We start from the raw sequence: 72,089 nt of genomic DNA, 5'->3' as shown, positions 1-72,089 counted from the left end.
TGTAGGCCTTGTTTGGGTTAGTCCCAATAAGCTAATATATATATATATTTTTTTTCTGGCTTCCACAATTGTCCCAAAACTTTCATTGTCTATGGTAGAAGGAATGAGAGTTTTTCTTGCTGAGTTACCTTGTTCAAATAAATGTTAGGCCTTTTGATAAATGAATGGATAACTATATGAATGCATGTACAAATATATGTATATAAGGGAGAGAGGTTAAATAAATGATGGTGATCATAGTACGAAATTATATCACATGAGTTCCAAACAAATCATAACGATGGGCCACGGTATTGTTACCCCCGGGCAAGGGTGTATGCCGCGATAATATAACCTCGGGGAGAGAGTGTAGGCCGCAGTATTCTAACCCCCGAGGGAGGGTGTAGTATATTGCCGTGTGCGAAGAGCGCTTCAAAATATGGACTTTCGTGCCGAGCTAGAGATATTTCTATGTGCCGAGCACGAAAATGATTGCCTAAACCAAATAATGTAGATTAAATAAGGTAGATATATTAGCCAAAAAATAGACCACGATATTATTACCCCCGAGTGAGGGTGTAGACCTGTGATATTATAACCCCCGGGTGAGGGTGTAGGCCGCGATATTCTAACCTTCGGGTGTAGGTGTAAGCTGCGGTATTCTAACATCCGGGCATGGGTGTAGGCCTTTGCTAATGGCGCTCCATGCCAAGTACGAAGATTATGCTGTACTCGGAGACTTTTGCTGATTTTAAGTAGCGATCAAGTGCCAATATTGCAAGGATTTTGAATAATGCATCATGTGTCAGTGATGGCCCGTACCAAATGAGGTAGACGTGTTAATCACAAATAATATTGCTCTGCTTGTAAGGAATTGCCAAGTAGATATTGGGTGAACTATTTAATTGCCGAGTAAATTTTGGGCCAATTAGCATTGCTCGGTTTGCGCTTAGTCCAATGTAGACTTGCCCAATTGCTTTCGAATGACAGGTGTTAGTCGGAAGGAATGCAGATTGGACTTGCAGCATTGCCCTATGTTGCGGGGTAGATTTGGCTTTGGTAAAATGACGGCGTGTAAAAATATGCGAACTGCCGATTGCCAAATGCGAACTGTTGACTGCCAAGTGTGTAATGTATTGTCCCAAAATAAGCGCTTCTTGGAGCGGTGTGAAAAAGACCGGGAATTTGTAACTCAAGTAAATTTCATTGTAATATTTGTACCAAGTTGGCTGAGTATGAATGTATATCAAAGGTACCTAGATGATGATCGGTTGATGTGCCCCAATTGGAAAGCAGAAAATTGACTAAGATGTCCTAGTGGGCAATAAATGGCCAAGGTAACGAAATGAATGATTGGGGAAGACAGAGGATTTCCGAACCCCAAGATCCTGCTGCTGAAAATGCATGCTGATTGGATATGATTTGACCATTGATTTTGTATTTAATGTTCCTGATTGGCCGATGTATTGAACTCAATATGAGACTTAGAATTTATAGAATTGGATCGTATGGATGTGTTCAGAAGGGTCCAAATAGTTGGAAATGAATATGGGATTGCTATAATCGGACTCCTGATGGCGTAGTTATAGCCAAAATAAAACTGATGGCTCAGATCGTTGAGAATTGTGCTCCGTGAAGCATTGGATAATTGCTCCTATACTGCTGAGTTAGACGGCTTGACTTGGTGGCTTAGCGAAAATTAAAAATAAAGTTGTTGGTGGCTTAGCAAAAATTAAAAAGAAAGTTGTTGTTGGTGAGAATTGAATTTTTATTCTTAGAGTAAAATAATAATTCTAAACCACTTTGCCATGACATATCCTTATGTATATATTTTGCACATTATATATTTGAACTTGATTGTGCTGCTATGACATGAGGTAACTTAACCGCAATGCACACAATAATTTCTTAAGTTGTCCATCTCCAAATCCAATCATCTTCTCCAGTAGAAGATTGACATGGCTGGGCAAACTTCGACGAGCTCGTACGGCTTCGTTTGAACTCCGATTTTGATGCAGTTTGTTGTGTTGGACTCGTCTCCATGAATACTTCACACTGGTATGGTCAAAACTTGAGTTTTATAGCTTTGAAAATTTCAATTGTCAAAAAATGTGATTCGTATAGTAACTTTCGGCAGACTTTGGTTACTTTTTGGCTTCTTAGGTTGGTGGGTTTGGACTCTTTGAGCCAATACGAAGCATGTGGTATGTTCAGATATGGATTTTGGCAAGCCAAAATGCTAGTTCTATGCCAAGATATTAGTGCCGAATAATACTGAGTTGTCAAATAATGTGTTGAGTAATACTGGGTTGTCGAAGAATGTACCGAGTAACATGTCTGCCAAGTAATATATCTAACCAACGATGCTTGTGAAGAAAACAGGAGTGTGCCAAGCACCATGTCTGATGACCATGCATTTGGTCGGTCAGCCGCATTACATGGCGGGTGACGATTCTAAACCGAGTAGCAGTGTTGCCGAATAATAAATATGGCCGAGCAATCTTACCGAGTAGTAATGTTAACCAAATAAGCATTATGGTGTACTGTTTTGAAGAATACAATTGCCGAAGCCGAGTTGAGAATATGCGGAGTTGATAATGTTAATAAGCGGTTGACAAGATGTAAAGTTGATAATGTTAATCAGTTGGTACTACGCCGAATGAAAAGCCGAACTTTGTAGATTTGTCAAGTAATTTGTTGAGTCACAGCAGTGCCAAAATGCAGTTGCATGGTCTTGAACATTGTAACACTGCCAAGTAGCCTCGTGGAATTGCCAAACAGCTCCATTGTTCGTAAACTTATGATCGGCAATTCCGTAATGGCATTTGTGCGAATTTTAATAGGTTGGTAGCTATGTGGCATGACTGTGGCATTGTCGAATAACTAATGTGCTGTCGAGGGTGGTGGGCGAGCTTCAGTGAATTGGTAAGCCGATGGGCCAATGGCGACGTCGACTAAGGGATGTTACTGAGTAATGTTGCTGGTAATGATGTTGCCGAATTGTAGAGTTATCCTTTGGCTTGATGGATGTGATTTGGTTATTTGCTGTTGTCATACCGCAGAGTATACAATGAATTGACAACTCCTACATTTCTTTCCTTGCCAAAGCCTCTTAGTTGGATTATTTTCTTTAACTTGCCGAAACCTCTCAGTTGGCAAGTTGGCAACTTCTTTTGCTAGTCGAAACGCGGCTCTGGTGCTTCCTCTCGATCTTGAGCATTACTTCGGCGGAGTCTCACTTTGGCAAAGTTAGCGAGATACATGTTGGTTTCCATTATTTTCGCATCAGAAATTGTGCACACTTATTGGCAGTTCGTGAGTCTTTTCTTCTTAAGATAAGTTATGGAAGTATCTTGTAGAAAGAGAGCATGGAAACCCATTTGTTATCATTTGAACTATGCTCCTCAAGATATGCAACTGTCACAAGTTTCTAGCACCAATACATGCAATGTATAATATATAAATAAACTCCAAAAAATGCCAATTTTTGAGTTTTACTATTGCAACCCATTGAATCTCAATGTTGCTGAGAGAAAATAATTAATTATGAAGCAAGATGTTTTCAAAAGCAAGTTCAAATATTAAGATAATTACGCACTGAGTAAGCAATGTTGGCCGAATAATGATACCGAGCCGATTCGATGTAGGGAATGGAGAAATTTGATGGTATAGCAAAGACAAATTTGATGCTTCCATGCATGGGTGTGCCGAACAATTTGGTGTCCTCACGACTGCTGTATTGTATTTTATTTATTTATTTTTCGGTTGATTTATATTCATTACTTTTTTTTTGTATGCACATATATCTATAAATTTGGTCAAGTCATTCAATAAAGGTTGAACACCACCTATGAGTCTAAATGTATAATATAGAATAAATAAATTGAGTTTGGCCAAACAATTTTGTTAAATTGCCGAAAAGATGTTTTCTTTAAGAAAAGTGAAACCCATTTGTAGAGAGAGAAAATGGAGATGCAAAAGTAGACCATGAATTTTATGTTGTTTTAAAACTTTTAATGAGAGTCACAATGAACAAAAAGCTCTATTTTGTAAGCACAAACATATATATATCCAAACTAAGAACCAATATGAAAATAATTTCCAGAGAGCAAGATCAAAAAGGTTATTTAAGTTTTACTTACAAGAACATGTTTGCTTATAACGGCCCCAAAATACATGGCAAATTTACCTTTATTTTCTTATGAATTAATATGATTTAGTTTGGAAGTATCTGTCTAAATTGGGAAAATATCTGTTAGGGCTTCAACTTCAGAACTGAAATTGACGACCTTAATGGGTCCAGAAACCGAAATTGAGCACATAGATAGAAGAATCGGAATATTTGGAACCATTTGGAGAGTTTAATTGAAAATTGATTCCGTCTGATTCGCTAAGTAGTGTTTGGACAACCCTTATTAGTTTAGTCACATATATAGATATATATGTGGTATATTGAGCTCAAAACTTATCCTTGTAAAAGAGAAACAAAAATCTGAAAGAGAGACAGAGACAGAGACAGAAAACTCTAGGGAGTTTGAGAGAAGAAGAGATGAAAGGAAGAAGAGAAGAGGAAACTCAAGTTTGGCTTGGATTTGTCTAAAGTGAGCAAGAACAAGTGTTATTGGTAAGAATCTAACTCTTTAATCTTGAAGATCATGTGATATAGAGGTGGCTTTATAGATTATATAGAAGCTTTGCATGTATATTGCTAAAGGGATGTTTAATCTTTGCATACACAGCATCAATTCATGAAGTAATGTGTAGCAACTAGTTTTTCATGCATAGCTCTTGAGTTTTGCCATGAATTTCCATGGAAGTGGAGCTTGGAACCCTCTAATGTATATTGTCAAGTTTTGTTCCTTTTGAAGTACAAATTGAGTTTTGTTTTGCATATATGATTTGTTTATGAAGTTAGACATACTAAAATTTGACATGTTTTTGAAGGATTTGGGCCTTAATTTGTATAAATTGAAGTTGGATTTGAAAAGGGAGGGTTTCAAGGCAAAAGCAAAACTTTTGGACTGAAATTTTACCCAGACTGCTTGAACGGCCCGGGCCACCGCTCGAGCGGCCAACCTTGGTTTGGCCAAATTCGATTTTGAAGTTCCGCTGCTTGTGTGGCCAAGGCCATCGCACGAGCGGCCAAGCCACCACACGTGCGGCCAAACAGGACAGTTTTTCGGTTTCGTTTTCATTATGTTATTCTAACTGCCGGGCCTCCGTTTGCATGGTTTTCATGTGTATGTCTTATGTAATTGCATACCACGGAATTGAACGAATGGACATGCTTGAATAACAAAAGAAATGAAGTAACAAATAAATTAAATCGAAAAGAACCAACTAAAGGAATAAGAAGCCATGATAGCCACTTGAATGTGTATAATGATAAGATATGTATTATGTTGTATGCATTGTGATTGTAGGTCATAAGTCAAGAACGACACAACTGTTTCTGGACGTTATGGTGAGTAACAACTTAGATGTATTTCCTGACTGATATGATATGCTTTGTTAAACGTTATATCCTAAAATAACTGAATGATTGTCTATTCTTCTGAAATGTAATGTGGCTTCCATATATTCACGTGGCCCTTACCCATGGGTAACAATACCGTGGTTTATGTCCATTTATTTACGTGGCCTTTACCCAGGAGTAACAATACCGTGGTTTATGTTTGTATGTTCATGTGGCCTTTGTTCAGGGGTAACAATATCGAACTCTATGTTCATGTGGCCCTTGCTCAGGGGAAACAATACCGAAGTCTATGTTCATGTAGCCCTTGCTCGGGGGTAACAATATTGTAGCTTACATTCACGTGGCCCTCACCTGGAGGTAATAATACCATGTCTACATGTGCACAGAGATCTTCAACTGTACCAATTGGAACCACCGTACTGCTATGCTTGTACTGATATGGTTGTCTACAAGTATTGGTATGACGGGTGACACGTATTGATGAGATATGCTAGAAAGTTTGAGTTACTAATTTGGAACATCATTCGTTACCCCTTTACCTTGTTGTTATTTATTGAGCTTTAGCTCACTGTTTTTATGTATATATATAGGTGAGCGTTCTGGAGGGCAAGCTTAGAAGGAGTCTTTAGCTGAGCCACTATTCTGAAGCCTACCGAGTTGTTTTGAGTGCCTCCGAGTTAGGGCTAGGCCTGGAAAACCGTTGTCAAGCTTTTGATTATGCTGTATACTTTTGACCCGTGCATATGTTTTGTACAAAATATTATGTCATACGTTGCGTATTGTAAGTGGGTAAATTAATGTTTTTTGCACATAAATATTTATTCATATAGATGCACAGCTCATTGAACTATTGGTGCTTTTGTCTATTGCTTCCGTAAGCCCCGATTATGTTTAATTGTACAGGAAAGCCTTTGGTAATCCAAGGATTACTGGCCGGTTACGATGCCAAACTTTTAGGGACGGGTTTGGGTTGTGACATTGCTTTTCTCTTCGTTGAAATCTTGCAGACGTTTCTCACAGACGACGCCAATTGTGAGACCGTGAAATATCCTCTCGCATGGATTGTAGAGATCCAAGGAAGAGATAAACTTTGTCTCTATGTATCTGTAAAGATGAGCATGATCGGTGCCACCTAACTGGGGTTGCCGGCTGGAGACACTCTGGTGGTAAAATTAGTCCTTTGACTGAAAGAATGAATGTATAGAAATGAAGAGTATTTGTGTGCTGTGTGGGGCAGAGAGATCACCTACTCCCTTCTCTGGGATGCCCCCCTCTTTATATAGATGGGGGGTTTTGATATTTGTTTGGGTTTGACCCATTTTAGGCCTTGTTTGGGTTAGTCCCAATAAACTGATATATATTTTTTTCTAACTCCCACAAAAAATATTGCGGGTCTAATACTACAAATATGAGTTGGAGCAACTATCATTATATTTCTTATTTATATTTCATTTATGATTAGGTTTTTATAGTAAATCACGAAAATCTTAGCCTGCGTTTGGTTGTATTTTGTAAATGTGATTTGAGAATATGAATTATATTTTGAGTTTGTGTGTTGTAGAATTATGATTTGAGTGTAGAAAATTTGTTTGGTAAAGAGTTTTGAAAATAGTTTTGGAAAAGAGGTTTGATTTGAGTGGAGAATTGTTGATGTGACATTTGACATGTGATACAAAAATTTACAACTCATAACTAAACATACAACTCAAAATTATTTTAAAGCATATAAAAAATTTAAAAATTTTCAGAAAATATTTTTCCCAATTATATAAATCAATTGCAAAAAAAAAAAAAAAAATTCACTGTTTCGGACAGCCGGCCGGTCAACCGGCCGGACGTCCCGTTCCCTCAAACGCCCCCTCTGCAACAAACAGAATGCTTTGACATATAGACAGAGCTTCCGGCAGAGTTTTGGAAAATTAATTCCAAAACTCTTACCAAACATCATGCTCAAACTCAAGTGTTGAAAACTATTTTCAGAACACAAACAAACAGAGCCTTATATTTTTTGTGTGTACATATGATTTACTGTTGTTCATATTTAATCATTCTTTTTTAATTGTTCAGCATTTCCTAACATTATTGTGTTAGGACTCAAATGTCTATTAAACGTGAGCTTTCCTCATCTTTAAATTGTGTTTGAATTATAAATTTGAGTAGTGATTTAAAAGGAAAAAGAAAAAAAGAGTGAGTAAAATATGAATAAAATATATCTATATTTCACTCACCTTTTCTCATTCGGCTTTCAAATTTTTATTGAAATTTATGATCCAAACACATCCTTAATGCATGCATGGTGGCTCAATTAATCAGGTTGTTTTGTTTGATTACTGTTTGGATAAAACTTGCAACTGACTAATAAAAAAACATGGTAAACTGAGATATGTGCTATATATTATTAGGGTAAATTATACTAACATCTCCTAAGATTTTGATTTAATACATATCACTTTTTGACGTTTGGAAAATTGCATTGACCCCTCTGTTATTATAATTACTTAGACGAAATCAACATTGGTATTAAAACGACATTGAATTCATACACTCTCTCTTTTCTTACTTTGCTTTACTTTTTCTATCTTTTTTTTTTTATTTTTTATTTTCTTTGCTTTACTTTTTTTTTTTCTCAATATAATTTTCTCTTTTTTTTTACTAAGAGGCCTTTTATATAAGTAGAGGTTTGTGAAATAAGACTATTAACTACAGGTGTGAGAATGTAATTTCTATAATTTGAAGGAGTAGCATGTAATCGGATCAAACTTTGAGGATATCAATGTAATTTACCCATATTATTATTGGATTCATAAGTCAACCATGTCCCATTTGATTTTGCTCTCTCTATATATTTTAATTTAAAATTGTTAGAGATCTAAAAATTTTATCAAAAGTTCTATCAAATATCTCACATGGGTATGAGACTTACATTGTGTAGATCCCACACCTATGTGAAATATTTGATTAAATTTTTAATAAAATTTTTGATATCTCTATCATTATTCATTTCAATTAGTTACGTGCAAGACTTTTTTTATGCTTTTATTTTAGTTCTACAAACCAAAGTTGGATATTGATTTTTATATTTGTCTATGTTGTTATGAACAATAGTTCATGATAATGTTGGTGGGGCAGGTTGTCCCAGTGGTTAGGGCGTTGCCTGGGTTGTGTGGGTAAGGCGCACGTCCCAGGTTCGATTCTCCACTGGGTGAGTGCCTGCAGCAGTTTGTGCAAAGGTGTCCGGCTTCCCACCGGCTAAATACCCTTCAGGATTAGTCCTTACTTTCCTAAAAATCGGAGGGTTGGGAATACCTGAATTATCAACAAAAAAAAAGAAAATAGTTCATGATAATGTTGAGCTCTGAATTTTGTCCTTCACCAAATAGTTATGCGTTGATGGTTTACAATGTTAACTTGGACTTGCTAATAGAATAACGGTTTTGGGAGGGTTGAGCTCTGAATTTTGTCCTTCACCAAATAGTTATGCGTTGATGGGTTACAATGTTAACTTGGACTTGCTAATAGAATAACGGTTTTTTTTTGGGGGGGGGGCTTGTTGAGCTCTGAATTTTGTCCTTCACCAAATAGTTATGCGTTGATGGGTTACAATGTTAACTTGGACTTGCTAATAGAATAACGGTTCGCATCCCATATGTATAGAAAAATTTAGAGTTAGGAAATGTTTGATAATCCGATTCAATATTTAAAATTAAATATATTAAGTGATAATTAATTAATTAGGTTAATAATCATAATTAATATTATTTAAAAATTTAAGTGTCTTTTAAAATATAGATTAATTTTTTAAAAAAAAAATCATAAGAAACTTACTTAACTATGACTATATTTATAAAAAGTAAATATAAATATCGATATATAATATATATTATTATAAATTTATTATCACCACCGCCACCATTATTATCACCGCTATTGCCGCAATCACCATCATCATGCCACCACCATCGCCACTACCACTACCACCTTCATCATCATTGTTATTGTTGCCATAAGTATTACCATCATTTTACTATTATTATCATCACTAACCCACCACAACCACTGCCGCCGCCACTACCACCACAACCATCACAATATAAAAATTAAAATTTAAAAATAATAAAATTTAAATTTTATTTTATACATATCAAATAATTTTTTTTAGTTCAGCATTTAATTTTCTATCAAACAACTTTTTAGCTTAAAAAATTTAACATTTAATTTTTAATACTTAATTTTTAATATTCAATTTTCAATTTTATCAAAACCACCTCAGTAATGCACCAAAGACTTGTTGATAAGATTTAAAATTTTGAGTTTGTCTCTTAAAAGGTTATTGGAGGTTTATCTAGTTATTAATAGGACTTGGAGGGATTAAAATCTCGACTGTTCGAATATGACGTAATTCAGACTCAATTGGATTGGGTTGGACTAAAAAATAGATATTTTGGATTGCCCAAAGAAAATAAAATGAAGAACAAAATGAATAAATGTGGATTACATTATTTTGGAATAAGTCTACATCAATGAAAAGTTCAAATTTTAATTACATATTCATGAAATTTTTTATGATTTTACTTTTTAATATTTATAAAATTTATCACTAATTTGAAAATGTTTTTCTAAATCTACACTCAAATGAAATTACCCCTATTATTTTTTGTATAAATTCTTTTGTACAGATAGTATTACCGTTCAAGAGCCGTATATGCTAGAAAGCTAATATTTACAATGTGTCAAAAATAAAAGGGTAAATTATAAATATATCATTTGAGATTTACTTAAAATATAGATTGCTTTTGTGATTTGAAAAATTATAAATACTTTCATATTAGAATTTTTTTATTTAATAGAATTAACTAAAAAAATGAAATTCATAATTGTTTTCCTATACAATAATAAAATTACCTAAATTATTAATTGAAACATATTTCTAACATTATTAAAAACTGTTAATTGATTTGATAATTTATTAATAAAAGAGGCGATTTATTATGAAATTAGAAATATTAGGAGGTGAAATGTAATTTTTAAAATTACAAGAGGCGATTCGTATTTTAATCAAATTTGAGGGGGTGTATTTATAATTTTAGTATTTTATTTCTTGATTTCAGTCTAGTTTTTATTTAAGGTTGCTTTCAGGAGTGACTTATAAGTTTATTTTTTAACTTATTACGAAAAGATATATATGTCTCGTTTGGAAAGTTGGATATTTTAGTTTTTGATTATTTTAGTAGGCTAAAATTTTTGTGTTTGAGAAGATGGTTGGATTTTTTTATAGTTAGATATGATATTTGTGAAAGAAAAAAATAAAATGAATATGGGTTTGATGTGATATTTTGTCTTATTAATTATTTTGGCCTATTTTTACTTTTTTATGAATTTTAGTCAAAAAAGTCAAAAAACCTCTAGCCAAACAGGGCCATAAAAAGTAAAGAGATAATGAGGTGTTTGTCAAGGTGAATTTTTTTGACTAAAATTCACAAAAAGATAAAATAGGCTAAAATAGTTAATAAAATAAAATGTCACATTAAATTCATAATCATTTTATTTTTTCTCTCACAAACATCACATCCAATTATAAAAACATTCAACTATCTTCCCAAACACAAAGGGTGTGTTTGGTTTGATTTTGGGAAATAAATTTTTAAAAAAAGTTTTGGAGAGAGGTTTTAGAAATTTTTTTTGTTTGTTTGCTTGTTTATTTTAAAGATAGTTTTGGAGTATATGAGTTTGTGATAATTTAATATTTTATTGTAGTTGAGTAGATGTGTGTGAGAGAAAAAATGATTGAAAATGAGAGAGGAGAGAAAAAATGATTGATTGATGTGTAGGAGAGAGAAAGTAATTTTGAATTTTTTTTTCCAAAATCACTAAACCAAATAGAATTTTGAAAAATTTTCTCCACAATTACTCCCTCAAAAGCAAACCAAACAAAGCCAAAAATTTTGACCTACTAAAATAATCAAAAACTGAAATATTCTATTAAAATAGCAATTTTTCAAATAGCCACAATATAATCTCAATAAATTAATAAATTAATAAACTAATTTTTTTTTATACTTTCCAAAAGGCTTACATTTTTTTTTTACCTTAATTTTTTTTGTTGAGTTTTAGGTTTATTTTGGCAATTAAAAGTTAAATTTTTTAATTTTTTAATTCAAATCACATCATTTTTATATCTTTTTATAAAAAAAAAATTAAAAATTAAAAAATTAACTTTTAATTTAGGAAAAATTGGTGTAGGGTCCCTCTCCCACTTTTCGTAATGGAAAAAATTCACAAAATTATTTTTTGATGTCTAAGGTCCCTAAACATATATCAGAGAAATTTGACTCTTTGTCTCTACTCTACTCTCTCTCTCTCTCTCTCTTTCTTCTCCTCTCACCCACTGTCTTCCAGATCCAAGGCAACAAGCTCTACTCCTCCACCTTCCTCTACGACCTCTTCCTCAACACCTTCTCCTCCGACTCCTCCCTCCGCTCTGCCACTGTCTCAGACCTCCGCGCCGCCCAGATCCGCGACCCGGCCTCATAACAGGTCGCTACTATTCTCTAAACCTGAGATTCATGCATATACATATACATATATATATATATATATACGCATCTAGTTGAGTCTTGAGGTTGTAAAATTGAAGCAATAAAATATGCAGATCTGGTATTCTTCTTGGCTTCCAAGTTTTTGAAGACAATTCCTCAGGTAGTGTTTATTAATCACTCGCTGAAATTTTTGATGATATACACTTAATTTATATATCTTATTGTAAGTATTTATAGTAGGTGCAAGTGTGTTAATGAATTTGAATTTTTGTTCAGGCCGCTACGCCAACTTGCTACGTTGCTACGCATCCAAGGCTTGAAAACGTTTCTGGAAAGTACTTGGCAGACTGCAACGAAGCTTCAACATCCAAATTGGGATCCAACTCTACCGAGGCTGCAAGGTTGTGGTCTGTCTTGGAGCTCATGCCCCAAGAATTTCTCAAATTTCTCTAGATTCAACCCAGAGAAATTTGAATTTTCTCTAGATTCAACCCAGAGAAAATTCAAAGGATCAAACCAACATTCATGTTTTTCCTGATTGGGCAGCCATGCAAGTTTTTCATTTGATGCATGCTCTTATGGAACACAAAAAATCAAGTTATCATGTTCCAATGAATTTTATGTTTAAGTAGTGATTCAAGATAGTTTGTTACATCTACGTTGCTACCACGAAGTCCTCTTGGTGTGGTTTTGCATTGGAGCTTGGGGCTAGCTTTTAATTTATATATATATATATATATATATATGTTGCTATTGTTGTTTATTCACTCAATGGAGTGAACTGTTGATAACTTTTATCTTGCTTTTGAATCTAACCTGACAATAATCCCAGTCATAAACAAAATTGACCAACCAACTGCTGATTCAGATCATGTTAAAGCTGAGCTAAAATCAGAGAATTTCTTTGGACCAACCGAGAGAAATTTCAGTTCAAACCAGAGAATTTCTCTAGACCAATCTAGAGAAATTTTAGTTCAAAGTAGAGAAATTTCAGTTCTAACTTGCGATGCAACTTTAATATTGATTAAGTTTACCTTCTTTTCTAACCATGCGGAGAGAAGGGTGATATTGCTTCGTCGGCATGCTAGCTACTCGGATCATCCACCAACTGGTCTGTTCATATAAAGGAGGAAAGAGAAAATAAGAAAAACTAGCAGCCCGCCAAGAATACATCCAACCATAATCAAGGTAATCTTCTTTGATGATTTTGGGTTATGTTTCTTTGGTGGCAAACTAGCCACAATCTTTTTTTGGGGATTAGGCCTAGCAAGGTTTCCATCATAGTTGCTCAATTTGAAGATCTCAGCTCCATTTAAAATGACGTTATAGTATTGAAATTTTGTTTTCGTGTTTGGGTGTAGCTCTAGCCACAGGTCTTGCTTCTCCCCATTGTTTACTATTGGAGCCAAAACAACATAGTCTCGGTACACTGGAACTGCGTACTCGTTGCTCCAAGCAATAACATCAGCTTTAACTTCGGTTGTTTCATTGTTGATGATTATGTCAAACACCCTCTCGTTTACATTTTTCATCCACCAATTCACCTCGCAAAAATGCAGCTGAACAAGGTAGAAGAAACCAGAATCAATGGGGAAAAACCAACTTAGATTGTAAAGCACATTGACGTTGGAATATAGCCCCATGGCTCTAGCTGTCTTGTAGACCATCTCAGGTGCAGTGTATAGCAAGGAAGTGAGTTGAGGTAGGGGAATTCTTATGTTAAAAAAAAAAAAGGGCAAAGAAATTTACAGTGGGAAGTTTAGGGAAGTCCAAAGAAATTTTCAAAATTGCTCTGGAAAGTCCAGAAAAATTCTGACCAATTTTCTTTGACTTGAATTTTCTCTGGACCAATTTTCTCTGGATTGATATTAAGGGACCTTAGACATCATAAAAATATTTGATATCTTTTATACTATAAAATTATAATATCAGGAACCTTAAAAAAAATACCCCTTTAATTTACATCTCAGACGCTTAAACCTTTGAAAGCCTAATAGTAGATACTTATCCACGTATGGGAAACAGCACACACATCTTGTCATCTGCCCTACCTTTAGGCATTGCTTCTTATCTTAGCTGATTTGATTGATAAGAATCAGGATATACTATTAGGGTAATGTTTAAGTGTGCAACCTCCTTACGGTTGCACACCGTATGTAAGGTGTAAATGCATAAAAAATATCATAAATGCAAGACATACAAAGGTATAAATGTAAGGTGTAAATGCCTTGCATATCATATACAAGGCACGCTTAAGAAAAGTCCATACTATTAATATTCTTACAAAATAATTCACTAAAATAATAAAATATTTATTTCTTTATTTCTTTAATAAGATATTTACATTTCTTTATTAAAATATACCTGTACGTTCGTTTATTTCTTTAATTTTATTTTACAACAATGATAGAGATCACTAATTTTGAAACTCTAAAAAGACCACTAATGACATGACACTCAATAAAAAAAAAAAATACAACACCAAGGCCAAAACATCAAATCATTCCTGGTGGGGCCTACTGCCACATCATTAGTGATAGCACTAATTAGTGCTCTCACTCATTTTCCTTTATTTTAAAGTCGGATATATCCATAACTCAATACATAATCTTGTATAGGACAATACAACAATTTCAAAAATAAAAATTTATAAATATTCAAAATTTAATACTAATGATCTAGATTAGGGTAAATTACAAATATATATATTGAGATTTGATTAAAATACAATTCGCCTTCTATAGTTTTAAAAATTACATTCCATCCTTTAAGATTTTTAATTTCATAACAAGTTGTCTATTTTATTAATAAATTATCAAGTCAATCAACTTTTTGTAATGATATTAGAAATATGTTTTAATTAATAATTTTATTATTATATAGGAGAGCAATTATGAATTTAATTTTTTAGTTAATTCTGTTAAATAAAAAATTCTAACAAAGAGATATTTGTAATTTTTTAAATCACAAAAAATAATTTATATTTTAAGTAAATTTCAAGAGTATATTTGTAATTTATCCACTTCCTTAAGGTATGGGTCAATAACAACTTCAAATGTAAACTATAAATTTGATATTCTAATTTATTTTTCAATTTACTTTATGGGACCAATAATCATATTGTTCCTTATGTGGGCTAACAAATCAACACATTTAGGCCTCATTTGAGAACATGTTATTTTAATAATTTTTTAACTTTTTGATTGAAATATAAGATAAAAAAATTAGTATATTTGGGGTGACTTTTTGATTTTTTAAGAAAAGATGTGCAAAAAGTAGAGAGAAAAGAAAATCTTTAACTTTTTGGTATAGATTATAGACTTTTTAATTTTTTTAATAATTTTTTGACTCTTTGACTAAAATATTAACTTGCCAAACGAAACCTAGTCTCCTAATAGCCGTGTGTGATTTTATAGAATTTCTCAGCCAAAATATTATTTCTCATACATAAAATATATTTTTGTGGTTTGTAAAAAAACCACAAGTAATAGCCCCCCCTTTTTTTTTTCTATAAAATGATACCACTCCATAATTTCCTCAAACTCTCATAACTTCACTCTCATAACTTCACCCATCAATCTTGAAAAGAGTGAGAGATATGGAAGCTTCATTTCTTTTCCATGCACAAACAACTCTCTTCACTCTCTTATTGTTCACCACCACATACATCAACTCATGCTCAACCACCAAACCAAACACAGCCTTCATTAAAAAGTCATGTAACACTACATTGTACCCACACTTATGCTACAAATCCCTCTCAATCTATGCAAACAAAATCCAAAAAAGCCCTAAGCGGTTAGCCACCACTGCCCTCTCCATCACCCTCTCAGCATCCAAATCAACCACCGCCGCCATGAAAAAACTGTCGAAAGATCAAGGATTGAAGCCAAGGGAGGTTATAGCCATGGCTGATTGTGTTGAAGTATTGGGCGACTCAGTGTACGAGCTCCAGAGGTCCATGAAAGAGATGGCTCGTGTCGAAGGAGGAGGTTCCTCCTCCGACTTTGAGTTTCAAATGAGTAATATTGAGACGTGGGTTAGCGCGGCGTTGACCGACGATGATACGTGTACGGAAGGGTTCGCCGGAAAGGCCATGAATGGGGTGGTTAAGACCATGGTTCGCAGCTACATTGTGAAAGTGGCTCACTTGACTAGTAATGCTTTGGCTATTGTTAATAATTATGCTGCTACACATAATAACCCCCATGCAACGTCACCTTAGCTGATAAAAAGACTGTACTAGTTAGACTGAGTAATGAATCCGTGAAATTTATAATCTGATTCAGTTTAGTTTAATTCAGTAGGTTTGGATTGATTTTTTGAATTCGTGATTCGGTTTCGGATTGAAAAATTAAAAATCTGTAGTCAACGAATCAGTTATAGATTGAACCCTATGATTCTGGATTGGAACCGATTCGTACCATATATAAATAGTTTATATTTATATTATACACCATCTTACATAATATCTTCTTTTATTTCATATAAAACTTAAACCCAAACCTAAATCCATGTAGTATCTTCTTTTATTGTTTTTGTTTGTTGGTTTTTAGTTTTAATTGTAATGGTTCAAATATTTATAGTTGTTTAAATTCTAGAACATTTTGTCATATATATATATATATATTTTGTTATTTAATTATGTGAATCCGTGATCCTAAACTGATTCAATCTATGTTTAATTAAATTGATTCGAATTGATTCCACGATTTAAACAGATTAGATTGATTCTAATTTTTCAAAAACGATAGATAACAGATTAGTCATAGTTTTATTCCAATCTGAATCATGTTCACCCCTAATACTATTTGGGCCCGTCAGATTCCTTACGAGCTCTATTTTAGTGATTTAATGTGTTTATTTTTGTTGTTCTTTGTGCGTAAGATTATTCACCAAAAATATCAAATTGATATGATAATTGTAAATATATAATTTTATTAGATTTGTCTTTAAAAAAATTGGTTGACAAGTATAAATTTAAAATATATCTTTAATTTTTTTTTTAAAAACAAATATGACAAAATTATGTGCCTCTATTATCTTCTTCCTCTTTTTTTTTTAAAAAAAAAATAATAATAATTTATGAATGACCTCCACACAAAGAATTACAAAATAAATTAATCCAATCTCTTAAAGTGAAACCTTGGTCAGTTTACTGCCCAAACAATATGATCCAATCTACCTTGTAAACTTAGGGGATACCTATCTTGTGCTTAGTGAGGATTCTTTTGATGGGAACTTAAAAGTTGAGATTTTTTGTATATATATTTTTGTTTTTAATGTATATATATATATATATATATATTTAACTTCAAGTAACAATATGTAAACGTTTTGGTTCATTTAGGCTAGGGGATATTTAAAAAAATTTAAAAAGAGATTGCAAAAACAACTTATAAACTTGTGTAAAAAAATCCAAGATAAATGGTATTGCTGTCATATAGTGCATTATGTAACTTTTTTTGAAAAGGAAAAAAGAAAACGTTTTTAGATTTAATAATGATAGAGCGTTTTAATATTTGAACTCTACACATATGGTAAGAGAAAAAAAAATAAACAAACAAACAAATATACAGGTATACACATTACATCATAAGCAGGCCCCACTTATTTAAAACTCTTTTAGAATTCTCTTTCTAAAGCTCTCAATCATTTTTCTTTTAAGATTCGTTTGTTTTCATAAGTAGAATGGAGGGAATTGATAATGAAAGAATTAATAGTGAGGGAATTAATAGTGAGAGGATTGTTAGTGAGTGGATTGATAGTGAGAGGATTAAGTAAAATTGTGTTTGTTTTGATAACAATGGTAAGTGTAGGGATTGTTAAATTATTACGTATAAAAGAAATATAAAATATTAAAACAAATAAAATTATAATTTCTCCTTAACAAAAAATACAAAAACATTACATTTGGCAACATCACTTTTTAAGCTAAAAGTCACTAAAAAATTAAAAAGCCAACAACCTATACAAAAAAAGTCAAAAATTCTGGCCTTGTTCGGTTTAACTCTCAAAACACAATTTTTGAAAAAAATTTCCAAAATTTTGTTTGGTTGGGAATTTTTTGAAAAAAATTTCTAAAATTATTTTTCTCTCATACACATCAATTAATTACTTTTTCTCTCTCCAATTTCCTTTTCAATTAGTTTTTTTTTCCACGCACATCTACTCAACTACAACAAAATATCAAAGCATCCAAAACTCTCATACTCTAAAATTATTTCCAAAATATACAACTAAACAAAGCAATAAAAATTCTAAACTCTTTCCCTAAGTTTTTTTTGAAAATTCATCTTCCAAAACCAAACCAAACACACCCTCTATTTTCCCTTTTTTTTTGTATATTTTTTCGTAAAAAATTAAAAAGTCATCCCAAACATACTAATTTTTTTATATAATATTTTAGTCAAAAAATTAAAAAAATTACTAAAAAAATATGTTCCGAGGCCTAAATATTAATATTAAAAAAAATACCTAACATGTAAAAGTTAAAAAAAAAAAAAAAAAAAAAATACTAAACTGAACGACTAACTTCTAATACCAACTCTCTCACCTCTATCTCAATCTCTTCTTCATAACCCATCTTAATCTGAAAACTCATCTCATTTCCCAAAAACAAATATGGCCTAGATTATAAATAAGCGGGCCCTAGATTATAACATTTCTTGTGATCATGTTGGATCGCTTTCAATCCTGCATATGTGTGTGCGTCAGTTTTTTGGACTAGTGCTTGGTCTTTTCAGCCAAAAATACAATTAGAAGGTTGTGTGGTGCGATCGTGCTACGTAGCTCGAATGCCGCGGCTCGAAACGCAGCTCGACATCAAAACGACGTCGTTTTGGTGTCGATTTTGTCTCTTTTTTTTTTTTTTTTTTTTTTCCTGGTTTGCAGAACGAAGCAGAAGAAGAAGAAGAAGAAGAAGAAGGAGGGAGAAGAAGAGGAGGAGGAGGAGGAGGAGGAGGAGGGAGGGGAGGGGGCCATAAAAACCGGTTTGAGGAGGAGGGGAGGCTGGGCTGCGACGGAGGAGGAAGCAGCAGCGGCGGCCGGAGCTGCGACGACGGCGGGGCGGGGCTGCGACGACGCCGACCTTCTTCCTCTCCCTCCCTTCTCTTTCTCCTCTCCCTCTCTTTCTCTCCCTCTCCCTCTCCCTCTCCCTCTCGAGCCATTTCGAGCCTGGTAGCTTCGAGCTACCAGGCATTTCCGTTGTGCGGACTATCATTCCATGTATTGGGCATGGGGTTAAAAGTTCCATTTTAACTTTTAATTTATTTTAAGTTTCAAATTTTTTTATCTTTCAATATATATTTTTTTGAAAAAATCAAACAAAAAATTAATAAAAAAATCAACTTTTCAAAACAACCCTTAAAGTTGTGGAATGTGCATATTTTAATGGTTGGTTTGAGATACACTATATAAATATATTTTTTTATCTTTTTTAAGTTATATTATCTCTTTATTTTTTACATATTTTTTCATAAAAAATTTAAAAAGTATATTTACTTTAATTATTCCAAACCTTAAAAATATCTCTATTGGGTTTTTATTTAATTATTTAGTGGGAAAATTGTGTTTAGTTTGCCTTTAGAATCGTGATTTTATCACTTTTTAAAATTCATAACTAAATACACAATTCAAAATTACTTAAACTCAATTCAAAAATTAATTTCAAAACTTATAATCAAACACACAATTCAAAACTCAATTCAAAATTTTTTCAAAATTCAAAACCAAACCCTTTTCAAAATTCTATTTTAAAAGAAAAAAAATTCAAAAAATATTTTTTTATTTTGTTTTTTTAAATTATTTTTAGAATTATAATTTAAGTATGGAGTAGTGTTTTGAGTTAGGAGTTTTGAATTGAGTTTTGAAAAGAGAAAATTTGTTTGGTTATAAGTTTTAAAAAGAGTTTTGAAGCTCCGTTTGGAAAGTTGGTTTGTGGGTTTTTTTGGCTAAAATAGCCACAAAAAATAAATAGGCTTTTTAGTCCAATAAGACAAAATATCAAATTCAACCCATAATCATTACATTCTTTTTCTTACAAAAAAGTCAAAAAAACCAAAAAAGTCAAAAGCCCTTCCCAAACTAAGCTTTTTAACCTCAGGCTAAAATAGCCAAAAAAGCCAAAAAGCTAAAAAGCCAACCCACTTCCCAAACGGAGCTTGTATTTTGAGTTTTGAGTTGTATTTTAAAATTTTTTGGATTTATTTTTTTAAAATATTTAAAAATTTTCTTAATTTTATTTTTTTAGGGTAAATATTTTATATTTTACATTTTAAATATTTATTTATTTATTTATTTTAATATGCACTATATTTCGTACATTTATGTGCTGTATTTTTTCTAATATTATTTTTTTTAAATATATAATTTTTATATTTTATATTTTAAATATTTTATTTTATTTTATAAATATATTTTTAAATATTTTAATTTTGTTTTTGTTATATGTTGGTTATTATTTGAGTGTAGAATTTTGAAGGTAGTGTGGAGTTTTGAGTTTTATGTTTGCTTATGAGTTTTGAAAATAATTTTTGAATTGAGTTTTGAATTATGTGTTTGGTTATGATTTGAGTGTGAGATTGTGTTTTGAATTTAAAATATTAAAATTAAAAATTAAAATATTTACAAAATAAAATAAAATGTTTAAAATAGAAAATTTTAAATAAAAATTATATGTTTAAAATAAAAAATTAAAATTTTCTTAAACATTTTTTTAATATTTTTAAAAAATAAATCCAAAAAACTCAAAATTTAAAAACTCAAAATGCAACTCAAAACTCTTTTTAAAACTCAATTTTTTTTTTCAAAATTCAAAAGTTCTTTTCAAAACACTTTTCAAAACTCATAATCAAACAAATTTTCTTTTTTCAAAACTCAACTCACAATTCCACACTCAAATCACAATTTCAAAAAGAGAATCACAATTCTAAAATTAAACCAAACGCAACCTAAAAGTTGAGAAAATATCATTTGTGACTATCATTTGTAATTTGGTATGAGTTACATCTACAATGAATTTGAACCACATTTTATTTTTTTGAATATTCTCAAACTTCGCTAAAAACTTCCCTTTATTTTGAGGTAAAAAATATCATTTGTGACTCACAATATTTGATCCTTCTCAAATAATAATTATCATCTTGCAGTTCAAAATTTTTCAAAAACTTTAGACTCTATACATTTTAATGAGATTTTATTATACTAAGTTTTTGAAAAATTAAAGCCTTCAACAATAAAAAAAAAAAAAAAAAAAAAAAAAAAAAAAAAAAATTGAGATATTTTTGAAATTGACAATTTTTGGTATCAAGGAAGAGCATGGAATATCCAATTAAAAATTAAACATTTGAGCTGGACACTAGTTTGATTGAAATCCTTGTTGATTCATGAATTATGTTAGTTTCAAAGCATTTTGAATGATTTAGATAAGTATATTTTTTAATTTTTCATAAAAAAAAAATTTAAAAAAATAAAGAAATGGTATAACGTAAGTAAATACACTTATCTAAGAAAATACCATATTAATCTAAGATAAGTATAAAATTGGGACATGCCTTGACATTGATGGACTTTGAAGTGATTTGTGTCCTTTGAGATGTATGGTTGGCTTAGCTTTCACCATTCTGAATGCTTAGGATATACAGCTGTGTCATCAATTTTGATATGGGGGTGGCTTAGATAACACCTCAACTCACTTGGTTATTATTGATTTCAGGGTTTAGAAAATGATGGAAGGGCACTGACTGTGGTCTGGTGTTGAGGCACAAAAGCAGGCCCCACTAGAATATCATATTTCAAATAATTTGTCCGTTGCACAATTTGTGTTTGAATTTTTTTATTTTTTATTTTTTATTTTTGAGAGCAAAATTGGCTTGTCAAGAAGGTAAATTGTGCATCTATTAATTATACGTGGTATTCGATTTTTGTCATTATTGTACGACTACAGAAATTTTTTTCGTATAATTTTGTTAATTAAGTTTGCACTCCTTCAAACGTTGTTATTTTGCTACCTGAAAACACAAACGCGAGCTAACCGACAAGTGTATGCCAAAAACCCTTCTGATGCCTAAGTTAACAATTAGACAATAGACAAAAAACTCTATGTATTTGAGAGTAAGAATTGAAATACCTGTGCATAGATCCTGTCATGAGTTTTTATAGATTTTACTTGGCACAATTCTAGTAGAACTTCAACTCTCTTTAGCAGAATCCTCCTAGGAATCACACTCCCAAGGATAATGCCTATTTTGATAACACGCTACTCACTACCAAGTGAGATGGTTGGTACAATCCCAGTAAAATTCTAACTTTCCTTAGCAGAGTCCTCCTATGAGTCTCATGCTCAAGGATAATGCTTATCCTTAGAATACCCTCATCACTGCATGCTAAGTGAGATAGCCAGACCTTTATGCTTAGATATACATTCCTGATCGAGCTACCTTATCTCGGTCCCCTGCTGTTCAGGCCGTGCGACTGGAAGTCGATCTACCGAATGGCACCCTGTCGAGTTACATATTGTTCGGCCCTCTCTATTGACAACATCTCGATCCGATAAAGGACTACTGTGACAACCCTCACAACTGTTTACTGATAATATCACTGATTACTGCTAAACTGTGACTAAACATGATTAAGTAACTGATTAGACTGACATTCTGAACTGATTAATTGAGTGTATTAGTTTAAACGCATTTCTATCTGTTTGACTGTTAATTGATCTGTTCATGTTTTAAGTGTCGAACTGTGAATTGAAAGCCTTATTGGCGGCCGAATCTGAAATTGATTAGTGTTTTGTGTCAATTAGAATTAATGTGATTTTATGGTATGTTTAATTGAAATTTGATTCGAAATGATTAACTTGGATTAAGTAGTGTTGAACTACATTAGTTGTATTAATTATCCTTTTTCCATGTTAGTGGGCCACCTTGTCAATACTTGTTTGGACTTGATTAATATACATTTGGCATTGTATCTTCAACCATTTTGAAGACAAAACCAAAAGAGAGAGAGAGAGAGAGGTATGAGAAAATTGAGTCCATCAAGATTTCTTGTTCGAATTTGGAAGGATTGAAGAGTAGATAGCAATTTTGAGCTTCCATTCTTGAAATTGAGGACCTAAGGTAGGAGAATTCTTGAACTTGAATTCTAGTTGTATCGTGCATGGTCCATGAGCCATTAGTGATATAAGTCTAGACTTGGTTTTAAATTGTTGAATTGAAGCTTGAATCATGCATGCATGTCTACATTCTTGAATTTTGAGGTTGTTTTCATAGAATCCTCACATGCATGTCCATATTTGGGTTATAGTTCATGAATTCATCATATTTTGGAAGGATTGGCTCATTTGATCTTGTATTGGAAGCTTTAATTTCAATTGAGCACTTGCAAGTTACATACATTTATGTTCTTGAAGTTTATTTGAAATTGGGTTCAACTGAACTATCTTTGGGCTTTGATTTTACAAATTGATCTTTGAAACATGTCATATTATGAGTTTTAAAGTGTTTTTCAAAAAATTGGCCCAAAAGAATCAAATTTGATGCTTTAAATGTTGAGTTTTAGGCTTGGAAACAAATCTGGAAGTTCCAGATTTTGGATCCACGCTCGAGCGTACACTCTGAGTTCATGCAGTCAGCTCGAGCGGGTAAAGTAACGCTCGAGCGTAAAATGCGTGTATCCAGTACTTTACATGTGTTTACAGTCCGCTCGAGCGAGAGAATGCACGCTCGAGCGTGGACTTGTGTCTCACGCTCGAGCGGGGGTCAAGCGCCCGTCGAGCGTGAATTTCATGCATCCAGTACTTTTGCAGTCTGCTCGAGCGAGGAAAGTCACGCTCGAGCGTAGCTCTTTTGTCTACATGTTCGCTCGAGCGGAGAAAGCCACGCTCGAGCGAGACCCCTGTTTTCTGAAAATTTTAAAAAGTGTTTTAAAGTACATCTTTGCATCCTCATTTCATCCTAGGCATTCCTAGGCCTAGTTTAAGGCATCTTAATGAGGATATTGATGTAGAACCACACCGAGTCAAGATAGGGACTAAGTCTTTGATTCCCAAGTGTGTAACTTAGTGTGTGTTCATTCTGTAACTGTGTAGGGTTGGCATCCGAGGACGCTCACTAGCCGCTATTAACCCAGTGCTCTGTGAGTAACAATGTTGTAAAGATATATTCAATCATGAATATTTTCTGAATGATCAACTGTACTGCTTTCTGAAATGATATTTCTTACTGAATGAATGCTTGTCCTATTTGCGAACTATATTCGTGGCATCCATAGCAATTTACTGTTACTGTACTATACTGCTACTATCACAGAGATCTCTATCGGTTCCCATGTTGGGACCACTATTGTTTACTGTTATGATGGCCATCAACTGACTGTTCGGTCTGTTAAGACCTACGGTACTGTCTGCTATTGGATGTACCACTTATGACTGCTATGATCGAATAACTGATATACTGTTCAAATGACTGTTTTAAATATTGAAAGGACATTCATTCTTAACCCCTTTACGCATATGCTATTCACTGGGCTTTAGCTCACTGTTTATATATATATGTAGGTGTCCAGGCACCAGATCGGAGTTAGGAGCGTTGGGTTTAACTCCATTTTTGTCAAGCCAACCACTGTGCCTCACTGAAAGGTTCCAAGTCCTTCAAGCTAGGGCTTTTTGGGATGTTTTAGATTCATCATTTCTGTCTCTGTTTTTATATAGACTGACTGTACATGTACTGTACTGTTCTAATAGGGATTAGGTCCCTGTCCTGGATGATTGTATATGCATGTATATACTGTTTTGGTTCTAAATGTGAATATGTATGAAAAGTCTTCTTTTTTTGCATACAGACTGTCATAACTCATTGGACATCTTTTATTACTGTTTTGGCTTCCGACAGCCCCTGTACTCTGTATTACTGTCCTTACTGTTAAGCAGGCCTTCGGTAATCATGGATTACTGCCCGGTTACGGTGCTAAACCCATAGGGGCGGGTTTGGATCGTGACAACTACTTTCAGATAGCTGAGTCCAGGACCTAGCAACTCATCTTTGATCGGCCTAGTATCTTTTTAGCCCAAGACCGAATTACACCAGCATTTATCTCGGCCCATTGTGCGGCCTAACTCTCAAAGAAGACTTTTTCTAACTTGGCCCAATTTGTTCACAAATTACCCTCTAAATTATGATTATTATTTATTAAATTTTATGGTAATATCATATGTAAAGTAAATCATTTTAAAAAAAAAAAGTAAAAAAAGGGGTCAATCATGCATCAACCGTTTTAAACTTTTAGGTGGTTTTATTTATTTATTTATTTATTAACAAAGTGTAAATTTCATTAAAAACATGAAATTACAGGTATAAAAAGATGTAATGTATTGAGAGAGATTTGAAATGTACAAATTATCCCTATTACTACTACTTGCATTCATACAATCAACCTTTTAGCCTCACATTTTTTTTTACATGGAATTTGATAATTAATTTTTTTTAGTTTTTAAAAAAGCTTGTACAATTAATGACTATTAAACATTTTTTTTTTGTTAGTGCAAAAATTAAAATTTTAATTATTTGTTAACTGAAGATAAATAAGTTTTTACTTTTGATTTATTTAGTTAAATTAACTTATTTAGTCGAAGGAGACCCTAGAGATGATGGAGATAAAAGTTTCACTACCTTAAAATGTGAAAGTTGCAAATTAGGAAAATTATCAAATATGAGTACCATACTTTCGTTCAATGAAAAATCATAATGCACGTTAAGTGAATCATTTTTTATCTCTTAATTATCTAATAAATGTGGATCAGTATTATTCATTTGTAAAAAATTTAATTATATCATTAGTTTGAAGCACCGAGTGAAAATACTACATGATGCTCTAGGATTACCAATGCAAATTGGAACCATTTTGGAGTTTGTAGCTAAAAACCTTCAACAATAACTAGATCTGGAGACTCACCACAACTTCATATTGATAATTTATATCGTTCATATTGTAACACTTGAATATAAATTATTTATACAAAATAAGATTTATGTGATAATCGTAATTATACAATTTATTAGTATTTGACTTTTAAAAAAATACAAATGAATTTGATTTAAAAAAGTATACCATTTATTTTCTTTTGGAATAATAATAATAATAATAATAATAATAATAATACAATGATATAATTACAATTATTGAATCAATCTATTCTTTTAATTAATAATACAAGAACCCAACATCATAAATTATTTCTAGGGTAAATTACAAATACATCCCCTGCGATTTACTTAAATTACAAATTGCCCTATGTGGTTTTAGAAATTACATTATGCCCCCCTAAGGTTTCTAATTTTATAACAAATAGGGCATTTTATTAATAAATTATCAAGTTAATTAATAATTTTTAATAATGTTAAAATTTTATTTCAATTAATAATTCAGATAATTTTATTATTGTATAGGTGAACAGTTAGAAATTTTACTTTTTTAATTAATTTTGTTAAATAAAAAATTCTGATAAGAAAGTATTTATAATTTTTTAAATCAAAAAAAATAATTTATATTTTAAATAAATTTTAAAAAATATATTTGTAATTTATCTTTATTTCTATCATCAACAATGATAGAGACTACTAATTTTAGAGCTCTAAAAATACCACTAATGACATGGAACATCAAAAAAGAAAAAAATACAACACTAATACTAAAATATCAAATCATTCATGATGAGACCTACTACCACATCATTAGTGAGAGCACTAATTAGTGCTCCCACTCATTTTCCTTCTATCATATCACCATAATGCAACTTATGCTAAGCCCTAGAAATCCAACTGCAAACTCTAGTATAACTGAGTGAATCCTCGCTCTTAGGCCTCGTTTGGGAACCATCTTTTTTAGTCAAAAAGTTAAAAAGTTATTAAATTAGCTAAAAAGTCAACAACTCATACCAAAAAGTTAAAGGCTATGTTTGGTTGTGATTTGTAATCAATTTTCTACACGTGTGTTTGAGTATGATGATTGGTTATGGTTTTGAAATCAATTTTCCACACTCTCTACAGAGAACTCTGATGCACAGGTCGCGTTTTTTGTCAAAATTTTGCCTGAGGAAGTCCACCCAGAAGACCACCCGGTTGTCCACCCGAATGTCCTTTGAATTCCAGATTTTTTTTTTTTTTTTTTTTGGCAATTGATTTACATACTCGGGAAAAATATTTTCTGAATTTTTTTAAATTTTTTATGTGTTTTAAAATAATTTTGAGTTGTATGTTTAGTTATGAGTTGTAAATTTTTGTATCACATATCAAATGTCACATCAACAATTCCCTACTCAAATCAAACCTCTTTTCCAAAACTATTTTCAAAACTCTTTACTAAACAAATTTTCTACACTCAAATCATAATTCTACAACACACAAACTCAAAATAAAACTCATACTCTCAAATCACATTTACAAAACACAACCAAACGCAGGCAAAGATTCTGTTTTCTCTCTACTTTTTACACATCTTTTTGTAAAAAGTCAAAAAATCATCCCAAACATATTAATTTTTTTAACTCATATTTTAACTAAATAATTAAAAAATTATTAAATTAGTCTGATCCCAAATAAGACTAATGATTATAGGATCGTGACCCCACACTGAGTGATCTTAATGATTATAGGATCGTGACCCTCCAACTAACCTAATCTCTCCATCTGGGGGAAGTCACATCTGCCTCTAAGTGACAACCCTGCTTACATAAGAAGACAATCTGCCAAATTCATTCTATCATGCAAGTTGTTTTTTGTTTTTTGGCAACAACAAAAACAATATCGGGAAAGATATGTGCATATAATTGGTGTTAAAAAAATGTTCAAAAAAAATAAATGTATGGATCAAGTTCATATTTAGGTCAAGTTTGACAATATTAAAATAATTTATCTTTTTATCTTTTTTTCATCACTTCTTTACTTTTCTACACATATTTTTGTAAAAAGACAAAAAATACACTTATTTAGGTCATTCTAAACAACCCCTTAAAATCAACCTTGATCACAGAATAAATATTACTTGATATATTTTTATATATGAATTTTGTGTACGTAATATCACTTGAACAATATATGATTTAAGAGGAAGATATCACCAAATATTTACAAAAGATGAGATTATAATATGAGAAGCATGATGTTGTAGTAGTTTTGTGATCTATTATGCCTTCGTTTGGAATGTGAGTTAACTTTTTGATTTTTTGACTATTTTAATATGAGATTAAAAAGTCTCGTTTAGAATGAATTTTTTGACTTTTTAAAATTTTATGAGAGAAAAAATAAAATAATTATGATTTAGATATGATATTTTATCTTATTAAATTTTTAATCCTTTTTTTTTTTTTTTTGGTAACTATTTTAACTCAAAAAATTAATGCCAAACATAGCTGATGTCATTTGTTTATGCTGTAGAACTAACGCAAGATCCTATAAATTGGATCCCTTTCTCATTTCCCACCTTAACTTAATCAAAACTTCCCTCATCATCAATTCTCCCAAACAGAAATGAAAAGTTCATCATTACACCAAATTTCTCTAGCAGCACTTTTCAGTCTCCTCCATTTCACAACCACCATGAACTCATGCTTGGCCAACAACACAAACAACAATACTGAGTACATCACAAAGTCATGTGCCACCACATTGTACCCTCAATTGTGCTACAAGTCCCTATCAAAATATGCAAACAAAATCCAAACAAGCCCCAAAATCCTAGCCATCACCGCCCTCTCCGTGTCTCTCTTGGCCGCACAATCCACCTCAAAATTGATCTTGAACCTGTCAAAAAACCCCAATTTGCGCTCCGGTGAGGCAGCTGCCCTGGCCGATTGCGTTGAAGTGATGGGTGACTCAGTGGACGAGCTAAAAAGATCTGTGGACGAGTTGACTCGTAGTAGAGGCGGCTCTGATTTTGAATTTGAAATGAGTAATGCCCAGACTTGGGTGAGCGCGGCGTTGACCGATGATGACACGTGTATGGATGGGTTTGGTGGGGTGGCAATGAATGGGCAAGTGAAGAGTATAGTGAGGAGGCTTGTCAAGAAATTGGCACATTTGACTAGCAATGGTTTGGCTTTGGTTAACAATTATGCTAGCTCTCAAGACCACCTAACTTTGAAAGGTGATGCCCATCTCTGGGGCTGAATTTTGATTTGCTCTGCTGCTATTAGAAATGTTTTTTCTGTTTCTGTTTTTTATTTTTATTTTTATTTTTATGGTGTGAAATTTGGGAGGTGGGAAAGAATTGTCATTTGTGACCAGATGTTTTGGATGAAACAATAATCTACCAGTTTCATCTCTCTTCATATATCCTAATAAAATAAATGTATGATATAAATTTAAGTTTAATATGATGTGAATTACATTCAAAATGAATGTAATCCAGACATTTTATTTTCTACAATTATTCGAGTAAATTTTTTTGAAGTCGGTAACAATATTTGAGTAATTTATTTATTGTTAATTATTGGGAAAAAAAAATTGCATACATAATTTTTACATAAAATTCAACAAGAATTATGTGAGAGTGCCATTTTTAAAATTAAACAATAATAATGGATATTTTACTTTGAAGTAAAAAATTCTCAAAAGATCACATCATCATTTTGCTACATTAATTTTATACAAAAATTTTATTTGCATATGTTAATCTTATGTAATTTCAGGTTAGATTAAGATATACACTTTATATATAGGGCAAATTACAAAAAAAACCTCAAGCTTTTGCGTTTTTTCAATTTAAATTCTAGGATTTCAATTTTGACTAATTAAACCCTAGAGTTTCTTCCATGTTTCAATATGAACCCTCCGTTCATATCTGTTTGATTGAACTAATAGAATCAGGATAAAATTCTCAGATTCAAATAGATATACTCAAACACTTATATCTCCCTCGCCGTAACTCCATTTCACCTCATTTTTGCGTCGTTGGATTCACCTCATTGCATAGTTTTCATTCCATCCCTCATACGCCTTGTTCTACCTCGTTTTGTGTGCCGTTGGAATTTCAAAAATAAGATTTTTCTCTCTTTGAGCAAAATTTTTAAATTCAAACACACATGTTCAAGCACTTATATCTTCTTCATTATAACTCTGTTTCAACTCATTTTTGCGTTGTTGGATTCACCTCATGGCTTAGTTTTCATTCCATCTCTTATACGTCCTGTTCCACCACTTTTTGCGTGTTGTCGGAGCTCCGAAAGTTGGCCAAAAATAAGATTTCTTTCTCTCTCTCTCTCTGTGTTTCCTTTTCTTTCTTCGTCTATCTTATATCTCTATACTTCTTTTTTCCTCATTCCTTTCTACAATTATTCTCTCTTTTCCTCTCCTCTCATAGCCCTTCTCCTACTCTTATGTTTCTTTCCGTTCTTGTAAGTAATATATATTCGTACTCGACGACACTGCTACCGTCACAGGTTCGATGGCCACCACGAGCTCGGTGGAAGGGCCATGAAGGAAAAAGAAAAGGAAAAGAGAGAATAATTGTGGAAAGAAAATAGGAAGGAAGAAGTATGGCGATAAAAGATAGATAAGGGAAGAAACAAATATTATTTTATTTTCGGCCAACTTTTGAAGCTTTGGTGGCATGCAAAAAGAGGTGGAATAAGACGCATGAGAGGTGAAATGAAAACTAGTCCATGAGGTGAAACAGAGTTACGATGAAGTAGATACAGGTAATTGAACATGTGGGTTTGAATATGAAAATTTTGCCCAAAGAGAAAAAAATTATTTTTGGCCAATTTTCGGAGCTCAGACAGTATTCAAAAAGATGTAGAACAAGGCTTATGAGGACTGGAACGAAAACTAGGCTATTAGGTGAATCTAACAATGCAAAAATTAGGCAAAACGGAATTACGACTAAATAGATACAAATACTTAAACATGTGTATTTGAATCTAAAAAATTTACCCAAAGAGAGAAAAATCCTATTTTTGGCCAACTTTCGGAGTTTCAATGGCATACAAAACGAGGTGGAATAAGGCGTATGAGGGATAGAATGAAAACTAGGCAATGTGGTGAATCCAACGACGCAAAAATAAGGTGAAACGGAGTTACGACAAGAGAGATACAAGTGTTTAAACATATATATTTGAATCTGAGAATTTTGCGCAGATTCCGTTAATTCAATCAAACGGATATGGACATAAGGTTCACATTAAAATACGGAAGAAACTCCAAGATTTAATTTGTCAAAATTAAAGCCTTACAGTTTAAATTAAAAAATACGCAAAACTCTAAGATTTTTTATCTTTTTTTTTTTAATTTGCTCCCATATATATAAATTCTATTTATAAATTACTTTTCTCCTTCATACTTGTTTGAAAGTGACGCATCAATCAATAATAATCTTATCTGTATACACAACTAGGGCGAGGCGGAGGACATTGGGACGGCCCGTTTAGGCCTAACCACAGATGCAGTCCAGCCCACATTTAACAGGTTGAACTTGAGTCTTGAAGGAAAGGCTAGAATAATATGCATCACTTGAAAATCCAGTGGGCAAATACAGTGGGCCGCCTAGGCCACAGCCAGCACCAAAACAGTTTTTATTTTTTGGATAGAAAATCCCACTTTTTTTTTTGAACAGAAATTGAGGATATAAATTTGATACGTGGCATCTCTGCAGCCCTTAAAAAAAATCAAAATAAAATTTAAATTTTATCAATTTAAATCTTTTTTTTTATATTTATTTTCAATCTAAATTATTAATCTATTTTTGTCAAATACCATATAAAAAAGTACTTTAGTCATGAAACTCAATATAAGTGTATATAAAATGTCTAAAATATCCTTTTTAATTGAGTTTAATAATTAAAATATCTTTTATTATTATTATCAATTTTACTTAATGAAAACAAACAAATAATTTAAATTAAAAATAAATAAATAAAAAATTCATGGCTTAAATTAACAAAATTAAAAATTTGATGTTTATTTTATTACAAGTTTTAAAGTTTGATTTTGATTTTGATTTTTTGTAATTTAACCCCAAAAAAAAATTCTTCTTACCCTATAATTCCAAATAAGAGGATATTAAAAATATAAAAAATAAAAATAAAAATGGAGAGGGTGCTATTGAGTTCCGGAGAGTTCTCTTGCAATAAAATAATAATAATAATAATAAATAAAATAAAAATGAAAATGGAAATAAAATTTGATCAATCCCAAGGCCAATTTCAATATTACTCCCTCTTTCTTAAAATATTAATTCTTTTAGGGAAATTTAATTTTTTTAGTAATATAATTATTACATTTCAAAAATTTGCTGTGTTTGGTTTAAATTTTCTAAATTCAATTTTTTTAAAATCGAGTTTTTTATTTTTCGTATTTTTTTGTTTTTAATGAACATTTTTAAAATTTTAAGCATTTTTTTTTACTTTTTTAGATGCACCTTACTTAGATGAATCTAAAAAGTAAAATATTTGTAAAAAATCAATAAATACACAAGAATACAAAAATATACTAAATTCTCAATTTTTTTTTTGTATTTTTTGGTTATTTAGTGAATTTTTTAAAGATTTTTTTAACAAATATTATACTTTTTAAATGTATTTATGTTAGGTGTATCTAACAATTTAAAAAAAAATGGTTAAAATATAAAAAAAAAATTCAATGAAAAAAAAAATTAAAAAATTTTAATTTCTGAAAAATGAATCTTGAATCTTGAAACCAAACAAACTGAACTTTCCAAAAGTATGTTTTGGTAGTATAATTATTATATTTCAAAAAATATTTATTAATGAATTTAAAAGAAGGAAAAATTAAAAAAAAATCATATTATTTTAATTCTTGATTTTTGAAAAAGTATTAATATTTGAGATAATGAAAATTGAAATAAGGGATTAATATTTTAGGATGGAGTATTAGTTTTTGGAAAATTGGTCTAACATCCTTCTCCAACTTTTAGTAATGAGAGAGGTTCACAATAAGTTTTTTTTTTTTTTTTGTAGTCTAAAGTCACTCATCCACACTCATGTATAACACATACTGGCCCTGTTTGGTAGAGCTGTGAGAAAGTGCTTATAGCTTATGCCTAAACAGCTTATAGCTTATAACTTTCAGCTTAAGCTGATTTCCAACTTATTCTTAAAGCATCTCCTGCCCCACTTAAAGAATAAGCTATTTTCTGACTTCCACAAAGCTATAAGCTATAAGCTATAAGCTATAAGCTAAACCAAACACATCAAAATAGCTTAAATTAAGCTGAAAGCTGAAATAAGCTGAAATTAAGCTGTACCAAACAGGGCCACTATCTCATTCTCTCTCCTCTCTCTTCTTGCACCAAACAACCCCTCTCTCTCTTTTCTCTTCGTTCGCAACATTGTTCGGAGCTTCATTAGCATTGAGCATTGACTACGACAGAGGAATTCGATATGGTTTTATTGCTAAAATAGTGATATCAAGATGATTGCTTGCCTTGGGAAAACTAGTGCGACGAGCCGAATTTAGATCCAAAATTTTAACTGCTCCAAATTTTGTAAATATGTTTAGTAGATCCTCATGTTCTATGTCTTCATGTACTCCACTAACAAAGATGACCCAACCCTCGCTGCAAGAATTAAAACAATAAGTAGAAATCAAATTTCTTCAAATTGGTACAAAAGTATTAAGAGGATAAAATCTACTCATGATTATGTACAATCATGAACTCACGAAAGATTAAACTTTGAATTATATAAAAGTAGTAGGTCATAACAGATACTTTTATGAGGTTTTCAGAACCATATGAATAAAAAAAATTACAAGGAGGGAAAAAGATCAAAGCAGTGCTTTGCCATGATCAGTACAATACAATTTAAAAATGAGGTCTTTATAGAGTGAGATTGAGATCTGAAAATTGGAATTAGAAGAATAAAAAGAGATAGAGATTACAGATATAGACACTGAAATCAAGAGAGAGAGAAAAGAAATCTGAGAGAGAATTGCTTTGTCTTGTCTTTCTCTCTCTTTGTGTGTAAGGGAAATAGACGTGAGGTGTGAGAATGAAGCACATAGGGGTTGTATTACATTAAAATAGTAGAAAGAGAGAGAAAGAGATTTACAGAGAAATTTGTGCTAAAATTTCTCTGATTAGTTAAAATAATTTTTTTTAGATCACTTCTTGATCTACTTGGGTAACAATGTCTATATATGATTCATGTATCAGATTTTATATTAGATGATTTTCAAGAACTGATGAAGGGGTTTCTTTTTGCTGCAAGATTTGTTTGGTGCAAATATGTGGATACATTGGAATCAATTTTCTCTAGTTTAAAGTTATGAACAAATACAGAGAAATTTGGGCTAAAATTTCTCTAATTTAGTTAGTAAAATTTACCTGGTTTGATTAAAATAATTTTATCTGGTTTAAAATTGTGAACAAACACGGAGAAATTTGTGAACAAAGATGTTTGGTTCATTTTTTAGAACTTGTTTTTTGAATCTTTTTTTTTTTGAAAAAATAGTAATTAGTTTAAAGTTCTTTCTCTTGTTAATGCTGAGGTTCTTTCATTGGGAATAAATTCTCTAGAAAGAAATTCCCAGAATTTATCTGGAGAAAAATTCTTTAGGAAGAATTTCTCTGGAGAGTAGAAAGTCTAGAGAAATTCTCTAGATCGATATTGAGGGATCTTAAACATTATGAAAATACTGAATATTCTTTATGCTATAAAATTTTAATATTAGGGACCATAAAAAATAATATCCATTAGTTTTTGGCCTATTTTGAAAAGTAAGAAAAAAACTAATTTTTTGATATTTTTTTGAAACAGTCTAAAAAATAAATAAATAAAAAGATAATGTGATCCAAATAAATCAATAAACTAATAAATTGGCCTTTTTTTAAAAAAAATAAATAAATAAAAATAGGCATTTATCAAATTTTGAGGCCACACATATCTCCGGCTCAGATCAACCGAAATTGAAAAACCCAAACCTCAAACTGCAGATGCTAGATATCTTGGAGCAGAATTTGTGAGATTTCAGGCCTTAAGCTCACGCCAACAGATGCTAGATATCTTGGTGTACCCTCCTTTTGGGGGCGGTCTAAAGCTGAGGCCTATGAGTTCATATTTGAGAAGGTGTTATCAAAACTACAGGGTTGAAAAATGAAAATGTTATCTTATGCGGGAAGGGAAATTTTGATTAAAGCTGTTGTCCAAGCAATACCCGCCTACGCCATGGCATGTTTTGCATTTCCAAAAAAGTTCTGCGACAAGCTTAACTCCTACATTAGTAATTTCTGGTGGGGTGGTGACCTGGAAGGGAAGGGCATCCATTGGATCAGTTGGCGGCATTTAACTGTGGCCAAAAGTCAAGGGGGATTGGGTTTTAGGAATTTCAATGACTTCAACCTAGCTCTTCTAGCCCAGCAAGGTTGGCAATTACTGAAATACCCAAACTCTTTTTGTGCTAGACTGTTAAAAGGTATTTATTTTCCCCATTATGATTTCCTCAATGCCTCTCAAAGGCGGAGGGCCTCTTGGGGTTGGGCCAACTTGATTCAAGGAAGGCAAGTTTTATTGAAAGGAGTTCGTTGGCAGGCCCATAATGTGGCGTCTATATCATTCTGGGAAGATAGGTGGGTTCCGAGTTTACCTGGTTTCAAGATTTCTACTTTGAGGCCAGATAATAGTGTGGTTCATAAGGTGGCGGATGTTATAGGCCAAACTTCCAGGAATTGGAAAGTGGATACTTTGAATAATGTTATTTCTGATGTGGAGTGTCAAGCTATTTGCAAGATTCCAGTGCCCATGGAGAATCTCGAAGACTCTTTGGTCTGGCACCATAAAGCTACTGGGGCCTTTTCTGTTAAATCCGGGTATCACATAGTGGGTTTGGAGAGGTCTCAAACTTTGGCCCTTTCACCATCCTCGTCTTTCCAACTCCCAAAAAATTTCTGGAAGTTCATTTGGTCCCTGAATGTCCCTCCGAAAGTTCGTCACTTTTGGTGGAGAGTGTGTAAGAATGCCCTTGCAACTAAGGTAAATCTTCATCGTCGAAAGTGTGCTCCTTTTGCTATATGCCCGATCTGTAATGTGAAACAGGAGACTGTTGAACATTTGCTATTTGACTGTGATTAGGTTCGAGCGGTGTGGTTTGGTGGGGAGTTTAATTTCATATTTGAGGAGCAGCCTATGCACTCGGTCTTACAGTGGTCTTGTGATTTAATGGGTTTATTTGATAACTCAAAAGACCGTACCAGTTTCTTCAGTGCCATCGCTTGGATAAGGTGGTTTATTTGGAAGGAGAGGAATGATTTTGTGTTTAATCAGCGGCCCGTAGACCCCTTGTCAACTCTGTTCCGAATCAAGATGGCCCAGGATGAATTTGAGAACATTTCTAGCCTTAATTCTGTCCCGTCAAACCAGCCTTCTGCAGGGAGTAATGAAGATAGGTCCCGGTGGCATCCGCCTGCAGTTGGGAAGTTCAAAGCAAATTGCGACGTGGTTATCCGAAAAGGTACACATATTGCGTTGATTGTAGTTATTCTCCGGGACTGGAGAGGCAAGCTTGTGGACGGGAGAGTGATGACAGTGCCTTGCTCCTCGGCCTTTCAAGGGAAAGCTCTTGCTTGTTGTTTGGCTTGCCAGTTGGCTAAATCCTGCAATCTGTCGGATGTAGTGATTGAAGGAGACAACCAATCTGTGATTCAGCTCAGTGTTTCTGAAACCGACCCCCCGTGGGATTGTGCAGCCATTTTCTTCGATATCAAACTATTGGGCACACAGGAAAATTTTGATTTTTCGTGGACCCGTAGGTCAGCTAACAGGGTTGTTCATTGGGTTGCCCAGGCACATCTCAGAGGTCATCTTCCGCTTGATTGGGTCTCTGTTTCCCTTTCTTCTCTAGCAGTTCTTTTGGAGGTGTATGATGGGGTTCAAGAACGTTATTGGAAAATTCAAAGATCCTTGAAGAACAACTTCAAATTCTCTAGAATATGATGAGAGGCTTAGATTATTTAATAGTCTCAACTTAAGAACACAAGAGTAAAGGAGATGATGGAGATTAGAGATTGGATGAAGAAGGCAAAGTAGCTAGAAAGAAAATAATGGCAAGACTCTCTCATAGATCTCTCACTTTTACTCTCAAGGTTGATATTGGAGATGAAAAATTAGTTCTTTCCCAAGAGTCATCTCTCCAAAATTCATCCCTGTAAAGTTACGGGTAGGTGCTATTTATAGGCACCTCATGATGTAAGACGGAGTTCATGTGTAAGGTATATGAAAAATATTCTCTCTGACCACTTTGTTCAAAAAGATGACCTCTCCGAGTAGGAGGAAAAGTCCGAAAAGGAGATCACCCAATCTTACATGAGGATTGTTAGTTTCTCTAGCTTCTGGTTCTTGCTGTCTTCCTTATTTACATGTCCAAAAAAAAAAAAAAACTGCAACCCAAAAAGCACCACCAGACGAGAGAGGGAGAGAGAGAGAGAGAAAATAATGGCGGCAGAGTCGGTGGGAATGTCATCGGCCTCGACAGCTTCATCACTTGGCAAATTCAACAATGGCTCTCGGGGCCCTCTGCCACTCTCTCCTCGCCGCGTCCTCGGTCTCACCACCGCTCTCCGCCGCCGTCGCAGCCACTCTCTCTCTTCTTCTTCTTCTTCTCTCTCTGAATTCTTCGGAGGCGTCCGTCTCAGCTCCACCACTCCTTCCAAGATCTCAACTCCACCAAATCAACAGAAATGCAACTTCTCTGTCTTCTCCATGGCCGCTGTCGCCGAAGGTCTCTCTCTCTCTCTCTCTCGCTAACTTCATATTCAATGTGTTTGAAAGTGGTTTCTGTTGATTGAATTTGTGAATTTGGATGTAAGTTTTGATAAATTCCTCTTTAGTTGTTTCAATTCTCACTCTCTGATTGAAAATTTTAACAAGATCAATTTTTGTTGTGTGCTGGAAATGGGAACATTTGGTTGTGTTAAACCCACTAAACCTAAACCACTACTACCTACCACACACACTCACCTCCTCACCTAACCTACCACTAACACCTCCACTTCATCCCCTACCACTTCACCTACTACCTTCTTCTCTTCTATATATTTGATCATTGTAAACATAACAAAATATCAATATACACAACAATCTTGTAATACATCAATTTATTTTAACATGGTATCAGAGCAGGTTTAGAATATAATATTTTCGCTTTCCCGGCGGGCGGCAACCTCACCTTAGCCGCCCGCCGGACCTCAATCTAATCCGCTAAAATTTTCTACACATACCTTGAAATTTCTTCGAGTCCACCACCACTGCCCCTCCTCTCACTGTTGTCCTCCCACAACCCACCGAACCGCCAGTCCTTGAAGTGTCCCCGTTGCGATTCTCTCACCACCAAGTTCTGCTACTACAATAACTATAATCTCTCTCTCTCTCTCAAATGGAGCCATTTTCGCCGGAATTAGACCTGGACAATCTCAGAGCCATCAAAGTCCTCGGAAAAAGAGCCATGGGCACGGTCTTTCTCGTCCACGACCAGTCCATCGACCCGTCTGCCCGCTGCCCGTTCGCTCTCAAAGTCGTCGAGAAATGCTCTCTCCACGCCGCTGACCGTCGTGCCTGCTGGGATCTCTCCGTCCTGACCCGTTTCTGGGTTGGGTCGTACCGTACTGCCCCGGTGGCGATCTCCATGTTCTCCGATACCGTCAGCCCGCCCACGTGTTCTCTCCGGCGGTCATCAGGTTCTACCCGGCTGAGATCATCCTGTGCTCTCTCGGGCTCGGCTGGGCTCTCTCTTTCGTTGACAGAGACGAACAACACCAACAGGGGGCTGCTGGGGTGTCCTCCCCATGTCCTCCCCAGAGATATGTGCTTTGCTCTATTTTTCGATCTGGACTTCACTTTCCTAGAGATGAATCCTTTAGTCCTGCCCTGTGCACTCTTCCCACACCTTTCCAATTTGCATCTCTTGCCGCCACCATAACGGACACAAATATCAGTCCGACCCCGTGCACTCTTTGTGCACTCTGGCACGGCACACCTCTTTCCACCCCCGTGCGCCACACAGAATAATGTCCCCCCATGCACGCTCTTCGGGCAAACCCCACCACCTTGGAATGAACACCTTTTCCCTCCACCGTCTCTCGACTATGCACCCACTTTCATTATATTCATTATTCCCCACTTGTTCCCCACTCTCTCAGTATATATATATATATATAAAATCCATCATACACTGTGTGTGTGCGTGGGCCAACCTTCTCCACTCCTTTATTATTATTTTGTCCAAACCCATTCCCATTTGGTGGTTTGATCTCAGTGGAAACCAATTTCATCATATTTTATTTTATTTCATTTCTACCCACCCATGCCTTCTTTTGGTTTTTTAATCATCCCATTCCGTCTGTTTTCCTTTCTTTTTATTTTACTATTGTCCACCCAGCCTCCTCTGCTTTTTCCTTTCTTTTATTTTCTATATATATGTTTATATCTTTTCCTTTCTTTTATATTTTTTTTTTCAAACTCCGCAACAACACAACAAACAAACAAAAAAAAAACAAAAAAAAAACAAAACAGACGAAGCGGACTGCAGACCAAACTCATTTTATTCATCTCGGGGCTCACCCCGATCACCATTTTACATTCAAAAAAAAAAAAAAAAAAAACAAAACAAACCACACCCACGGCGGGATTTTTTCTTCTCTACTCTACTGCAGGTCTCTTCTTCTTGCTTTTCTCTTGGGTGTCCCTTCCCGGCGCTGCCTCCATACTTCCCACTCCACTGGGCACGATCACTACTCCCTGCTCCTCCACTGCAGCATATGGCGGCCCTCCAAATCGGAACATCACGGTGGCCTTCCGCTTCAGCTCCTTGTTTTCTGCCCTTAGCACGCTTATCTCTGCTCGCGCATCCTTATACATGCGTTGGAGCAGAGCCAGCTGGGAGTTTAATTGCTGCACCTCATTTGTCCTACTCTGCAGCCGGTGCGACAAGTTTGTGACCGCCGTCATGGACTCCACACATGCCTTCAAAGTATACTGATTCGCCTCCACATCCGTTTGCACTGCCATTTTTTGCTCCACCGACTGCATCGGAAAGTTCAACGGAGCAAACCCAGTGGTGTTTGGTTGAGGTTCACGGGACACCGCACCAGTTCTCTCTCCTGTGGACTCGTTCAGGTCGGGAAAGAGAGTGAGCAGGCCACGGGACGACGAAGCCATTTTCTGGGCAACAGAGTATTACAGAGTCTCTCTATCAGAAACGGCAGAGTTTTTCAGCGAATTTCGCAGGTTTTTTGCTTCTGCCTCGGCCTCAGGCTCTGTCTTGGTTAAATAGCCGAGGCAGCCACGCGCATCGCGCGCCTCTTCTCGCCGACAAACTGGCACGCCTTTTCATGGCACGCCTTTTGATGCATTCGGGCACGCCTTTTGATGGCACGCCTTTTGAGGGTGCGGGCACACCTTTTGAGGGCACGACTTTTGAGGGCTCGATATCTACATCCATGTATATTTTTTGGGCAGCCTATATACACACTCATACAGTGTCTTCTACACTGGTCAGCTTTATCAATCCCTTTGTTTCAACCTCAAATAGGTTTCTATCTTCACACCTATTTGAGTTTGAGGGGGGGTTATACACAGTATCATGTATAAGTCGCTCATGGCGCACTCCCTAAGTCGCCCCCTTGGTGCACCACCACAATTTTCTACAACGGTCCGACATGACCCCATAAACTGTCTTCTACAACGGTCCGACATGACCCCATAAACTGTCTTCTACATCGGTCCGACATGACCTCATAAACTGTCTTCTACATCGGTCTGACACGACCACACAGTGTCCTGCTACAACGGTCCGACATGACCCCATAAACTGTCTTCTACATCGGTCCGACATGACCCCGTAAACTGTCTTCTACATCGGTCCGACATGACCCCATAAACTGTCTTCTACAACGGTCCGACATGACCCCGTAAACTGTCTGCTACAACGGTCCGACATGACCCCGTAAACTGTCTTCTACACCGGTCCGGCATGACCTCATAAACTGTCCTGCTACAACGGTCCAACATGACCCGGTAAACTGTCTTCTACAACGGTCCGACATGACCCCATAAACTGTCTTCTACAACGGTCTGACACGACCACACAGTGTCTGCTACAACGGTCCGACATGACCCCGTAAACTGTCTGCTACAACGGTCCGACATGACCCCATAAACTGTCCTGCTACAACGGTCCGACATGACCTCGTAAACTGTCTTCTACATTTGACACGACCACACAGTGTCTGCTTCAACGGTCCGACATGACCCCGTAAACTGTCTGCTACAACGGTCTGACACGACCATACCGTGTCTCCTATCCTGTTTTATTTTATTTATCAGTTTATTTTTCTGTTTTGTAACTCTCTCCAAATTCAAGTTGGTTTGTGTCTAACCTCCTTGAATTTGAGGGGGGCTGTTAAACCCACTAAACCTAAACCACTACTACCTACCACACACACTCACCTCCTCACCTAACCTACCACTACCACCTCCACTTCATCCCCTACCACTTCACCTACTACCTTCTTCTCTTCTATATATTTGATCATTGTAAACATAACAAAATATCAATATACACAACAATCTTGTAATACATCAATTTATTTTAACAGGCTGTTTGTTTTAAAGTTAAAATAACCCCATTTTGTTATCTCTACTATTTACAAAGAATTTGGAAAATGTAAACCAATATCATTTTGGATTTGTGTCTTTAATGCTCTTAGAATAGTGTGGTATTTTCTATATCTTTAGAAATCTAGGGTATGTTTGACTAGCTGGATTAATAGTGAGGGGATTCACAATCCATGAGATTAATGTTGGATCGGTTATCCAGTTGGACTAGTGAGATATTTCCTCTTCTCATGTTTGTTTTGCAATAGATATGGAAGTATATAATTTTAATTATATGTATGTTTTGTGTTTTTAGTTGTAGGATTATAAATCTGTCAAATTTTGTTGGATAGAATGGCCTTTGCAATCTGAATAATAAAAATTTTGCAACTAAACAATGGAATATGAGTCCCATGGGTTAATAATCCCAATCCTATGCTATAATCACCCAATCAAACAATCCCCTAAAACCTAGTTGTGTGGAGTTTTATTCTCTTGACATTGTCTGTGGTTCAAGTTTTAAAAGCATTGAAATACCATTGCTAGCAATTTGTCAAGTGCATTTTTTTACTATGTTTGAATGAATAAACTCTAATGCGTGTCGTGTTGTTCTGAAATATTTATCCATAATTTGGCTGCCTATGCTGATGATGTAGTTACATCTGAAATATTTATGCAGAATTTGGATGATATGATGATCAGGTGCCAAGTGACAAATACTTATTTACCTGTGTGAATAATCTGGAAACTTTATATGACTTACAATTGCAAAGCTATGTTAACTTTGCTATAATACATTTACATGACAGGCTTGGTCATTGAAATGGTATTATCTTTGGTTTATTGTTGACACTTTACATACAAGCTGACATAGCAAATACGGGTTCCTTCTTTGTTATTCTCCAGAGACAAAGCGTGCAGTAGCTTTGAAAGACTATTGCAATATCGGAATCATAGCTCACATAGATGCAGTGAAAACCACTACAACTGAACGCATTCTGTACTATACAGGTAGAAACTATAAAATTGGTGAGGTACATGAGGGAACAGCTACCATGGACTGGATGGAGCAAGAACAAGAAAGAGGCATTACAATAACTTCTGCAGCAACTACCACATTTTGGAACAAGCATCGGATTAATATAATTGACATGCCTGGCCATGTTGACTTCGCGCTTGAAGTTGAGCGAGCTCTTAGGGTTTTGGATGGTGCTATATGCTTGTTTGACAGTGTTGCTGGTGTGGAACCACAGTCGGAAACTGTGTGGAGACAAGCTGATAAATATGGAGTACCTAGAATTTGTTTCGTTAACAAAATGGATCGTCTTGGGGCAAACTTTTTCCGAACAAGAGATATGATAGTAACAAATTTGGGTGCCAAACCGCTTGTAATTCAATTACCAAATGGTTCAGAAGATAATTTTCAAGGAATTGTTGATCTTGTGAAGATGAAAGCTGTGGTCTGGTCAGGAGAAGAATTGGGTGCCAAGTTCGTGTATGAAGATGTTCCAGCTGATCTTCAAGAGTTGGCCAAGGACTACAGGGCACAGATGATAGAGACCATAGTTGGGTTAGATGATGAAGCTATGGAGGGATATTTAGAAGGAGTTGAGCCTGATGAGGAAACCATGAAGAAATTAATTAGGAAAGGTACAATCTCAAGTATTTTTGTGCCAGTTTTATGTGGTTCGGCTTTTAAAAACAAGGGGGTTCAACTGTTACTTGATGCAGTTGTGGATTATTTGCCTTCACCACTTGACTTGCCACCAATGAAAGGCACAGACCCTGAGAACCCGGAAGTGACAATTGAAAGGGCTGCAAGTGATGTAGAACCATTTTCTGGGTTGGCTTTCAAGATCATGAGCGATTCATTTGTGGGCGCCCTTACATTTGTAAGAATATATGCTGGGAAGCTTACAGCTGGATCTTATGTACTGAATGCAAACAAGGGAAAGAAAGAGAGAATTGGTAGACTTCTAGAAATGCATGCCAACAGCAGAGAGGATGTTAAGGTAGCTTTAGCGGGTGATATTGTTGCTCTTGCAGGTCTGAAAGATACCATTACAGGAGAAAGAAACATTGTGTGATCCTGAGAAGCCTATTGTGCTTGAAAGGATGGACTTCCCTGAGCCTGTTATAAAGGTTGCAATAGAACCCAAGACTAAAGCCGATGTTGATAAGATGTCGACTGGTTTAGTCAAGCTTGCTCAACAGGACCCGTCTTTCCACTTCTCACGGGATGAAGAGATCAACCAAATAGTTATTGAAGGAATGGGAGAATTGCATCTCGAGATTATTGTTGATCGGCTCAAGAGAGAATTTAAGGTTTATATCTGCTTTTCTTCGCTTTTTTTGGGCATCAGTTTCTCTAGCTGCATTCTTGGTCGTTTTTAATCTCTCTCTCACATACACACACATACAGGACATCATATATATTATCCAAGCTGATTCATCTGTTGTGACTTGTGAGCTATCATTTTGCACAATAAATCTATCACCTACTTTTTCTGAAAACAGAAGCAAGAACTTATGAGATGATGCTTATGGTTTGATAAATCCTCATTCATTTCTTCAAAATTATGATTTTTCCCTTTTTTGTTTTCCATCTTTTTTTTAATTACATGTAAATGAGCAAATGCTATTTTTAAATCTATATCTTCATAATTTGATCATTTACATTGTTTGGTTTTCCAAGAACAGTGTTTGATGTGATGATCTGAGTTGTCACAACCTGTGCTTTCTTGCCACCATAGGTAGAAGCTAATGTCGGTGCGCCACAAGTAAACTACCGTGAAAGCATTTCTAAAGTTTCAGAAGTGAAATACATTCAGAAGAAACAGTCGGGTGGGCAAGGACAGTTCGCTGATATCACTGTAAGGTTTGAGCCCATGGAACCAGGTAGCAGATATGCATTCAAGAGTGAAATCAAGGGCGGCGCGGTACCAAAGGAATACATCCCGGGAGTGATGAAAGGATTAGAAGAGTGCATGAGTAATGGAGTGCTTGCGGGCTTTCCTGTTGTCGATGTGCGTGTTGTATTAGTCGATGGTTCTTACCATGATGTCGATTCGAGTGTCTTGGCATTCCAACTTGCAGCCAGAGGAGCTTTCCGAGAAGGTATGAAGAAAGCCAGTCCGAAGATGCTAGAGCCCATAATGAAAGTTGAGGTTGTAACGCCTGAAGAACACTTGGGAGATGTGATTGGTGATCTCAACTCAAGGAGAGGACAAATCAACCGCTTTGGTGACAAACCTGGTGGCCTCAAGGTATGTGAAACACCATGGTTCTTTCGTACCTGATTCTTGCATGTCCAAATATGCCTGCTGTGCCGGCACGGGCACCATTAACGTATGAACTTCTTTTTACGAAGTTGATATTGAATTGATAAATCCATGAGTCTAGAAATTCATTTCGGACAATTGAACCTTCTCAAATAGTTTCTTTTCAAGAACCGCAAAAATTTGTGCCAAAACAACGTAGGCTAAGAACAAATAACAAAGGCCCTGAACACGGAATGGATCTTGAATTGCTATTTCTGTATCTCCAAGGCATGACATTATCTATCCACTTCATATTCGCCCAGAGTTTGCTCCTAGAAATATAGTTTGTCTTGTCTTGTCTCGTGTGAGTAGAAATTAAAAGTCAAAAACATGACTATTAAAAGTTGAAGACAGGACTTGTGACATAGGCTCATTCTCCTAACATCAATATAAAACTGCAGTGTTGTTTTTGGTGTTTGTAACTGAACTTGCTTTTGATGAATGATTTTATTTCTGGTTCTGCAGGTGGTCGATGCCCTGGTTCCACTAGCTGAGATGTTTCAATATGTCAGTACACTCCGGGGAATGACAAAAGGCCGGGCTTCTTACACTATGCAATTAGCCAGGTTTGATGTTGTCCCTCAACACATCCAGAATCAGCTAGCAGCAAAACAGGACGCAGTTGCTGCTTAATCTGGTTTTCCCTGATTTGAGGCACCTATACCTGGTGTCCCTCAAATTTTTTGTCATTGAAATCCCACAAACTCAATTCTTAACTGTTACCAAATTCATGAATATAACGCAAGCAAACTTAACAAAAAAATGTAGCTTGAAGCTTCTATTTCATGTTGGTTCATGTGATTTTGAGACGGTGAAACATGCAGATTCTGATACATCCAGCGACAGTTAAGTGTAACTCATGTACATTCAAAAACCAGGTCAACCCGATTATGAAAATTTGGCATCTTCACCTGCTGATAAAAATATAATAACTGTTTAGGGTAATAGAATTGGCCACGAGAGCACCCAAGTTGCAAACAAAAACAATGCATATACCAGTCACCAAAAGCAAAAGTAGATAGTGTATCTACTTTCTCATAAAAACAACTAGGTCAGCTGATCCCAAGCACACAAAAAGCTTAGTGATAAATCTGAAAGTAAGAGGGCTGGGCTCTCAAATCCATCATGAATCAAAACAGGGACACAAGATTAAATAAAAAAAAGTCAAATGCTCCAACACTTGAAAATTATCAAAGTGAATAGATTTTATCGATTGATCCACAGAAATACACAGTAGGAGAGAACAATTAAACAGATGCCAATGCCCCTTTCCACATTTTCATCTGATCTGGACAATCCCTGCACTAACCAGCTTCTGAATCTTGTCCATCACAGCAGGGTTCTTCGAATGCTCCTGAGCCGCCTTGGGATTTTCCTGGAAGTCCACCAACACCTGTCCATAACCCCCAGTCAGCATTATTAGCCCAATATGAGAACTCAATGATTCAAATGAAAATGAAAATGAAAATGAGAACCGACATATTTTAAAGCCATACACTATACCTGTCTCATAACAGGATCAGTTAGGATGTTCTGAATTTCTGGATCCTGCATCGCCTTAGCCTGCAAAGATGGTGCAGACTTATTAACTATACCAGTAGAAAAATTGTGCGTGCTATGCCTGAAGGCACTTCCTTATTCTAGAATCAACACTAGCCGTTAGATTTATTCAATCTTATCCATCAACTATGCTACATAAGACAATTTTAAAAAATGGATCTGTTTTATTATATAGATTTGAACTTGGGCTTGAACCCGACAGACCAACATCATTGAAATTAGACATACCTGTCTCTCCTTCATTTCCTCAGGGCTTAAATCCCCACGGCTGGCCTTGTTAATCTGTTGTACACATCTGCAAACAGTTTTGAAACACAAATCCCATTCATTATGCAAATTCTAAAAGCCAAGCACCAACAAATCAAGAACAACAAACTACTATAGTAACTACGTCCAGGTAACCATACCTCCTTATACCATCTAACAATTCCTGGTTCTGAGGCTCGTGCTTCAATCCTTCTTGGTATGTTTCCAAAGCTTTATCGTACTCTTTCATGAAAAACTGAATTGCACCTTTTCTACTATAACCCTTAACAAAAGTTGGATCAAGCTCAATGCACTTCTCTGCATCTTTCAATCCCTCAGGCATTGCCCCAAGTTTCGTGTAGCATGCAGCCCTGTTACTATATGCCTGGGAAAAGAGACAGAAAACCACAAAACAAGATGTTTAATCTAAGAAATGACTTTAGGCTTAGTACTTGTATGTGCGTGTGTACTTTTTATAGATACTAAAAACCAAACACAAACCAAGTTAATTACCTTTGCATCTTTGGGATTCCTCTTTATAGCTTCCGAATAATGTTTCACAGCCTCTGGATACTTTTGTTCTTTGAAAAACTCATTGCCTACACAGAAATACAGATATTATGCACAGAGAGAGAGAGAGAGAGATAGCGTGCGCGGGAGAGAGACAGAGAGAGAGAGGGGGTCCCAAATCAAGAAGAATATTCCCAATCAAAAAAATAAAGTACCTTTCTCTCGCTCCTCATCAGCTATATTTGGATCAAAATACTCTTGTTGCTCTAGTTCTTTCTTCGCTTTTTCAGCATCATTGAGCTTTTTCAATGTGTCCGGGTTGCGATGCTCGGTTAGAGCTTTCTGGAATGTCTCGATAGCAGGATCATAGTCCTTTGAACATTTTGCCATCTTCACTAATGCACTTGCTTTTCTTGTCAAGGCCCTTGCAACCATCTTATAGTCTGACCTAAGCTCTCTTCCCCTCTCAACAGCTTTATCACAATCTTTAATGCATTCATCATACTGAAATAATAATATATAAAAAAAAAAAAAAACACCACCCAATTAGTACACATTAATATATGTTTAGGAGAGAAAAGATTGAGTGCACACCTAACCTTTAGCATAGTATACAAAATAGTTGCCCCGTGACTTGAACCCATAACCTCAAGGTTATTAGATCAAGGTTTAATCATTGAACCAATGTACTTTTTTTATATTATTAATATAAAAAAAGTACATTGATTAAACAAGTATATCGGCGTAGAAACAGGTGCATGCCACAAATTAGACAGCAACAAATTGGACAACAGAACGTTTATCAATAAGTACAAACATATTGGTCCAGGGTAGAACTATACATCCCGCAACTACTTGAGACCACATATGAATCAAACATGTCCCCGACATTAGTATACATGCAATTCAAACCAATTGTAAAACAATCCACTCTGCCACACATGAATCAAACAAGTCCCTGACATTAAGTATGCATGCAATTCAAACCAACTGCAAAACAATCCACCCTGCGGCATATGAATCAAACAAGTCCCTGTCTGCAATATATTAGCCCCTTTTTTACGTTCCCCTTTGTTCCATTTGACATTATCAACCAACAATACATTGCAGCACCATACGACTCGAATATGATGTTTCACCCATGACACCAAGCATAGGTTATCCACTAGATATAGATCGTTTAGTGTTTTCCCTCAAAACCTGGTCCTGAACTTTCTCTATTCAACCAAATAAGTAACACAATGAAAAATGATCCACAAACATATTTCTTTTTGTCGTGTATTTAATTGACCTTTTTTTTTGGTCCATTTCATAAATACATAGCACTTGGGAGTTCTATATATTTGAATGTTAAGATGGTTTTACTGTAGTAACATGTAATGATATTGGAATAGTTTGAAATATTGATAGCTGATTTTGTTTTACAAAGCTAAACTTTGTGTTCCAAACTGACCAAACTCACTAATTTTTCTTAGTATTTGCCCCCTTTCTACTAAAATCCTGGCTCTGCCACGAACTATAGTTAGATTTTAAGGAAAAACTACTTTTACAGTTATACCAATAAAGACAATCCAATGAGACTAATTCTATTCAAACTTCCTGCCAACTAATGAAGCAAAGAAGCGGAGAAAAGGCAAACCAAAGAAGGGAAAAAAATACGCCACCCAACATGCCTCAAAACATACAAACAAACACAGAAGAATAAAAACTACTGTCTAAACTAAATTACACTCCTTGTGCTACATGAGCTCTTTTATTTCCCTCAAACTACCCATGTTCACCCGATATGACAAAGTTACCGATGCGTATAAATGTCCAACACATGTACCATTTTAGACATACAATCTCTTATTCACTATCAAATAAACATTTCTAGCCTCTCATTCACAAGGAAAAGATAGAAATTTTCTACTTTTTACTTAAATTCTATTTAATTTCAAATATATTTTTACATAATTTACAACATTATCTAAAAATATTATATAATCTATACCATATATAAGTGCTCAGTATGCATCTCCGTATCCATATCCAACTATAGGATACACATCTAATATACTAAGTTTAGGTGCACCCGGTACTTGTACTTTGAGTCCATGAAACGTAGTAAATGCCTAAAATAACTATACACCTCTTCCTCATTCACCAAACCCTGAAAATCAAAAAAGGTAAATGCTATAGGCCTACCCATTTATAAAAACATCGACTTTTTGCAAAACGGTTAATCGAATTCACACTAAAGTGAAAGTAAAGTCAAAATGCTAGCGTACCTTTCCCATCTCCAAATACACGGCTGCTCGGTTCGTGAGAAAAGAAATATCTTCATCATACAATTCAATCGCCTTCGTGTAATGCTGAATTGCATTCTCGAAATCCTTCTTCTTGTAAGCAGCATTCCCAGCTTCCTTCTCCTTCAGCGCCTGAGCCTTTCTCTCTCTAGCTTCCCTCTCCTCCTCTGCTACCTCCATAGGCTCAGGCTCCGGTTCCGGCTCCTTCTCCTTCGGCGGCTCCGCCTCAGCAGGTCTCTTCCTCTCCGGCGGCGGCGGCGCATCAGGAAAGTCCATATCTTCAGCCGAATTCGGAGTCATAATCTTCACATTCAACAAAACACCAAAAGCTTGCATAACTCTCTGATCCTTCAAATACATATTCAAATTGCTAGGGTTTCTCTGAATGTCCTGCATCATTTTCACGAAATCAGGCTGTTGCAGAAACACTCTCGTGCTCGGATCGGCGGTGAGCTTCGCCCACATCTCAGGCCCAGTAAACGCATCCCCAAACGGAGACGCGGCAGCAGAGGAGGAGGAAGACGGCGGCGGAGGAGCGCGCGATCTTGCGGCGGCGGACTGAGCGTCAGCGAGGCCGGACTTGAGAGCCTCGTTGTTAGGGTCGATTTCGAGGCCTTTTCTGTAGGATGAAACGGCGTCGTCGTAGTGGTGGAGACCAAGGTGAGCCGCGCCGAGTCGAGAGTAGCCTTTGGACCAGTCAGGCTTGAGCTGGACGGTCTTTTCGGCGTCGGACAAGGCGTCGGAGTACTGGTGGAGGGAGGCGTAGGCGGCAGATCGGTTGGAGTATAGGACGTGGTTGTCCGGAGCGAGATTGATCGCCACCGTGAAGTGGCGGATCGCGTCGGCGTAGTTTCCGGCGGAGAAGGCGGTGTTGCCTTTGGCCTTGGCTTCGTCGGCCATTATCGTCTGCGATTGCTCTGTCTCTCTCTGTGTTGTTTTGTATCTCTCTCTCTTTCTCTTTCTAGAGTTTTGCAGAGAAATGCTGGAGAGAGAAGGTAGGGCTTAAAAGGAGGGCGTGACAGACGAGAGAGTTCTAGGCCGGTGGAGATTGGAGTGTGTGGTTGGTGCTTCTGGAATGTTCTGTTGCGGATGGAGTGTGATTGGATTCGGGTGTAGCGATGTCTGCGTTCGTGTGGAATGGGAGGAGTTGTTTGGATACAACAATAGAAAGGCTCGGGTAACCCAATTTTTGTTCGGATCTTTCCGTGGATGCTTGGGAAATTATTATTTTAGGAAGCTGTTTTAATTTTTGATTATTTTCGTAGGTTAAATTTTTTGTGTTTGTGAAGATGATTAGATTTTTTTATAATTAGATGTGATATTTGTGAGAAAAAAAAAATAATTATAAATTTGATATGACATTTTATCTTTTTAACTATTTTAACTTATTTTATTTTTTTATAAATTTAACCTAAAAAAAGTTAAAAATTTTCTTGCCAAACACTCCCTTTTTCGCTGTAAAAGTCGAACTGCCGCAGTAATGTGTCGTTTGAGAAGATGGGATTTGACTAAAATAATTAATAAATATTAAAAAAAAATAAAATAATTTTTTTTAAAAATATCATATCTTATACATTAATTAATTATTTTTTTATTATAATTATTCATTTGAGTGGAAGGTGAGATTATCTCTACAAAGAATGTGAAATGATGCGTCAATGATCACTCTCGATCAGGATAAGTTGGAAGGACCCTCCAATAATCAAGTCAGTACACTAATTAGTCATAGTAGATAAAAAGAAAATTTTTCTAAAGAATGATCTTATCAAGATTTAGTATAATTGGATTAAATTAGATCCATTCTCTTGTCTTTTTATGCTTTACTTACTTATCCCTTTATAATTATTCTGATCGAAAAGTTCTGCTCACACTTAGTTTTGGTCGGATAACTTGTTAGGTTGTCTTTGGTCGTTGAATCTCTATTGCATGGACAACCTAGATGATGTCAGACACTAGTGTTCAGCTCGTCGAGCTTTACGTCTGTAAGGATCCTCCTTCTACTAGGCCCAACTAAGTAAGGATCCTCTCTATGTCTTCTCTACTAGGCCTCCTCCTTGCAACGATCAAGATTCACCCTAAAAGAAAAGTGATCCGGGTCGTTGGATTCTCTTGGGATGAATCTTAACCATTGCAAAGAGGGAGGCTAATAGAGACACCAAGGAGAGGATCCTTGCTTGGCCCAACCTATGCATTAGTCTTGTCTGCTTTACGTTTGTCATCGTTGAATGATACTCAATTCGACGTCTCTATTTTATTTTATAGATCTGCTTTCTATAAGTCTATCTTTTATATTTCTTTATCTCCTCACACGCCTTGATTAGATGTCAAATTGCTACTAACTGTCTTCCGTGAGTTTCAAGGGACAGGTTTGGACTTAACCCTTTTTGTATTGGGCTAACGTGATTGGTTTTGGGTCTGAGCTCATATTTTTCCCTCCATAGTCACTAATACATAATTTTTTTTCATCTCATAAGTAATTAAAAAGTGAAAAAACTATTAAAATAGCGAAACTTTCAAAAGAGTTATTGGGTTAGAGATAGGGTTAGTTTTTTTAAAATTTTATTTTGTTTTTTTTTTCATTTTTAGTAATTAAAAAAAATTAGATTATATTCGACCAGACGAATTAAAAAGTTAATTTTTTTTTTCAATTAAAAAATTTAAAAAGATAAAAATAAGTAATAAATACTAGTGGTATAGCGATCCCCATTTTGACCCGACTCTTGTGGTGTTCCGGACTCGGGTTTAATGCTTTCATGTTGTCGTTTACCTATTTCTTCCCTTGTATATCCTTGAAATTGGCCTTTGGGTTGTTGTGGTTGCGTTTGGAACAGGTTGGTTGCTTGTTTGTCCAAAACCTTGTTGCCTAGAATTATGGTCTTCTGCTTGAGAGGGCCTTCTTGCGCTTGAACGGGATTTGCAAATCCTCAGTACTTTGCACGTCTGCAAAAGTGCTGGTGGAGTGTCTTTCACGCTCGAGCGGTGTTTCCTACGCTCGAGCGGGTGGGCGCTCGAGGGTCCTTCTTTGAGCTCGAGCAGTTAGTATGTCGTCTGCAAAAGTTCTGAAGGTGTGCATTCTGCACTCAAGCGGGTCTCTTCTTACGCTCAAGTGTAGAAAATCTTTGTGTCTGATGCTCGAGCGTGAAACCTTCTTCTTGAGCGGACTGCGCGTATATCAAATCGCGAAAAACACTTTTTACATCACTTTTTCATATCTTTTCACCAAAAACCCTAACGTTGAGAGCCTCTCTCTCTAAAACTCACATTCTTTCTACATTTTGACCTAGATCCTTTGATCTCTACACCCTTGAGCCTTCATTAAAAAGATAGAGTTCCTCAAGATCTTCTCTTTGATTCGATTAAAGTTAGATTTCGGCATTTTTGGGGTTCCATCCTTGCTTGGCTCGTCTTCTCTCTTTGGGGTAGGGATTTTCGACACTTTGTTATCAGTTTTAACTTAGTTATTTGTGATTGCATAACAATGGTGGGTTTTGGTGGTATTTTGAACAAAACCTAGCGTTTGGATATAAAATGAAAATTGGGCTTTTTGGTGAATAAGAAGGAAATGATAGTGGGATTTGAAAATGATGTTATATAGTGTCAAAATAGTTGATTTTGATACTTGGTTGAGATTTGGGGAAAAGATGGAGTTTGCCCTAGAATGAGTATTATATTTACTTTGTATAAATAAATTAAATTGATGTTGTAAACTTGGAATTGGACAAGTATTGAAATGGATGGTGAAATAAAATAGATGATGTGTCTCATCTTTGGAAATTTTGAATAAATTATCTGTCTTGAGAATATATATCTGCTTAGAAATATCTGTATTGGTCTATCGGTGGAGGATAACTTTGATTGTTGTAAAAATTTCATGTGGATTAGGTGAATTGAAACTATCTCATGGTTGATTATCATTAAATATGATCATGTTGTAAATATATTGTATATGCATGTTTATTTGGGAGTGGAAAGGGGATGTACTCCATGTGTGATTATGTGTTTATATACATTGCATAGGTATGTTTGTTTGGGAGGAGAAAGGGGATGGATTCCATTATAATTAAGTTGGCTGGAGTGCCCTAGGTGAAAGTCCCGAAATCCATGCATGGGTGTCGATCCTGCGGACGAAATATCCATAAAATGGCAATTGGAAGTGTTATGTGTTGATTGTGAAATTGTTAGATCATTGAGTTGTAGTCTCATTTGGGTTATTGGAAGATAATGGAAATTGACTTATGTATTAGAATGAATTAGAGGAAAAATAAATTGGAATATGGAATTTATATTCTATGGCAATACATAGTATGAATGTTTTATCCCGGGCATTATATATACACATACAATTATATCTTTGTTAAATCACATACATTGTGTTATATTATTCTTACTGGGCTATGGCTCACCCTATTTGGGAAAGCTGCTCCACCAAAGCAATAGCATAGGGGGGATCTTCGGGAAGCAAGAGCTTCTTGTTTGTTATATTTTGTATAGCCTAGGTCTTTAATTGTAAGGGCTAGTCCCACTTTTATTGTAACCAAGTCAAGACTTGAAAATGTATAAGCCCGAAGGGCATTATTTGTGATAGACTCTTTTGTAATATTAACTTCATGTAATGAAAAGACTATTTACACTCTGATTTATGTTGTTATGTTTATGCTTCTAGGACGTATTTATCGTATTAATTTGAGGGCGTTACAACTTGGTATCAAAGCGTACCGGGTTTGAATACTTTGGGTACGTGGGAAGTGGTTAGTACCACAATGGGTTTGTCTCGCTTGTTAGGGACTTAATGTATGGACGATATGTACTTATATGATAACATGTTTATATGATTATATGGGTATGAGATTTAATTCCGAAGATATTGATTGGGTCTGCGAGTTTCTAGAAGTCTTATTAGAAGTGCACTTGATCACTGCTGTTTCTAATTGGAACTCTAGCAACGCCGCGGGGCGGTCATTATCTGAGAAGGAAATTCGTATGTGCTTACGTGACTATATGCTTATATGAAGTGAATTACAGTTATCCAACGTATTTGGACGTAAGTGAGTTAGCTTCGACACATTTGTAAATGTGCTAATCTCTTGTGTTACCTTTATTAGGATGTCAGGTTGTGGATGTGATGGTGGTAGGCGTGGTAGGCCTAGAAGGCACGAGATACCTATATCGGATGAAATTCTGGCACAGGAGGAGGGAGTTGGTCAGGCCAACGTGCTCGAGCCAATAGGTCAGCAAGCTATAGGCGCCTTAGCCAGCAAAATGGTCGGAGCATTAAGGGAATCCATGGACATTCTCAGAGCTGAGAATCAAGTCTAGGCCCAGGTTGTAGAAGCAGAGCCGTCTTTTCTGAAGAGAGAGTTCTTCTGGTCGAATTTGGACGATTTTTTGGGTAATCCCAATGAGCCACTAAAGGCTGATAAGTGGCTTAAGCAGATAATGAAAACGTTCGAGATGTTTGGCATCGAGGGCGATCAGTTGAGGGTGACTTTGGCGTCTTTCCAGCTGAAGGGGGATGTGGGTCAGTGGTGGAAGTATATGCGTGGGCGCATTTGAGGGACTCTGGAGGCTTTTGTCAGCGCCTTCTAGGACAAGTTTTTGCCTCCTACTGTTAGGAAGAAGTTGAGGGACCAGTTTTCCAAGCTGGTGCAATTAAACACATCTATGGCAGAGTTCGAAGCCACCTTTACTAGCTTGTCTAGGTTTGCATCCGAGCTTGTAGGGACAGAGGAACGCCGGTGTTTGGAGTTTGAGAAGAGGTTAAGGACTGATCTCATGTTCCAAGTGGTCGGGTCCATGATTAGAGACTATGGGCGCCTTGTGGAGGTTGCAGCCCATCTCGAGACCATTATGCAGGCTGATGAGGAGAGAATGAGGGGCTTCGGGAGGAGTCAAGATAGTCAGCGGGATGGTAAGAGGCAGAGGGGTTCTAACCCTTAACAATCCTAGGGAGTATAGTCGAGGTCTACCTTTCCAATGCTGAGTTCGAGTTTTGGGAGAGGTGGTCAAAGTGATGTAACTTGTTTCAAATGTGGTCAGTTGGGCCACAAGTCTCCAGCTGGCGTGCAGAGAGGAGGAGGGCAGCGGGCAGCGAGCAGCTTTATCTTCGGCTCGTTCTCAGGACTAGAGTCAGGGTAGAAGGCAACCGCCCACTTGCTATAAGTGTAGTAAGGCGGGGCACCTGAAGAGGTTTTGCCCACGATTGGGTGGCACTTCTGGTGCGTCTGGTTCAAGGCAGACACAGAGTCACCAATCAGCATAGGCCTTGAGGGCCAATCAGGGAGCCTCTTCGGCTCAATCAGTGCAGCAGGTTTATGCTCCCGAGGGGTGAGCAGTTGGATCAGAGGGCGACAGGGCGTGTGTATGCCGCGCCAGATCTTATACCGGCTCCAGCTGTAGTGAGAGGTACCTTTCTGTTTTGCAATTCAATTGCTAATGTGTTGACTGATACAGGTGCATCCCATTCGTTTATCTCGTTTGCATTTGCATCGGTTTTGGGGTTGGAGTTGGCACAGTTAGCATCTCCCATTTGTGTAGAGTCACCTATTGGTGGTGAGGTTATTCTGAAACAAGGGTGTCGGGGTTGTGACATAGAGGTTACTGGTCGTCGACTCCCATTTGCATCTGTTTTGATTCATGTGACTAGTTTTGATGTTATTTTGGGTATGGATTGGTTATCGTCATACCGAGCTATTATAGATTGCTACTATCAGAGGGTTATTGTATGTACCTTGAGCGGTGACTGTTTTCATTTCTTGGGAGATCGGGTGGATAGAGTCTTATCACCGGTATATGATCTGCATGGGTGAAGTGAACTTAGTTGTCTCCTTACTAGCTTGCAGAATAGTGAGTGTGATGAAATCTGGATTGAGTTGCCAAGGGTGGTTTGTGAGCACCCCGATGCCTTTCTCGAGGACCTTACTAGTTTGCCACCTCACCGAAAGGTAGAGTTCTTTATTGATTTAGTGCCTGGCACGACACCGATTTCGATGGCACCGTATCGGTTTATACCCGCTGAGTTGAGTGAGTTGAAGATTCAACTTTAGGAGTTGTTAGATAAGGGTTTTATCTGCCCTAGTACTTCACCTTGGGGTGTACTGGCTCTCTTTGCTAAAAAGAAAGATGGAGTCTTGTGACTTTTATTGATTACCGAAAGTTGAACCGGGTAATCGTTAAGAACAAATATCCTATGCCTTGTATAGATGATCTGTTTGATTAGTTGAAGGGGTCTTCTTGTTTTTCTAAGATAGACCTGAGATCGGGTTACCATTAGTTGAGGGTGAGAGAGGAGGATATCCCGAAGACAGCATTTCGTATGCGATATGGCCATTACGAGTTTCTAGTGATGCCTTTTGGGTTAACCAATGCTCCAGCTGTATTTATGGATTTGATGAACTGGATCTTCCAGGAGTTTCTAGATCGCTTTGTGGTCGTCTTCGTGGACGACATTTTAATTTATTCACTTTTTGAGGAGAAACACGAGGAACACTTGCAGGTAGTACTTGAATTACTTAAAGCCCACAAGCTATATGCTAAGTTTGGGAACTGTGAGTTTTGGTTGAAAGAGGTTAAGTTCTTAGGCCACGTGGTATCCGAGAAAGGGGTGACCGTAGATTCATCCAAGACAGAAGTAGTTCAAGATTGGGCACAACCTAAGAATGCATTTGAGATCTATAGTTTTTTGGGGTTGGCCGGGTATTATCGGAGAATTGTAAGGGATTTCTCTAAGCTAGCTTCACCTTTGACTAGACTGACAAGGAAGGGAATTAAATTTGTGTGGGATGAGACTTATGAAAAGTCGTTCCAGGACTTAAGGTTAGACTCACCACTGCTCTAGTGTTGATTACTCCGAAGAGGGGTTTGGGTTATTCAGTATATTGTGATGCCCTACGGGAAGGTCTGGGTTGCATTTTGATACAAGAGGGGAAAGTCGTAGCCTATGGCTCGCGACAGTTGAAGACACACGAGAAAAATTACCCTACTCATGATTTAGAATTAGCAGCGGTAATATTTGCTTTGAAAATCTGGAGGCATTATCTATATGGTGAGAAATTTGAAGTATTTTCCGAACATAAGAGTCTGAAGTATCTGTTTACTCAGAAAGACTTAAATTTGAGGCAGAGTAGGTGGATAAAATTCATAGAGGATTATGATTTTGAGTTACATTATCATCTCGGGAAGGCCAATGTTGTGGCCGACGCCTTGAGTAGGAAGTTAATTAGCAGTGTGGCTTGTATCGCCATTCGGGAATGGGAGATGCTGGGTACTCTTGGGGAGTTCGACTTGCATCTTGGCAAGTCTGTTAAATCTGCGACTTTATTTTCAGTAGTTACTCAGCCTACGCTTGTGAACCAAGTGTTAGAAGCGCAGAGAGGTGATCTTGAGGTAGACACCCTCAGGGAGAAGATCTCCAATGGAAAGGCAGAGAAGGGTTTGAATATGTATCCGACCAGAGTATGAGATACCGTGACCGTTTGTTCATGCCGGAGTCTTGTCGAGAGGAAGTACTCCGAGAGTTTCACCATTCACGCTTCGCGGTGCATCCGGGAGGCACAAAAATGTATCATGATTTGAGTCGTCAGTTTTAGTGGAGGGGTATGAAGAATGATGTAGTTGTGTTTGTATCGAAATACCTTACTTGTCAGCAAGTAAAGGCCGAGTATCAGAGGCCTGCGGGTTTATTGCAACCCTTACCTATAGCTGAGTGGAAATGAGAGCATGTCACGATGGATTTTGTTGTGGGCTTTCTGAGGACTCAACGGGGTAGTGATGCCATTTGGGTGGTAGTTGACGGATTAACCAAGTCATCGTACTTCATACCTTTGCGTGTGAGTGATTTGGTAGACTACCTTGCCGACTTGTATATCAAGGACATAGTGAGATTGCACAAGGTCCCTGTGACGATTGTTTCAGATAGAGATCCGCGTTTCACAGCTCGGTTGTGGCAGAGCTTGCAAAGTGCCTTAGGCACTAGATTGACCTTTAGCACTGCGTATCATCCTCAAACTGACGGGCAGTCCGAGCGTACTATTCAGATCCTATAGGATATGTTTCGAGGCTGTGTCCTTGATTTTAAGGGGTCGTGGGAGAGGTACTTGCCCTTAGTGGAGTTTACCTATAACAACAGCTTCTAATCGAGTATTGGTACAGCACCGTTTGAGGCCTTGTATGGTCGACCATATAGATCTCCAGTGTGTTGGGCCGAGGTAGGTGATGTACCTTTATTGGGCCCAGAGTTGGTTCGGGAAACAATGGAGAAGGTAACACTTATTCGTAAGAGATTGATTACGGCTCAGAGTTGCCAGAAAAGTTATGCCGACCGTAGGAGGAAAACCTTGTCTTTTGAGGTGAGAGATCATGTCTTTTTGAAAATATTATCTAGGCGGGGTTTGATGAGATTCGGGAAGAGTAGGAAGTTATCCCCTCGATTTATTGGGCCTTTTGAGATCCTTGAGCGGGTCGGAGAAGTTGCCAATCGTTTGGCATTGTCGTACAACTTTACAAAGTGCATGACGTGTTTCATATTAGTATGCTTCGGAAGTATAAGCCGAATCCATCGCATGTGTTGGATCGGACTGACTTGGAGGTAGATGGGGATGTCTCGTATGAGGAGAGACCGATGAGAGTCTTGGATAGACGGGACCAAGCCTTGTGAGGCAAGACAATTCCTTTAGTCAAAGTTTTGTGCAAACATCACAGAGTTGAGGAAGTGACTTGGGAACGTGAATTGGAAGTCCGAGAGAAGTATCCGGACTTATTTGTTAATGTTTAGTTTGCGTTGAAATTTCGATTATGATGATGAAGAGTGTAAAAGCATATGTTTATATTATGAGAACATTGTATATGTTGTTGATATTTTGGAAACATGAGTCTATTATAAACATTGCATAGGTTTAAGAATATGGGATATCATATGTACTATACCACTTTGGGAGCATTGTATATGTTATGTGGAATTTTGAACACTTGGACCTTAATTTAACATTGCAAATGTTTGGAAAATTGTAAAATGTACTTTCAATGCAGGACTTGTGTATCAAGTCAATGAGAATGGATGACCGAAGAATGGGTCATGGTGATAGACTTGTAAAAATAACATTGTTGGGAATGGTTTAATTATGTTTTTGAGCTTGATGTGCAATTTTGGGGATGAAATTCTTTAAGAGGAGAGGTTATAGTGATCCCGGTTTTGACCCGACTCTTGTGGTGATCCGGACTCAAGTTTAATGTTTTCATGTTGTCGTTTACCTCTTTCTTTCCTTGTATATCCTTGAAATTGGCCTTTAGATTTTTGTGGTTGCGTTTGGACCATGTTGGTAGCTTGTTTGTCCAAAACCTTGTTGCCCAGAATTTTGGTCTTCCGCTCGAGCAGGATTTGCAAATCCTCAGTACTTTGCACGTTTGCAAAATACTAGTGGAGTGTCTTTCACGCTCGAGCAGTGTTTCCTACACTCGAGCGAGTGGGCGCTCGAGCGTCCTTCTTTGAGCTCAAACTGTTGGTATGTCATCTGTAAAAGTTCTAGAGGTGTGTATTTTGCGCTCGAGTGGGTCTCTTCTTACGCTCGAGTGTATAAAATCTTTATGTCTAACGCTCGAGCGTGAAACCTTCCGCTCGAGTGGATTGAGCGTATATCAGATCGTGAAAAGCACTTTTTACATCACTTTTTCATATCTTTTCACCCAAAACCCTAAAGTTGAGAGCCTCTCTCTCTAAAACTCATTTTGTCTCTACATTTTGACCTAGATCCTTTGATCTCTACACTCTTGAGCTTTCATTAAAAAGATAGAACTCCTTAAGATCTTCTCTTTGACCCGATTAAAGTTGGATTTCGACATTTTTGGGGTTCCATCCTTGCTTGGCTCGTCTTCTCTCTTTGAGGTAGGGATTTTCTACACTTTGTTATGAGTTTTACCTTAGTTATTTGTGATTGCATAATAATGGTGGGTTTTGATGGTATTTTGAACAAAACCTACGATTTGGATATAAAATGGAAAGAGGGTTTTTTGGTGAATGAAAAGGAAATGATGGTGGGGTTTGAAAATGATGTTGTATGGTGTCAAAATAGTTGATTTTGATATTTGGTTGAGATTTGGGGAAAAGAGGGAGTTTGTCCTAGAATGAGTATTATATTTATTTTGTGTAAATAAATGAAATTGATGTTGTAAACTTGGAATTGGACAAGTATTGAAATGGATGGTGAAATGAAATAGATAATGTGTCTTATCTTTGGAAATTTTGAATAAATTATCTGTTTTGAGAATATATATCTGTTTAGAAATATCTGTATTGGGCTATCGGTAGAGGATAACTTTGATTGTTGTAGAAATTGCATGTGGATTAGGTGAATTGAAACTATCCTATGGTTGATTATCATTAAATATGATCATGTTATAAACACATTGTATATGTATGTTTATTTGGGAGTGGAAAGGAGATGTACTCCATGTGTGATTATGTGTTTATATACATTGCATAGGTATGTTTGTTTGGGAGGAGAAAAGGAATGGACTCCATTATAATTAAGTTAGTCAGAGTGTCCTAGGTGAAACTCCCAAAATCCATACATAGGTGCCGATCTTGCGGACGAAATATCCGTAAAATGGCAATTGGAAATGTTATGTGTTGATTGTGAAATTGTTAAATCATTGAGTTGTAGTCTCATTTGGGTCATTGGAAGATAATTGAAATTGACTTATGTATTGGAATGAATTGAAGGAAAAATGAATTAGAATATGAAATTGATATTCTATGGCAATACATAGCATGGATGCTTTATCCCGGGCATTGTATATGTACATACACTTATATCTTTGTTAAATCACATATATTTGTAGACACCCCATTTTGTCCAGCCCTAAGACTTGGGTACTTTCTTTTGAACACCCAATGATGAAAATTATAATGTGCTATTTTATAAATTTCTCAGCAAAAAAATCAGATTATTTTTCTGCATTTGTTTCTTTTGTCCAGAAAATTTAGCAGTTTGAAACAACAGGCCTTTCAAAAAACTAAATAGATTTTGACTATTCACAATTGGCCTTTCAAACAAATAAAATGGGTTTTGATTATTCACAATTGGCCTTTCAAAAAACTAAATGGATTTTGACTATTTACAATTGGTCTTTCAAACAAATGAATGAGTTTTGACTATTCACAATTGGCCTTTCAAACAAATGGATGGGTTTTGACTTTTCACAATTGGCGTTTCAAAACATGAATATGTTTTGACTCTTTAAAATTGGCCCTTCAAAATTGGCCCTTCAGAACATGAAAGGGTCTTGGTTTTTGGCCTATATATAGAAGACCATTAGAACTATGAGAGGTGGTAAAAAATTTTGATGAGAGAGAGGTCTAAATTTTGATAAAAAAAAAAAGAGAAGAGTTTATTTTGTTCCAATTGAGTGAAAATATTTTTACAGAGAGGTCTAAACTTGGATAAAAAGAGAGTTTATTTTGTTACCATCCAAAACTTCACTAAAGCTAAAACTTGAACTTTCTTACTGAGATTTCAACAACATACTCCATAACTTGAGGGTGATCAAGAGGAAGTTTGAAAATCAAGAAGTTTAATCTTTCTTTGAAAGGTGAATTTATAGTCTTTCATTTTCTTATATTTTATATCTCATATTTATTTTCTTACTTCTTATTTCATAATATTTTGCTATAATCCAAGTGGTTTGCCTATTTCATATTTATTTTCTTACTTTATATTTCATAGTATGTTGTTGTAATCTAAGTGGTTTGTTTAGCTCATAATTATTTATTTATTTATTTTTTTATTTTTATTCACTTGCTTTAATTTCATATTAGTTTTGTTGTAATCTTGCATGTTCTACTTCATATTTGCTTCTTTTTTTTTTTTTTTTTTAATTTCATAGTAATTATGTTGTAATCTTGCATTTCCTAACTTATATTTTTCTTGTATTAGTCTCATACTAGTTTTGTTGTAGTCTTGCATGTTCTACCTCATATTTGCCCTCCTTTTGTTTTATGTTCATGTTAGTTTTGTTGTAAGTTTGTACTTTTTTATTTTATATTTGTTCTCTTATTTTAAGTTCATGTTAGTTTTGTTGTAAGTTTGCATTTATTTTTATTTTATATTTGTTTTCTTGTTTTTAATCTAATCGGTAGTGGTTAGTTGAGCCACCTACATATTTCTTGTTTGTTCATTTTCTTGGTTTCGCAATAAGACAGGTCTTGCTAGGCCTAGTTGGTCAGCCGGCCTATTTGGCTGGTCGGCTAATTTCTTTTGGACAAGACGGGGTTGTCTTCCGATATTAACCAACTTTCGATGGTTTCTAAGGCACATGAAACTTTTTTATTTATTTATTTATTTTTTCTTTTGTTTATTTTATTTTGAGTGTAGTGTAATGTTTTTATTTTGTTGTACTATTCTCCTCCCCCTCTAATTTGATTTGTAATAATTTATTCAAAGTGTTTTTATAATTTTTTGTCCCACTTCTTTCTATCCCGTTCTTTTACTTGCTTTCCTTATTTGTAAATATGCATCTTGTTTATTTTATTTTATTTTTTTTGTCGTTATATTCATACTTTGCATCTATGTTTTATGTATCTTGATTCAACTAAATTCGCATTTGTGGATTTAATCAATTCCTATGTGATTATGTGCGCTACCTCATATTCTTGAGATGATTCACATGTCATATCTTAAAAGCCGAATCTTTAGTTGCATCTCATGAGTGAATTGCATTAGGATTTTGAATATAAGATCATGCATGTTTTTACTAACTTTGTTTTGTAGCTGTTCGAGGGACGTCAATAAATATGTAAGTTTTTATGCTTTAGCATCCCGTTTGTGTGCGTTTTTCTTACTATGTTTAGCATTCTACCATGAGACTATTTGCTTATGTGATATAACTCTATGAATGCCAGTGGATGGAGGTTGTGTCGCTTAATTTGGAATGATGTTGATTTTCATGTTTGTAAACTCAATTTATTTGGGTTGTACATCTTTAAAACTCTTTCAAAACTACATGAAATCAAGTTGTTCCAAAGTGGGTGACATGGTCTATACTTGTATGCTTCACATAGTAAATTTTAGGATTTATTAAATAATCAGAAAATGAACATATAAAGAAAATAAAATTCATATCATGGTTAATAAAGGCCAATCTTTTGATCGGGTGAGCAGGGGTGCTCAATTAATGACCTTCCCCTCTCATACCTAAGGTTCCGAATCGAGACAACTTTGGTTATGACGAATAGTGGCCTTTGGCATGAGTCATGAGTTTCCTAATTTCCCAAAATATTAGATGGCGACTTTGAGATCTGAGGACGCAGTCCATTTGTGGCAATAATTTTGTAATAAAATGGATTTTCTATAAAGTTGTTAAATCTGAACTCTCATCTATGTTTCACATTGCACTCGTGAGACTAGATCAAAAAGATCGAGGGTCCGAATTGTTTAACACGCGCGGGTACCCCCCCGGGCATGTTACAGTTTCTGGCGACTTTGCTAGGGATTTTATGAAACCTTGACTCGAATTCCATGATGTGACTTTTATTTTCAATTATATGTTTATTGCATTGCATGCATTGGTGCAGTTAAAGTTCTTGTGTTGCCTAGATACTGGTGGAAGCACACACACACTTTTTGTGACACTACACCTATTTCTACGTTACTTTGGAGGCCTTGTGTTATAATCTTTTGAGATCTGAAAGTTTCAGACTTTGAAGAGAGGTTATTTTGACAATTCTGATTTCCTAAGATCTTCATTGGTTATGACCCAAAGGACTCTTTGGTAACGTTACCTTGACTTCAACCCTTAGAGTAGAGCTAACCTTGTGCATATAATGAGCTATAGTACCTTCCAAAATTAGAACAAGATGCTCTCTCATTTCTTGGATGTATGATGCTGCTTGTTTGAATAGTAAAACCCTAGATCATTTCAAAGTTAGGACAGGGTAACCCTAGCCCCCATAGGGGTGTTTGTTCTCTTTCCTACTATGTGTTATGTGTAATGTATGGGAATTCTTAGATTCAGATGAGTGGTTCAGTCATTTCTGTTTATGGGGTTGAGTTCAGTTTTTCAACATGAGTTAGCAGTAATCAGTTGAGTTAGGATGCTAATGAAATTCTGATTGGGGGTCCCGTTTTTTTTCAACAAGGTAGTCGGGCACTATAGCTTCTGAAAGGTCTGATATCTCCCAAGTTTTGTGGATTCGCGTTGGTTGACTTTGCAAAAGTACAGATTTGGTTCAAGGTCAACTAGTGTTAGTTTCTTTGCCACCGGTTACACGAAGAAAAACAAAAGCTTCATTAACTATCCAAAATACCCCTTCTTCACCTACTAGCTCATCACCACTCAACTCACTAGAATCAGTGATGGCTCAGATTCCAAAAAATATAGCAGACATACTATTGGCCCTTCAACGGAGCATGGATACCGTTGCCACTACGGTTGTTGCCCAAGGCACTACTCTTGCCGCTTAAGGCAATACTCTTGATGAACTATAACGCTCATCTGGGGCGTCTATTACTCAACCACCTTTGGTGACTCATCCAGTTCCACCTCCACCTCCACTAGCTGACGAGTTTCTCGAACTTAACTCACCAGAAGATCTGAGGGTTCCTGCACAAACTTCAGGAGGATCATTTCCTCTTCCACAACCAGTGGGAGAGCTCCTTCCCTCTGAAGCACCTGAGTCTGACTCAACTATGTTGAAGCTGGCCAAGTTGGAAAAACTTTTCAAAAAGGCATAAAGAGTCAATTCAATCCTGGACATCGAAGACGGGTACACTGAGATAGCTGTGAAGTTGCCAGAATGGTTCAAAATGCCACACATTGATAGGTTTGATGGCTCCGGCAACCCAATGGTGCATATTCGCCTGTTCTTTGATGTCTTAAAGCCTATGGGTTTGACTCGTCCGTAAAAGCTCTCTTTATTCGGACGAACTTTGTCAAGAGTGGCTGCTATCTGGTATGCCAAGTTAGAGGACTCGGTAAAACAAAGTTGGGAAGAGTTGGCCGGGGCCTTTTTCACCCAGTATGCTTATAACACCCAGATTGAAGTGACTACTCGGGAATTAGAGGCCATCCATCAAGAGCCCAATAAAAGTTTCGTGGCCTTTATCACTAGATGGAGGACAAAAACAGCAATGATGACCAACACACCATTTGAAAATGACCAAATCTGTATGATAGTCAGAAATCTGTATGGAAAGATGTTACAAAAAATGATGGTCCTCCCGCTCTTTACTTTTAATGACTTAAATGAGATAGGGGTCCAGATAGAGGATGCCATCAAACTAGGAATCATTGTGGAGGATAAGGAACCTGTTCGGAAGCCTTTGGTCGCAGTTCCAATGCTACCACCAGTGGTAGCATAGCTGTAAAGCCCTCTGAAATCAACTTGGTTGCCACCACCACTAAAATAACTGACCCCTTTGCTCATACTGGCTAGCAAAACACAACCCGAGCCCCAAGCAGAACATTCATCCCTCTCCATATGTCATTCTCCAATGTAATGAAAATCTTGACAAAAAGAGGGTATTTAAAGCCTTTGGACTCTTGACCTCTTCCCGAACCTTTCCCAGCCAAACATGACCCCACCAAACACTGTGTTTTCCACCAATAACCCGGACATGACACAGACCGTTGCTTTCGTCTTCGTCATGAGATCCAAGATCTCATAGACAATAAAGTCATAACTCACCTATAACCACCAAAACCCAACGTCACTACTAACCCGTTGCCGCCCCATGACAGAGTTCCACCACCTCCGCATCTTAACCTCATCCATACACTTTCATCCACCTTTAAGCCCTCACACCCACCAATTTACCAAATCATGAGGTACATATTCCTGAAGGCACCGAGTTGCGTATGATGGATGCACCTCTAATCCAGCCAAAACCCAAAATCTCTATGGTGGTAGCGGACAAACTATCAGAGAAAAAGTATGATCCTAGCCAGTATATTGTTCCCAGTAGTCAACTAAAGCTTGAGGTTGATTCTCCTGACTCATTTTCTATCAATGTTGTTAGAGAGGATATACTTGAATAAGGGTTGGATGACTTGGCTGACCTAGAGGAGGACTTGGTTAATCTCCATTTCTTTGAAGAATTAGACCTTGGGAATGCACAGATGGGATGGTGGGAACTGAAGAATTACAGTCACGGCTGGTCAAGTGGTGATGAAGCTTCTGATGAGGAAACTGAAAGAAAATGGGATGAATTGCGACTTGATTTCGAAAAACCTGTTGAATGTAGTAAAAAAAAGAGTTCCAGAGGAAAAGAAGAAGAACCAGAATGCCATTCAGAGCATACTGTGGGAATGATTCAAGCAGCGCTAGATAATTATCTTTCGGTCAACGAAGGCGAATTGTGGGATGATAATGACCTACAGCTCGCTTGCACTGATGATGAATGTGTAAGCAATGTGCCTGATGAGACTTGGTATGCAGATGAAATTGATCATTTGACCAGGAGTGGATGCTACTTCAAGCCTTCACATCTAGACCAAGGAGAGCCCTCTAGCAAAGATAAAGAGGTAGAGAAAGAAAAAGAGAGAGAAAAAAAGAAAGAGAAAGAGGTAGAGGAAGACCTGGTTCTAAAACAACTGAAAAAGATCCAGGCAAACATTTCCATTTGGGGTCTTCTTATGGCCTCCCGAGAACACCGACAAGCAATGTTTTTAGCCTTAAACAAGGCCAAGCTATCTATTGAGACAACACCGGATCAATTAGTATCTTTCATCACACTTGGAGACACGACCCTTACGTTATCATTTACAGACAAAGAGTTACCATGTAACAACCCTCATACTGTTTACCGATTAATGACTGATTGATTACCGATAACCATCGATTACCGTTAAACTGAATTGATTATGACTGATTATGACTGATAATTGGATTGATTAAAGTACTGAACTGACTGACTGGAATCTGGAATTAATTGACTGAGTCTATCTGTTTAATTGTGCATCTATCTGTTTGATTGATTATTTGATCTGTTCGTGTTTTACGTTTAAACTGCTAATTGAAGGCCTTGTCGGCGGCCGAACCGGGAATTGATTGATGTTTTAGGATCCTCATAATTAATGTGATTTTATGGTATAATTATCTGAAAACTGATGAGGTATGATTAAATTAGATTGATGGTGCTAAATTACATGAACTGGACTTATTACCAAATTGCCACCCTTAGTGGCCCACTCAATATAACACATTGGAGCCCTTGCATGCTTGAATCCAAACATTTCATTAGTTCTCCTTGTTCAACCAGCCTTAGAGAGAGAGGAAGGGAGAGAGTTGAATTGTTCTAGTGAATTGGCTTGAATTGCTTGGAATTGAAGCGCAAATTGTCAAATTGGACACCTAAACCTTGAACACAAGACTAAGGTAGGACATTCATCTTCTTGTTGTTGTCATAGACTTGATTCTTGCATGATCCATGCTTCATTTGTAGAGTTAAGCCATGTTTTAGTTCATACATATAGGATTAGAACATAATTCATGCATGCATGTTTGAATTGATGAGTTTTGAGTTGAATCCATGGTGAAATGGAACATGCATGTTCATAATTTTGTAATGGTCCATGTTTTCAACTTGTTTTTGGATCAACTGGCTCCTTAGAGCATCAAATTGGAACTTCCAAATGATTTGAATTCATGCATGTTTGCGTGTTCATATTGTTCATGAAATTGGTTTGAAATTGAGGTTGAATTAAACACCCTTGGGCCTTGATTTCTCAAAATTGAGCTTTGAACTATGATATTCTATGTGTTTATAAATGTTTTCCAGAAAATGGGCCCAAGAGGATTGGTTTTGATGCATTTGAATGTGAGTTTGAGCTTGGAGGTGCAATCTGGAATTCCCAGATTCTGCACTTCCGCTCGAGCGGGGGAAGTGCCGCTCGAGCGTGGAATCCGAGCATCCAGTATCTCTGCACTGTTTTGCAGTCCGCTCGAGCGGAGGATTGGGCGCTCGAGCGGAGTCATGTCTCAAGCTTGAGCGGGCGTCGAGCGGAGATTTCACCCATCTAGTACTTTTACAGTACGCTCGAGCAGGAAAGTTGACGCTCGAGCGTGTACCTTTGTTGCATGACCGCTCGAGCGGGAAAACCTGCGCTCGAGCGGGACTCTGTTTTTCTGAAAATCCTGAAATAGTCTTCTGATCACATCTTTGCATCCTCATTCCATTCTAGGCATTCTTAGGCCTAGTTTAAGACATCTTGTTGAAGATAAATGTAGAACACACCGAGGCATTAGGGGTTAAATTATGTTATCTCCCAACTGTGTAGCTTAGTGTGTGTGTTCAATCTGTTAACTGTGTAGGGTTGGCGACTGGGGAGACGCGCTCTAGCACACTGTAGCCCAAACTCTGTGAGTAACAACTGTGTAAAGATATGTTCAAAAATGATTATCTTCCGAACAATTGAACTGTACTACTTTCTGAACTGTTACTGTTAATTGAATGAATGAATGTCCTCTATTCTGAACTGTATTGTGGCATCCTTAGCAACTACTGTTACTGACTGTTACTGTTACAGAGATCTCTGTCGGTTCCCTCGTGGAACCACTACTGTTTACTGATTGATGGCCATCATTACTGTTCGGTCTTTAAGACCTACTGTTTACTGCTATGCTAATGGATGTACCACATATGATTGAATAACTGTTCTGACTGAAAGACTGAAGTATTGTTTAATGAACTGATTTCATTACTGTAAGGACATTTCATTCTTAACCTCCTTACACATTATGTTATTCACTGGGCTTTAGCTCACTGTTTATATATATATGTAGGTGCTCAGCCACCAGATCGGAGCTAGGAGCATGGGTTAGACTCCAGTTTTGTCAAGCCAGCCTTTGTGCCTCGCTGCGAGGTTCCGAGTTGCCATGCTATGGCTTTGGGGTGTCTTGTTTTTCCCCCGTCTGTCTCCGTACTGTTTGGTTTACTGTATAGACTGTCAGCTACTACTGTACTGTTATCAAGGGATTTGGTCCCTGTACTGTGTGACTGTAAATTTTGTATAGACTGTACTGTTTGTATATGTGAATGCATGAAAAATCTTTTTGGCATACAGACTGTCACAGCTCAATGGACATTATTTATTTACTGTTTTGGCTTCCGCCAGGCCCTGTACTCTGTTGTACTATACTACTATTCTGCAGGCCTTCGGTAATCTCGGATTACTGGCCGGTTACGGTGCTAAACCCATAGGGCCGGGTTTGGGTCGTGACATACCACCTGAGGGGGTTGACCACAACAAGCCTTTGTATGTGGCCTTGGAGTGTAGAAAGAAGTGGATTCCAGTAGTTTTGGTTGATACCGGTTTAGCCATTAATGTGTACCTAGCAAGGACTGCTTATGTGATCGGGTTAAAACTGGCTGCCTTCACGCCAATACGCCAAGTTATTCGGGCATATGATAACACCAACAGAAATGTTATGGGAACTTTCAAGGTCCAGATATTAGTTGGTCCCTTTGAGCATGAGGCAGAATTCCATGTCATGGATGTCCTGATAACTTTTAACCTATTGTTGGGCAGGCCTTAGTTGCATAAGATGAGAGCAGTGTCTTCAACCGTACACCGGTTGGTGAAGTATTCGCACAATGGAGGGATTGCCACAATTTTTGGCAATTCTATGATCCACCCTCCTCCAGAAGTCACAATGCTAGTACTGGAAGTACAACATGGAAATGAAGATGTTTTTCTCTCGGGTTTTACCTTGGCCAAAGGATGGCTAGTGCAGACAATCATGGCAAAAGAGGAGGGTGCATATCTGAATGCTCAGTCAGTCTATATGATGAACAAGCTAGGATACATCCCAGGATCTGGATTGGGAAGAAATGGCCGACAAGACACCACAGAGACAACTAAGGTAATCCATAACCCAGATGTATTTGGGTTGGGATATGAACCAACAGTAGAAGGTTGGGAGAAGAAAGGGAAGGAAATAAGAAAGAGAATCAATGCAAAGAAGACGGGAAAGAAGTATGAACTGGTTTATAGGCCAATGCATGGGACCTTGAACGGACGCTTTGTCCGCCAAGGAGAAGACTTCCCTTTTTGTGGTTTTCTTGAGCCCTGGATTGATCAAGTGGAGAGGAAGAGATATCCTGGGTTTGAGATCTTCTTCGATCATCAACTCTCCGACAGTGATGAGGAGTGGGTAGATCCTAGTATCAACATCGGACAAGATAGAGAAGTTAGCTCAGAAAGTAGCACAGAGAAAGTCCTGGGTCTAACACTGGCTGATTTACTAACAGAATCGCATATTAGCGCTGAACTGATAAATTTAGGGGATATGACCATTGCCGTGATCGGGGAAGAGGTACCTGCTGATTGCTCACGCTTCATCATGGATGCAGTGAATGGCTCACAAATAAATTGGCATTTTGAAAAGAGTTGTATCGAGAGTTCTGAATTGGCTGTTGAGTCTGAGTCTAGTGGGCCTGTGGGGTTGGAGGCAGATTTAAGTTTGTCTAAAATGTTTGAGTCTTTTTTTTCTTTCTTTTTTGAGTCTGTTGCAACTTTTGAGCCTGAGGCTTTGAATGAAGATGTGATTTCCGCTAACTTTTCTGTGCCCATAGTTCATAACATTGACCAAAATTTTCAAGATTTTGATAAAGATGAAGAGGAAGAAATTCCTCGGGCATTGAAAAATTTAATCGACTGGGAAGAAGAAAGGCGTGCTAAGCCATTAGTGGATGAAATTATTTCTGTAAATATGGGTACTGAAAAAGATCCTCGCTTGATCTAAATTGGTTCTACATTGTCTTTAGAGGAACGTGAACAATTAGTTGTTTTATTAACAGAATTTAAAGATGTTTTTGCATGGTCCTACGAAGACATGCTAGGAATTGACCCTGAGATTGTACAGCATAGGATCCCTCTCAACCTTGAGGCCCGACCTGTCAAACAAAAGCTTCGCAAAATTCATCCTGATTGGGCCTTGAAAATTAAAGAAGCGGTTACCAAGCAAATCAATGTTGGGTTTTTACTCATATCAGAATATCCTACTTGGTTAGCCAATATTGTACCAGTTCCGAAGAAAGATGGCAGAATCCGAGTTTGTGTTGATTTTCGGGATTTGAACAAGGCTAGTCCGAAGGATGATTTCCCATTGCCACATATTGACGAATTGGTAGACTTTACTACAGGGCATGGCTTACTGTTATTCATGGATAGTTTTTCGGGATATAACCAGATCCTTATCGCTCCAGAGGACAGAGAAAAGACTGCATTTACTACACCATGGGGGACATACTACTACAGAGTTATGCCATTCGGTTTGAAGAATATCAGGGCCACTTATCAGAGAGCCGCTACCACTCATTTGCATGATATGATCCACATGGAGGTTGAGGTGTATGTAGACGACATGATTGTCAAGTCCAAAGATCGAGAAAGCCATTACACTGCATTGAAGAAATTCTTTGAGAGAATTAGGGAATACAGGCTAAGGCTAAATCCACAGAAATGCACTTTTAGGGTAACTGTGGGCAAGATGTTGGGATTTCTGATCACACAACGGGGAATTGAAGTTGATCCATCTAAAATTAAGGCCATCTTAGAAATACCGCCACCAATGATTGAAAAGGA

The 72,089-nt window shown here is 36.3% G+C and overlaps 3 protein-coding genes, 1 long non-coding RNA gene and 1 pseudogene across 5 annotated transcripts; 4 read left to right on the top strand and 1 right to left on the bottom strand.

Annotated features, from left to right (window-relative positions):
- The first annotated feature begins 15,543 nt into the window (after positions 1–15,543).
- LOC114255749 (21 kDa protein) lies at positions 15,544–16,443 on the top strand. Its single transcript, XM_028195277.2, has one exon. The coding sequence runs from the start codon at positions 15,590–15,592 to the stop codon at positions 16,214–16,216; it is 627 nt and encodes a 208-aa protein (XP_028051078.2). The 5' UTR covers positions 15,544–15,589; the 3' UTR covers positions 16,217–16,443.
- A 6,548-nt stretch (positions 16,444–22,991) lies between these two features.
- Positions 22,992–24,829, top strand: LOC114324143 (uncharacterized). Its single transcript, XR_003651497.2, has 3 exons — positions 22,992–23,111; positions 24,083–24,129; positions 24,551–24,829. It is a non-coding gene; the product is annotated as an uncharacterized LOC114324143 (long non-coding RNA).
- A 3,563-nt stretch (positions 24,830–28,392) lies between these two features.
- On the top strand, positions 28,393–29,415 carry LOC114324115 (21 kDa protein). The gene has a single exon (XM_028271846.2). The coding sequence runs from the start codon at positions 28,518–28,520 to the stop codon at positions 29,154–29,156; it is 639 nt and encodes a 212-aa protein (XP_028127647.2). The 5' UTR covers positions 28,393–28,517; the 3' UTR covers positions 29,157–29,415.
- A 7,859-nt stretch (positions 29,416–37,274) lies between these two features.
- Positions 37,275–45,743, top strand: LOC114324113 (elongation factor G-2, chloroplastic-like; annotated as a pseudogene). The gene is made up of 4 exons (XR_014344891.1): positions 37,275–37,718; positions 42,497–43,915; positions 44,344–44,856; positions 45,376–45,743. The product of XR_014344891.1 is annotated as an elongation factor G-2, chloroplastic-like (transcript).
- A 354-nt stretch (positions 45,744–46,097) lies between these two features.
- On the bottom strand, positions 46,098–50,816 carry LOC114324114 (hsp70-Hsp90 organizing protein 3). Its single transcript, XM_028271845.2, has 7 exons — positions 49,497–50,816; positions 47,442–47,730; positions 47,230–47,315; positions 46,878–47,101; positions 46,699–46,765; positions 46,414–46,473; positions 46,098–46,303 (listed from the first exon to the last, which is right to left on the bottom strand). Exons 1-7 carry the CDS (start codon positions 50,412–50,414, stop codon positions 46,190–46,192), a joined length of 1,758 nt encoding a protein of 585 aa, XP_028127646.2. The 5' UTR covers positions 50,415–50,816; the 3' UTR covers positions 46,098–46,189.
- Between the last annotated feature and the right edge of the window lie 21,273 nt (positions 50,817–72,089).

Source organism: Camellia sinensis, chromosome 11, assembly GCF_055761805.1.
Source record: "Camellia sinensis isolate YWXY chromosome 11, ASM5576180v1, whole genome shotgun sequence".
Classification (NCBI taxonomy): Eukaryota; Viridiplantae; Streptophyta; class Magnoliopsida; order Ericales; family Theaceae; genus Camellia; species Camellia sinensis.
This window is presented reverse-complemented; position numbering and strand designations above follow the sequence as displayed.

Coding starts and splice junctions, on each gene's coding strand:
- LOC114255749 (XM_028195277.2), top strand. CDS start 15,590: ATGGAAGCTTCATTTCTTTTCCATGCACAAACAACTCTCTTCACTCTC.
- LOC114324115 (XM_028271846.2), top strand. CDS start 28,518: ATGAAAAGTTCATCATTACACCAAATTTCTCTAGCAGCACTTTTCAGT.
- LOC114324114 (XM_028271845.2), bottom strand. CDS start 50,414: ATGGCCGACGAAGCCAAGGCCAAAGGCAACACCGCCTTCTCCGCCGGA. Junction 47,102..47,229: donor GGAATCCCAAAGATGCAAAG/GTAATTAACTTG, acceptor CTCTTTTCCCAG/GCATATAGTAACAGGGCTGC. Junction 46,304..46,413: donor CTGATCCTGTTATGAGACAG/GTATAGTGTATG, acceptor GGTTATGGACAG/GTGTTGGTGGACTTCCAGGA.